Below are 65,776 nucleotides of genomic sequence, written 5' to 3' on the forward strand. Positions count from 1 at the left end.
GGGGTGGCTGACTCATTGTGGGGAGCTCGGCGTGACCTCAAAATATTCAGAGAAGAAGAGAGCAGATGGTGAGACTTATCTCTCTCTCACACACAGACACACACACTCACACTATCGCTCACAACACACACTTGCTCTGTGTACGCTACACCCCTGCACTTTGATGTTGGGGTTGCTGGGCCCCTAAGGTGGACACATGTATCTACCCTCCCTTTCTTCATCTCTTAATTTCCTGTTGTCATGGCGATTTATAGCTCAGTGTCACAATATTTCTGTCAGCCTTGTGCTTGAAGTCACTATTGATTCAGTCTTTCTTTCTCAGAAATATCAATCAAAATTTTCTTCTTGATATTATATATTTTTCCAGTGAGGTAACATTTAAATTAAATGCAAGACTAATAAGGAAATAACAGTGTAACAGCACAACAGCACAACCTTAAATCATTGCATTATAATAATAATAATAATAATCATCTAAACTGTTGACAAAATCTGGAACATTCTGGCTAGTTATGCAGTATGGACTTTTGATTCCAGTTCCACCGCTGTGTAGCAATCACCTTGTATTGAGTGATACACTTTCCCTCAACCAGAGGAACAGTCACGTTCTTAGACAGAGAGGACCAGCTGGGACTCCGACTTGACGTTTTAGCCCTGGTGCTTTATCCCTGAACTTCTATGTGTTTGTAGTAAGCTTGCTGTGGGCTGCATTTTAATACAGTTGTGGCTTTCTGAGGTTCGTTATGACATATATAGATCCCTAACTGGTGCAGGGGTCTGTTCGATCTCCTGCAGTTATTAACACATTACGCTTGCATGCTCAGCCTCAGATAAGACTCATTAGGGCTGTTTCTCTGCGTTAGACGCACACTCACAATCCAGCAATGCTTAACTACACTGGAGCACACACATCTCTGTGGGACACTTCAGGGTGTGATCTTAAGCTCTTCAGCAGATCACCACACTTTTGACCTTCTTCTGATTTGTCTGCTGGGTTTCATTGTCATGTCTATAAAATCCCCTTCTTCGTTCGTGCACAACATTAAGCCTCCTCGCAGGTACTGCATTAATATTTATGCTTTTTTCCAAATTTTATTAACATAGTGGCATCAATTCACAGTCAGGGTTAATACCAGCAGCTGAGTATAATTTAATTTGTACTGGTTTGGGACTATAAGTCAATTTTTTCCAGCACAGTCCATGTCTCGGTTTGAACCCAATGAAGACAGCAAGGAAGGAGTGATTGTGGGAAGAAGAGGAAGACCATGAGTGGGAAGTCCCATGGGGCATGCACAGGGAGCCAGAGGAGGATGCCGAAGATTACTGGTAGAGATCGGAACAGAATGAGTTTGAAGGGTATGAGTGATGGTTCAGCAGCCCTCCCTGTCAGGGGAGAGAGACCTGCACCACCATAAGTCTTGTGTCTGGCAGAATGGTTCTGACATGTTTGCGGAGACACCAGCTCCTGACATGGCAGCCAGCCATGGCCAGCATCTGCCAGTCACGGCCCCACCTCAGCTGGCACCCTGTGTGTGTTTCCATGGTGTCTGTCTTGTCTGTCAGGAGACACCTGACCAGATGTGCCAACCAAGGTCTGCCTGTGCCTTGGCGGCTGGAGACTGAACTGGAACAATGCAAGGACTGGAAACATGGTGGTCCGGTGTTTGCTGCCCCTCCACTCCCTGTGACTGTTGTGCCCTGCTAAGCCATGGTTCCCCTAGAGTCACCAGGTGGCATTAAATTCATGGTTATGGTCCTAATGACCCACAGCTGAATATGATTATTTTTACATTTACAGCACTTATCAGACGTTATCAGAGCAACTTACAATCAGTAGTTACAGGGACAGTCCCCCCCCTGGAGCAACTTAGGGTTAAGTGTCTTGCTCAGGGACATAATGGTAGTAAGTCTATGTAGTAGGCCTTATCAGGGCTCTTAGGTGGTAGTAGCCTAGTGGGTAACACACTCGCCTGTGAACCAGAAGACCCGGGTTCGAATCCCACTTACTACCATTGTGTCCCTGAGCAAGACACTTAACCCTGAGTGTCTCCAGGGGGGGACTGTCACTGTAACTACTGATTGTAAGTTGCTCTGGATAAGGGCGTCTGATAAATGCTGTAAATGTAAAATGTATTTCTCTTGTAAGTTGCTTTGGATAAAAGTGTCTGCCAAGAAAAAGTAAAGTGGGATTTGAACCTGGGTCCTCTGGTTCATAGGCGAGTGTGTTACCCACTAGGCTACTACCACCCCAAATCTTTGTGGATTTCGTATATGTATATGGCCATCATACCTGTTCCTTTTCATTTATTAAAGACCTCTTTTGTTATGATACTGTACTCCTGTGCCGCCTCATTCACTCAACATGGCAGAAATCACAAGGGGCTTTTTGTTGACCACTGTCGGACAGCTCCACCTAGTGGTGCCTTCTCATATAATCAATAAACATTTGCAACTGAGATCATTAACTAGTTATGTATCTATTATCTCAGGCATTCCAGTTACCACTGGCTCCTCAAACATCTGACTGCTTTGACCAGCCTTGAGGATGACTTTGAAACAAGAAGCAGGTTTTTTGTTCATCTTTGCCCGAAAGACCTGAGGTTCTTCAAATTAAGTCTGCGTCTGGTACACGCACCCGAGTGCTTGTTCTGCTCAAAGTCTCATACCTCCTCAACCACACTGTTTATGGGCTTGCTGTAGTGTTGTCCTCCTAAAATCAACCATGTCTTGCTGTCACCCACAAAGGGTTAAGACTTTCTTTTACAAAGTCTGATGTGTGTGCGAGTATTAGTTTTCGTGTATGTGTGTGTGTTCAATTTGATGTAACCTTCTGTGGCCCATTTTCCCCCATCCTCCTTGAATTTTAATTGCGTATGATTATTAAGTCTGTGTTTTTCTGGCCCCCGACACACCTCCTTTCCGAAAGACATTTGCAGCTTATTACAGGTTACCGCAGCACCCGAGAAACACTCATTATAGATGTTTTCATTTAGCATTAAACGCAATTACCTTCAACAATTAACGAACAAACAGGCACAAGGCTCCGAGCTCAGCGAGCCAGGTTCGGCAGAGGAGGAGGGTTCAGTGAACACAACTTCTGTTGAGTCATTAAAAACATTTTTTTAAAGTTGGAGGATTGTGAGCTGTAGCACAGCAGTGCATTGTGGGTGCGCGAGACCTCGCCTCACAAAAAGTGTATCTGGCTCGAACGTCAACCTGTAGCAGTAGCAGGTGAATTTCAACAGGCAGATATGGGATGGCGAATGTCACATGACCAGCTGCTGGCAGCGCGGGTGGCGGTGTTTTGGTGGCTCTGTGCAGGGAGGGAGATTTAATGTTCTTCTGCTCTCCCCATGTGGTGCTGTTCTGAGAGCTGGAAGCCCCGTATCTCCTGGGCTACAGACAACCTCACGCAGGGACACAACCACACACACACACACACACACACACACACACACTACACACTCATATACACTCATTTACATAAGATTATCTTTTCATCACAAAAGCATACACATTACATTTCCTATTCATATACACAAATTCAAATAATGTTCCATCTCCATCACGTATACACTCATAATCTAATCTCACTAATGTAAGTTTCTCTATATTACACACACACACACACTTTACATAAGATTCTCATTCCCACACAATCATGCACATCGAGTTTCTCTCAACACACACACATCTCGCACCCACACACACTCTCTGCAGACATATATAAGTGATTTATACTGCCTGCGCGGAGTTGTGTGTTAAGCCTCTGAGAAGCCGTCTGTGTAAAACTCAAACTCTGGCGCTCTGCCCCTGACAGCATTTAGCCTCTAATATCCGTCTCTACCGATGACTTGGATGCTACAACTCCAACGCACACACACACACACACACACACACACACACACACACACACAGCTCAGCATCACAGCGGTTCTTCCCTCTTCCAACACACATGCAGAGCACTAGATATCTTTCCAGACCAGTTGTGCTTTGAAGTGAGGCACAAAGGATGAGTGGATGGAAACAGGATTTTTAAAGAGAGTGGAGGGTTTCGTGGAACAGCCTCCGCTGTCCCTCACCGTCCTCTTTTTTTTTCTCCCCTCCTTTATTTTCTGGCTCCCCATGTCGCCGGCAGTAAACACCATTCTCGGTCCTCCAGGTGTCTTTTTATAAGATGTTTTCTTGGCGAGGAGAACCCTGCCCGCTGTCAGCATTACAGATTTCGCTCCTTCAGTACTTGAGAGTTTATAATTTGACAAGAAGCGTTTTTCCCCCTTCTAAATCACAGGTTGTTCCGGTTGCCCTTGGTGTTCAGTGTCTTCAAGGGGCATTGTGGGTAAGTGACACTCTTATCTGGCCAATTCTTTCTCTCCCCCTGCACTTAATATCACCCAATTTATCTCTTCCCTTGGTCTCAGTTCTTCCTCTGCGACTTTTTTTTCTGGCTCTTTCAGTTGCAAAATGATTAATCTCACATTGATGAGATCATAGCGAGCAAATTTAAAACATCTGACACTTCTGATGTGGGGGTAAAATAGTTTTAGCTGCATGGGTGAAGGCGTTATTCCATAATGAAGCCATTCTATGAAAACCTGCACAACGTTGATCATTGGGTTAACACCACAAAAGCAGTTCTTAATGATATACAATTCGCAATAGCCCCTGTTTAAATGTATGTGTAATGCTCTGTGTGAAGCCTGAAATTAGTGGCTGAATTGGCCTTGGTGTTCATGTGTTGCCCCAATGCACACTTCCCCCAAAAACACAACCATGGAACCGCTTTAATTGTTAATAATATAATATAATATAATAACTGTAAAGTTAATGTTGTTAATGTTCCTAATGCCATTGCACCCTCACACAACACTTCTTTCTCCACTTGTGTTTAACAGTATTTTATTGCAGCCCTTGACTGCAACTTTACATTTTTAGTTTTAAGTCATTGTGGCCTCTTTAGCTTGGAGGTCCTATTTTGGATGCCATTTTTGTTCTCCTCAGGCCAACGGGTGGCAGTGTCCTCATGACTCTGACATGCAGATTGAAGAGCGCAGACAGCCATACTTCAACAGGAAGTCATCGTGGGCACGTAGTAGTGCCTCCTCGTCAATATAGACTGCAGCTCTCCTGCTGACAAGGTGGTACTGCACCTTGCGCATGCTCCATCCCAACACGTAGCGGAGCAGGCCGCACACGGCTGCTGTGGAGCGGCCCACGCCTGCGTTACAGTGAACGTACACAATGTGTCCATTCTCCAACAAGCCCCACAGAGCCAACACTGCTTGGGGCAGCATACGCACACGACCTGCAGGGGGCGACACACATTACTGCATCACATTTACAACATTAATGGGGCTATTATCCAGAGTTACAGGGACAGTCCCCATGGAGACACTCGAGAATAGGAGACTTGTTCAGGGACACAATGGTAGTAAGTGGGGTCTTCTCGTGCATAGGCAGGTGTATTGCCCACTAGGGTACTACCACCTCTACATACAATTTCTGCCTTCTAGCTTGTATTAGACACAGTCCTTGTTCTGTAAAAACTGGTCTAAATTTTGACTTCATCTTGTATCACTATAGTTCAGAATAACAACCTGTCATTCTGTCCAAAAAGCAGCACATCATTTATTCCTCAGGGAGCATGTTGGTAAGTTGAGGTCAAGCATTTTCCTTTGCTCCTGCGTAAACAAAGGAATACTGCCAGGAAATGAAATCTCTCAGTAATCAACATACAGCGGGGAAAATAAGTATTTGACACATCAGCATATTTATCAGTAAGGGGATTTCTAAGTGGGCTATTGACACAAAATTTCCACCAGATATTGCCCTCAAGCCAAATATTGAATTCATACAAAGATATCAGAACATTTAAGTATAAAAGTTGAGCCATAATAAATAAAGTGAAATGACACAGGGGATAAGTATTAAACACACTTTATTTAATACTTCGCAGAAAAGCCTTTGTTGGTGATCACAGCTTCTAGACGCCTTTTGTATGGAGAGACCAGTCGTCTGCGTTGCTCAGGAGTTATCCTGGCCCATTCTTCCACACAAACGGTCTTTAAATCTTGAAGGTTCCTTGGGCCTCTTTTGTGAACTTTGATCTTGAGTTCTCTCCATAAATCTTCTATGGGATTTAGGTCAGGTGATTGGGCCATTCAAGCAACTTGATATTCTTTCTTTGAAACCACTTTATTGTTTCCTTGGCCTTGTGTTGGGATCATTGTCTTGCTGAAATGTCCACCATCTTTTCATTTTCAGCTTTCTGGTAGATGGCAGCAGATTTTTATCCAGAATGTCCCGGTACATCTCTCCATTTATCCTGCCTTCAATAATATGAAGTCTGTACCCCTTGCTGAAAAGCAGCCCCAAACCATGATGCCTCCACACCCCTAACTTAACTGTTGGTATGGTGTTCTTGGGGTGGTGGGCAGTGCCTTTTTTGCTCCAAACATGGTGTGTAGAAGGACAGCCAAAAAGTTTAATTTTGCTTTCATCTGACCATACTACAGTCTCCAAGTAATCCACAGGCTTCTCCAAATGCTGTTTCGCAAACGTTAACCAAGCCTCAATTTGCTTTTTGTTCAGTAATGGAGTCTTGCGTGTTGAGCGTGCATGGATGCCATGGCGGTTCAGTGCATTGCTTATAGTTTTCTTTGAAACAACAGTACCTGCTGATGCAAGGTCTTCCTGAAGTTCTGCCAGAGTGGTTCTTGGCTCTTGGAGAGGTCTGGTCTCCGGATTATTCTTTGGACTCCTCGGAAAGGGATCTTACGTGGAGCACCTGATCGTGGCCAGTTTATGGTGATAATGACCCCACAGTGCTCACAGGAACATTCAGCATTCTGGAGATGCGACTATAACCATTCCCATCAGAATGCTTTTCAACGATAAGGTTACGAAGATCTTGGGAGAGTTCTTTGCTTTTGCCCATCATGAAGTCTTTTCTGCGTGCCTGCTGGGTAATGAGAAGCCTTTATAGGCCATCAATTAGGACTAAAGCATCTGATACCAATAGGGGGCACGGTTTCTCTCTCAATACTGACAGATTTCAGGTGATCTCCTGGCTTTCTATGCCATTTTGGACCTTGTTATCATCATTAACTGTGTCATTTCACTTTATTTATTATGACTCAACTTGTATACTTAAATGTTCGGCTTTCTTTGTATGAATTCAATATTTGGCTTGAGGGCAACATCTGGTGGAAATTTTGTTTCAATAGCCCACTTAGAAATCCCCTAGCTGATAAAAATGCTGATGTGTCAAATACTTATTTTCCCCGCTGTATACAAAACGGTGAACGTGTTTGTCTGTTTACCCTCAGTACTCATGTCTGGTGTAGGAATCCAGACATATGCGATGTTGTTCTCTTTGTACAGGTGCATCATGGTCTCTGGGGTCATGACCTCGGAACTGTCCAGACGACACCCGTAGGAATTGTTGACCACATCCCACTCTGTTTGGAAGTTCATCACCGCCGTAACACCTAGTTCATACTTTAGTTTCAGCGTCACATGTTCCCGCTGACGTGGGCAACTTCCCAGCCACACCCGTGGCAGCACTCTGGAAAAATAGGCAAGTTTAGGAAAGGAGTCATTTATTTTTTATCTGAAAATAGAGCACAAAACCACATTGGCACAGCTAACAGACGTCAACACTGCTATACTGAGATGATTAAGTAGGTAATGCATGGTTTGTACAGTTGTGTATCTGTGTGCAAAATAGCTAATAACGTTTCCTAAGGGAAGCAGCAAAATTCTAAAACAAGGCTGCAATAATTGGGAAGGCATTATGTAAATTATGGATTCGCACAAAGCTGACCTAAGCCAAACACTGATCTGCTGGGTCAGCAGTGAAGACCACTACCTCACACCGAAAAACACCATAACAGTTTTACAATGTTGTGCCAAAAGATTACAGAAGCTGTAATGTAGCCTTGAAATACCATGTTTCATAATCAGAAGACACTGTGAGGTGAATTTAGTTCTTTTTCCCTTCACAAATGCAGAGATATTAATAGAAATCTGATTATGGTGGCCAGTTTCGAATGAACCTCAAGTGGTTTGCACTTCATACAATCTTGTTATGAAGGGCGAAAGCTTTCTACCTAAAGTGATTCGATTCCCTTCCCCTACATTCTCAGCACTTCAAGAACAAGACCTCATGTTTTGTCTTGTTGCAAGGACATCTGACATAGAGAAAACACCACTGTCATCACTTTCCTGCCCAACACCCCAACCTTCTCCTTTTGTCCTTCAGTCACATATGCCACCATGTACAGTTCCTTCTGTTCTGTTCAAATAACATTAATTAAATCAAGCAAATGATTAAGCATTCAATGATAATGATAATAATCATTGATTACATAGATGATCATAGACCTGCACAGCAGTAGTACTTAAACAATCAACACAATTACAATTGTACATTACAATTCACTTTTCACACAATTCACCAGTCCACTGATATTACCTTGTAAATATTTACCAAATGAAGCCCCTGTAGAGAAAAAGGTACTAATACTGTGACAGTCAGCTTGTCACCTACTCAGCTACCACTACCCTTAAGCCTCATATCGTCAAATGGAATGGTTGTTGCTCTTGAAGATAATAATTAAACACATTAAAGCCATTAAACGTCTATAGCAGTGCCCTCATGCCAAATTTGCAACCACTGAGAGAGGTCATCAAAAGTTTAGATTAATTGAAATTGTAATCACAGATGCACAGACTGGAATGTAAATTCCCCGACAGTGTGTGTGTGTGTGTGTGTGTGTGAGTGTGTGCGTGTTTCAATGTCCAAACTGAACGTGATCAAAGCCCTTGCAGAACAAAAGCCCTTCTTTGAAATAGTTCAGTCTGAAGCGTCCATGGTATGGTGTCTGCATGCTAACACACACACAGACACAAAAGGTGTATGAGACCAAAGGTTTTTTGAAACTCCCCTGACCATGACAGTTGATATCACCTTTTTAAATTAAATTCGGGAATTGTAAGCCTAAAATACACATGACTTAAAGACATACTAGAAGGTGCTGTCAAATGTGCCAAGATTAAAGGGAAGGTGTGAGAGAGGGCACAGTCTTTAAAGAAAAAATTATGATGTAAGATATAGATATATATGTCCAATCAAGCAATGCTAACCTGTGAGTTACAAGTATCGGATTGTGAGGGTCCCGAACCTATAATATTATAATCATAAACCTATATTCTCTATGAGAATAGTACTGAGAATGATAAATCAAGGTATTCCACAGGGTTCAGTTTAAGGCCCACTCCCTTATGTAATTATGTTTTTATTAGAAGGTGTGGGTTGGTGTGCCGCTACTGAGATGTGCTGTCAGATGGTTTGTTCCTCTGTTGTGATAGGCATCTATAAATAATATAATATATAATGGCACAACTTTGCTGAAAAGCATTGGTTAGGTTGATCTTATCTTATCTTATCTATTTACTTACATTTGTATATTTGAACCTCTTTCTCACATTTAAAGTACACCTTTAATACAAAAACATAACCTCTTCCAGATCACTAGATTTATATTGATCCTTACATGAAGATGTACTAACCAGTGTCACACACTCCCATTCATTCCCTTCGAAATGTTCTCCTCTGGTCTTTCATTTAACCCTCATCAGTTTATAACTTAGCTTCATTTTGAAAGCACTGCTGTAACAGGGAAAACATGTACGACCAGCAAAAACTGTCCTTTTCAGTACGGAGTATGTGAGTGCATATCCTAATATTAATTATTCGGACTTCCCAAAAAGACCATTAAAAACAGCCGCAGTTAATTTAGAATGCTGCTGGATTCATTTTGTCGAGAGTGCATTCGTCCAGTAGTAAAATCTGAACACGGGCTTCTAGTTAATTAGATTTCTGCAACTAGTCTCTGAATACATACCTGGCATGTTAACAGGATACAACCCAACAAGGTTGGTCCCATTTTTTTTTTGTACACACATGCATATGTTGTATGTTGGTATGTTATATATTGTCTACCTACTGTGAGAAATGCATGGCCTGTGCTCCAGCAATGCTGAAGTAGAAGTCGGTGGTGTGCTTCATCTCGTCCGTGTGCCCGCTCCCCTCAATCCAGTGGCCAATCGGATTGCAGTACACTCCATCCACCACATTCTGCTCGTCATACGAAAAGCAACGGTCGTGATGGGGCCCGTTGCCTGTTTCATTGATGCAACACAAAAGGCACAAAAATCTACATTGCATGGCATGTGCATGGCGATTGGAGATTGTGTGTGGTGCACGCGCTTAGGTGAGCAGGTGACATTCAGTGTGTGAGCATGCATGGAAGAATAAAGGTCATTGAGGGAGTGTATAATGAAGTTAGTTCGGCCGAAAGGTATAGTGTGTGTGTGTGAGTAGATAGTTCTGGAAGGTCAACAAGTTGACACCTCATTCTCTGGCGCTTCATTTCTCTTCATTTCCCCTTCCCCTTTCACTTTCCTTTCCGCGTCACGTTCCCTCTCTTTTCTCCACCTCTTTAAGATCAGGTTCATCTGGCACTCTGGGCAAACTCTGTTAATTTCCTTCGAGCCTGACTAATGAACTCTTAAACAAACACAACACACTCACCAATAATCACTAGTGCGCGGGAATAATTACCATCTCCTAGGCCAATTTAGCGTACGTGAAGAGAAGAGCGGGAAGAATTAGTGGAGTTATAACCTGCGCTCTCGTGATAAATGAACGGCGCTCCGCAGCGGGGCCAGGCCCCCCGTATCGAGTGGATATTCATCACGAGGCGACGCCGACGCTGGGCCGGATCGGGCGAGGTGCGCCGCACAGCCGTAAAACTCTGCACCCCTCTCGGACCAAACTACCAGGCGGATGTTCCGGAGAATCTGGATCCGCATTTCTCCTGTCGTTTCTGGACCCCGCACAGCCCCTATTCCAGATTTCCGTTCCATTAGCTCCTTTGGCCGAGTGGATCCAGAGTGGATTAACGTTCTCGAGATGCAGGTTCATTTCTCTGGAGGAAGTCCAGGTTAAGTGTCTCTCTCTCTCTCAGGCACACAGGGGCGGGGAGAGACCTTGCTGTCATGTTCCACTTCCCGCTAGGCGACTACCACTAACGACAATACGTTATATTTATACAGCGCAATGCGCTCCTTTTATCAGTCCGTTTATTGCAGTTATTCTCAAAGCGGGAATAACTTCCTCCCAGGACCGACCCAGAGATATCCTCCGACAGCCCACATCAGGATGATGAAGATATTTAGAGTCGTCTGGCCGCACTACAGACCTGTTGTCCTATTCAGCACAAAGCAGAGAATTGAAATGTGAAGGTTGTCCTGATAACTGGCCTCTTCCCAGGACACAGGACCGTCCCCCCCCTGGACATCGGTCATCCATTTGGCGCGTCCAACCCCGGGTATCATCCGTTACATCTTTTCCAAAAGACGAGAGCCAGCTTGCCGGTGGTGGGCACTGCCAAAAAGACTCGTCTTTGTCTCACGTCTGTCCATGGCGCTCGTTTGCAGGAATTTCAGGGACTTTTACTGCAGCGATTTTCTCCACTTCCCTTCCATCCATCCTGCGGAGGTTTTTAATCACCTAATGTACCTGAAATGTGTACATTTTCAATTCCTGGTTCATCACGTACTGACGAACCCTCGCGTGAACGCTGCTGAGAAATATTTGACAGCTGAAAAATACATCTGGGATCGCAGGAGCCCCGAACAATTACGGAACCTTTTAACAGAAAATGTTTTACATCATTATGATGCTAATATCATATGTTTACCCATCTTATTTAGCTTGCTTGCCTAGGACAATTTGTTGGACAACACTGTAACAATAAAATATCCCGCAAGACAATAAATGTTCTTAATTCTGGAGGTAAGTAAAGTGATTAAAGCGATTGTGACTGTGCAGAATTTCCTGGCCTTTAGGAGAGCTCCAGAAACTCTGCTCTTGTGATGATGCATGTCTGATGCATGCTTCCAAATGACAAGCCATAATTTCTGCCAAAAGCAACAGGACGAGGGAAGGCCAAAACTAAAAGGTTACAAGAATGAGACGGATGGACCGAGTCGTGTCTTTTTAAGGGACGTCTGCAGATGCTTGCAGTGCCTCTGCGTTTCAGAACCAAAAGTCTCTGTCCCTGCACTTATTCTTACACAACTGTGACTTATCTGTTGTTGTGATTGGACACATGTGGACATGAAGACACCAAGATGGTGATGCGCCCATTGCTTGAGCTCTTCTGCCACCTACTGGTATAAAGCGCCTTTCTAAATGCATGTCCCAGTCTTCCATTCTCTAATGAAAGACCCTGAAATAAAGAGTATTGGAGCGTAATGTAATGTTTCAGTAAGACTGTAATGAATGTTCTTATTTTAAAATGGTAATTATCTCATGGCTAAATTTGCTAACATTGAATAATAAGTGAATATTGAAGAGACTGATTAGTTCAGTCATTGTGCTGGGTGATTTTATTTTTTTTTCCTATTATATTCCCTGACCAGGGACCTGGGAGTCGCAGGTTCAACCCCCACTTACTACCATTGTGTCCCTGAGTGAGTCACTTAACTGTGAGTGTCTCCGGCGGGGACTGTCCCTGTCACTACTGATTGTAAGCCGCTCTGGATCAGGGCGCCTGATGAATGCTGTAAAAGTAACGGTACAGAGCAGTGATTATGTAAACTGGAGCCCCTATTTATTAAGAGGCTGGCAGAGAATGGTGCTGCATGACCTCCCTTTCTTCCAACCAGTCTGTGAAGTAGTCCCGCGTGGAATTTGCGAGCTTTGACTGTGGTTGGAATGTTAATTTGGTGTCAGACCTAGTCAAGTTAGTCGCAGGTCCAAATCACCTTTCTTACTCCTGCGCCCCAGGGCGCCACCGACATGTAACGTACTGTGAGGCGGCAGCGTGGAATTGTCGGGTACCTTCCCAGACGGTCTCCCCGCCGACCCGCTGGATGAACTTGAACCAGAAGCGGCCCGGGCGCGGCGGCGCGAGGCGCGCGTTGCCCACCCACAGGCGCGGCTCGCGCGGCGACTGGGGCGCGCCGCGCGCGACACTCAGGGGCAGGGCGCGCGCCGGGTCCCAGCGGCCCAGCTCGTCCGGCGAGCCGGACACGAGCACCTCGACGCCGGCGCGCTCCGCGGTCACAACCACGCCGAAGCGGAGCAGCATCGCGGCGAGACGTGGCGACGTTGCCGACGGACGATCTCGCGAGATAACGCGAGATAACGCGCGGCTAGAGGGCGAGAAGAGCGGCGGACGACGAGCGTGTGTGGGGACGTTGCGACGTTTACTAGGACCTGACCACGCGGAGACGCCGCGACCGGTCCAAGACCAGCCAAGCATGCCGAAAACACGCTGAAAACACGACGAAAGCTCCTAATTCCACTTTTCCCGTTCCACCTTAAACGCTGCTCACCACACTGCAATACTGACGTTTCGCCACTAGGGGGGGACAATTCAGCAAGATTTACCTTCCGTCTTTTAAACGCACAATGCAAGAAATAAAATATAAATATGGCGATGAGAGCTTGCGTGCACAATTTTTCAACATTAAATACCCTTGAAACAATGGTGAGAAGCACATTTGTTGTGTAAAGATAAGAAACCAGGTACGAGCCAGAAAAGTGATAATAGTTTTATCCATCTCAGTTTTAGTCACATACTGTAAACCGAATGTGTACATGAGCAGACTTCCCAGGGGACGGACAGTCCCCATAACTTGGCATAAACTGTGGAGCAGCCAAGGGAGCAGACCCACAACAGAAAGGTGGTTCGAATCCCAGAGCAAGGTACCGTCCCCACACACTGCTCCCTGGCCGCTTTTCATGGTCGCCCACTGCACCAATGGTTGCACAAGATACGACTCGTTGTGTGCAACGTGTGGCGTGCTGTGCATCACAAATGAGAAAAACAGTCACGTTCGCTTTTTTTACCACTTTCATAAACCTGTGACTTTTTCCTAATGTTGCTTAATTTAGTTTTGCACTTGCTTTCTTGTGATGAGAAAAAATGTGGATCTGATCAATGTTCTGTAGTGGATTTAATATTAAAGGGTACTTCAACATTTTGACTGGGTAAAGAAACTCTTGATATATACATCAAGAGTTTCTTATATAATATGAAACATATATAAATGAATTAATTCCTGCTGCTGCTAAAATATGAATATGATAATAAAACTGGCATGTATGTAGGGTAGTGGTTGCATTATTAATATTACGTATTTTCTCTTCAGTCTCCTTTCTTGTTAATTAATTTATTTACACAGTTAAATACGTTGTCATTGTGAAACACAATGCAGCAAAGCACACAAGGAGCAGTGTGTGGGGACAGTGCTCTGCTCAGTGGCACCTCAGCAGGTCAGGATTCAAACCGTCAACCTTCTGATTACGGGGCCGCTTCCATAAACACCACTGCCCCAAGAAGAAATTAGCAGAGGATGGTTACACTCCATCAACCTCTGGATTATGGGCCCAGAATGCTTCTGCTGCGCATCACCCTAGATGGGACTCGAACCCACAATCCCTGGATTTAGGAGGCCAGTGCTTTATCCATTAGGCCACTAGGGCTTAAGTCACTTCCTTACAAAGCAGTAATAGTGACCAGATAAGATTTAGGTGATGGCCCATTTATAACACAGCAGCGACACATGGCAACACACGTCAGTGTTGCTGCTATGGAGAGTGGTGCACCGGCCAAAAATATCCAGCCAGCAGCAGTCCTGTGGTCAGGAACCACGGATGAACGAAAATGCTAAACTTCCCATAAAGTGGCAGTATATTGATGAAGCATCAAAGCTGTTTACTAGTGCACCTACTCATTTGTGTCTGTCATTACATTTGTAAACTTTCACTAAAAATAGTTTAGGATTATCCGCATGATTATGGGTACGCTTTGTTATGAGTATGTGGACTTGTTGTATTAGGGGCATCTGGGCTCTGGACTGCATGTCATACCCGAAGACAAGCAAATATGGTACGAATCATCCATACAGCCAGATTCGAGACAGTCTTGCTGCATATTTAAATAAGCACATATCACAGAGACTCCATGTTTAAATTCAGCTTTAGAACACGCAGTTCGGCAGGATAACCACCACACTTAAAGGGAGCTGCTTTTGAAAGGCTGTTTTAAGAAGGCGTGTTACATCACATCCTTACATTCAGAACAGCGTCCCAGTCCCCCCAGCTGGGGGACGGGACGAGCGCATCAAATATTTACAGTAGCAATCACCTGAAAATCCTGAACATTGATCTTGTGACGGTGCGACCGATGCGTTTGTTCACTTTCACTTTCTCACAGTGTAGTGTTAGATACATCATATCCCATTTATGCTCGTCTTCATTATTAAAGCCACAACCTCAGCGTAAACATTCTACTAACAATAATCCGAACAATATTTTTTATATGCACGTCGACTGTGAGGCATCTGGATTTAGTCATCGGTCACTTTTATTGACAAAATAGTGCAGTAAAATATAATTACACTCTCATATGTGCACATGCATACATAAACATCAACACACACACACACACATCATGCCTGAATTTTTTGGCTTGTGTTTGGGATTCAACAATGTACTCCTTACTAATGTAGCAAGTAGCTTAGCCCTATTTTCAAGAGTTTGTCACAACCCCATTTACACGCTCACACAAACACACACAGTAGTGAAGTCAAGGCTTACACTTTTTTTTTTTTTTTTAAACTGACTTTCATCAAATAATAATGTTTGGGTTTTACACATGCTAAAATAATCTGCCACAGCTATAGTGTTTAGTGAACCAAGGCTTTAAAGTACTGATACACACTCCCTTCACACAGACACACATATAAACACTCACGCTGCTGTGGAAGCCCTAGCACTACATGTACTGGCATGTCCAAAAAAAAGTTATCATTCTTTTGTCAACAGTTGCATATTAAAACACACATGAACACACAGGGCTGTATTTGAACAGTGCTACACACAGCACAAACGTCTCAGCACGGCGGGCACACTGCACATCCTCCACGTTATCAAAATGAAATAAAAACAAAACATAAAAAAAAAAAAATTATAATTCAAGTGAACAAGAAAGTGCAAGCCAGCTCTCCACCGCCTTCGTGCTGCTTTTTCTTGTTAGCCCATATTTATTGCTGAAGACCTAGAAGACAAACAGCTGACAAAGACCAAGATGAGTTTGTGCCGTCAAAAATACAACCCTTGGACAGCGTCTCAAACATTTTACAGTAAAATGACATCTAAAAAAAAAAAAAAAAAAAAAAAAAAAAAAAAACTTTATTTCCGGTACTGGTTAGATGTTTCATTAGTTTTTACTGTTTGTAGTTATGAGATATGAATGTGCATGTATGTTTATTAGACGAGGACGTGTAAACGGGTGCGAGACGTGTAGTCAGGACACGGGTCTGAGGTTGTGCCTGGTGAGCTGGCGCTGGGTGCCCATGCAGGGCAGCGCCACCGCCTCCAGGTGGCGTTCGACAGTGTTGAAAGGGCAACTCTGCAGGTGATTGGCCAGGCTGGGGGCGTCTGAGAACGCCCAGCGCTCCACTGGACTGAAGGCTGTGCTGAAACGCCAGATCTGCGGACACACAAAGCATCAAACTGGTTATACAACAAAAACATGCACTGAAATGCAAGAATGTCAAATTATGGCATAATTTTTGTAAAGAATTTGCAGTGCACATCTTCCACAGGTTAAAAACTTGCTTCCGGTACGTCCGTCCCCCCGTCCCCCACATCTGCAATAGAGGCTCCACACTCAAATCCAGCTTCAGTCAAGCTCTGAACAAGCACCAATTATTTCCATGTCCTTTCTTTCTTACTGCGTGTATGGTTTTTCTAACAGAATAAACCGAACACCCCAATTTATGCGGCAGATAAAGGGCTAATTCTAAGCCTTTGGAAAAGGCTAGTAGTGGCAAGACACTCGCTTATGAACCAAAAGACCCAGGTTCAAATCCCACCATTGTGTCCCTGAGTGAGTGTCTCCAGGGGGGGGACTGTCCCTGTAACTACTGAGTTTTCAGTTACCCAGAATTAAAAATACACTTCTAAACACTACACACTTCACCTGGAACACCAATAAGTCAAAATAGAGGGTGGGGGTCTCATATGACTGTGACGATAAAGCCCTGTGTCGGACATTTGGAAGTCGTACCTTGTCTCGGACCTGCCAGGTGTAGGTGCCATCGGTACGACGTTGCCTCTCCCATCGCACCACGACCATCCCATGAGTGGGCAGCAGGCTGGCGCAGGTGGCCCTGAGCGTCCGCGACACCTGGGACAGCTGGCACAAGCTGAACCCATCCAGGTAGCGCGCCAGGTGGCGCAGCAGCTCCGAGGGCAGGGAGCTCAGGTAGTCCTGGTCATGGGTGGGGGTGGCGGCGGAGAGGTGAGGACGGACTCCGAACGCCCGCAGGTGAGGGTCGTGCACCACACTGGCCCGGGGCGGGCAGAGCCTCCGCTGCGAGTAGGAGCAGCCGTACGCAGCCAGCGGGCACCGCTGCTCCACCCACCCACTCAGCCCTGCGTGCAGGTCGCCGTGGACATTGCGGAAGTGCCAGGCGAACTCATCCCGCCTGAGAAGGTGGCCGCACTCGAACGTGAACATGGCGCCCTCCCGCGTGATGTGCGGGGCGCGGGCGTACGTGTGCCTGTGCGTGTGGACGGGGAGGCGCAGCGTGCAGAACTGGCTGGGCTCACACACCCTCGACGTCGCGCGGTCGCAGGCCGACGCCGACGCCACCTCCCCCACCGCAGTGGCCGACGCCAGGACGCCGGCGGGCAGGGCGTGGGTCTGGCACGCGGTGTGGCAGTGTACGCCTCCGAGAGTGAACTCCGTGGCGGAAACGCCCCTCCCCAGCGCCGACTCCCCCTCCACGCACGCCAGCATCAGGGCCAGGGTCACTCCGTCTAGGTCCGACAACCTCAGCGGGTCCCGTGGGAGCCACGCCCCCAGCTCTGAGGTGTCAGTGGCCTTGTCCTCCTTAGCGGCAGTAGGTCTGGGAAGCAGGCGGGACGGCAGGAAGGGCTGCAGCTGTCGCCGCCAGGCATATACCCCGCTCTGGCCGGCGATGAAAGGCACAGCAAACACAGGGCGCCTCGCTGTGACTTCCCAGGGTGCACTGCTGTTGTGGTACTCTGTAGCCTCCACGGCGTCCGACTCGTCGTCAGGAGGAGACACGTCCACGTGGGCAACCATGTTGCTATTTTGACTCTCCCTGTTTGTTACCGCCAAGCGTGCCGATTGGTGGAAGTGGCTGTCGGAGTTAGCAGCGGCTGCTATGATTGGCTGATTGGCGGAGATAAGGTCCTGCTGCAGCCCCGCCCCCAAAACGCTCAGATCCTTATTGTCACTGTTGTAGTTTATTAAGCTGTTCGCGTTGGCGGCTTCACTGCCGCTAACAACGTGAGCGTCCTTCATTCCAGCCGTCCAGTCCTCTGTGTCTCCATGGCGACAGTCGTCCTGCATGACAAAAGCAGCCGAGTCTGATGGTTCTAACGCTTGTGACTGGATGCCTGACGCTTGTGTATGCAAGTTGTGTGTGTTAATGAGGATGTTGAGGGCCGCTGCGAGGCTTCTGGTCGTCTGGACGGCGGTCTGGTAAAGTTCCTCTAAATGGTCGTCCTTCAGGGCGCTGATCCCGTTCACCAGGGTCTCCTTGGAGGTGCTGGGGAGCGCACCCTCTTTCACCTCCTCCATTCTCTCCTCGCTCTCACCCTCCTCTTCTCTCGGGGGCGGATCCGCCTCGGCGGCGCGACTCACAGTTGCCGCGGAGATGAGCTCGAGCGAGGAGAGGAAGGTTCTCTGGTCCTGCAGGGCGAGCGCCATGTCCAGCTGCTGCTCCCCCGCAGGGACGTTCTCTCCCTTGCTCCGGTCCTCCTCTCTGACGGGCCAGCGGTTCCACTCCATACTGCAGCGGACCACGCTGGCCGGGCAGGCAGGCAGGTGAGTGGCTATCCTGGCGCGAGGAAGCAGCATTTTGCAGCCAGAAGCCCGGTTCAGGCAGGGCACCCTCTCCAGCGGGCACAGGAGCGCGTGCTCCTCCAGCTTGCAGGCGTGGAACATGGCCCCGCACGCCATCGCACAGGAAGTGACCTTGCAGAACGTGGCAGAGCATCGGCGGTTCACGCAGCTCTCGCAGTGGGTGTGCGGCCAGTCCATCTGGGAGGAGAGAGAATCTGTGGGAACACACACCACGACACCACAACTTGACTCAAAAATAAATACTCGTCAATATATTCTAAACACAAACGCAAAATAAGTACTGGTAATAGTCTAATATCAATGCATTACAAAATTCCTGTCAATAATTTTTGTCACTAGAGGTGTGGCCACTCACTAAATCTCCATGAATCTTTAGTGTCAAGTCGTCATCGTTTTAGTTGTAATGACAATCAATAGGCGAGCTCCACCGGAATCAGGAATATGATAAATTCGAATAAATTAATAATCATACGTTCAGCATAAGGGTCCTGTGTACAGAAGGCCAGTCAAGCCCCGCCCACATTCTCAATTTTCCTTAAATGTCTCCTGGTGACTTTAGTGTTCTGAGAAAATTCCGAATTCTGTCCGAAAACCTTCTGGGAAGTACATCCCCTCGTGCATAATCTTTAAATAAGTTTGTTGACATGAAGACACCTTTGCGCAACACGCCGTAAAACGCGGTGGGCGTGGCTTCCAGAGCATGACGCGTCGCGGCGTGTCTTCATACGTCACTGGGGACGACTTCAGACGGACTGTAATAAAGCACCTTCAGTTGTGGACATTAATTACTGACCCCTTGCTGGATGCTGGTTGGTCGGCGTTCTGAGCCAGTAGCGCACGTGTGGTCAATGTTGACCGGAAACAGTGGGCGACTTTTTGAAATATGGTAAACAAACCAGACGTGGCAGCCGTCAAAAGTTTCTAACAACACCGATGAAAGCTCAGAAATGTCCCAGCCAGCCAGACTGTCCACGTCGGACAGGCAGCGGCCTCGCTGATTAAGTTGATTAAGGATCTTAAACGTGAAATGCTGGCGCGTAACTCGAGCCCCGTGTCCAGTTTAACCAACATCGCGGCGCGGCGACCTCGTTGTAACGTCGGATCGGGCGAGGCGGGGGCTGCCGGGACCTGCGTGGACCCGCGGAGGACTTTTTTTAAAAAAAAGTGAGCACCGGGCGATATAAAGACCGAGAAACCGACTTGCGGACCACAGCCAAACTCCTCGCTCCCGTCCGGAAAGGAACCCGGGACGGAAAAGCTCCTTACCGCAGCACGACACGGACACTCCTCGACTCTGACGGGCTCCAACGCGGACAGGCGCTCTGGTTTAACCAACAAAAACGTCCCGCATCCTTGAGTTTATGTTTTTATCCGATCCGGAATCTTCTCCCGACCTGGCGCAGATTAGTGTCGTCATCAGCTCGCGTCTCCTCCCCGCAACAGGAAAAGGAAAGTTTAAAAAAAACATTCTGAAGAGTTTAAAGCGAGTCTGACGCGTTGCCAGGTCCGCTTATTCTAAACGAACTCGTCGTACAAAGTCGTCCTCATAGTTCAGAAATAATCGCAAAGGCTGAATGCATTTTGATTAATTAAACGCGTCTTAACATGAATTAGGACCGTATTTCTACCCAACTAGTCAGTATCAGCCAGATAACTAGTTGGGCCTGTTTTTCATCTTGGTTATTGGTCAATTATGAAGTGAAGTGATCAAGTGACATGATTGTCACTTGTGATACACAGCATCACAGCACACGGTGCACACAGTGAAATGTGTCCTCTGCATTTAACCCATCAACCTGAGTGAGTGGTGGGCAGTCATGACAGGCGCCCGGGGAGCAGTGTGTGGGGACTGTGCTTTGCTCAGTGGCACCTTAGCGGAACGGGATTCGAACCGGCAACCTTCTGATTATAGGGCTGCTTCCTTAAGGCCACCAAAAAGATTTCTGATTTGTAACAACCACCATGATAAATCCACATATCGATCCTGAATTGGGTTTCAAGGTGGGAAAGAAACATATTAACCAGATTTATGCAACCTTAACTTTGCCACTGAGCAAAGCACAGTCCTACACACTGCTCCCCGGGCGCCTGTCATGGCTGCTCACTGCTCAACAAGGGTGATGGTTAAAAGCAGAGGACACACTTCATGGTGTCACTGTGTGCTGTGCTGCAGTGTTTCACAATGACTTTTCCAATCGTTCACTATCTTCTAATTAGCAAGAAGACTGACTTTAAGAAATTATACAAATTTTGGGTCTATGCAATTTACCCCGTAAAATTTGCTGCAGGAATCTTTTATACTGTGCGCTGTCAGTCTCCCCTGGTTGCTGTACAATGAGGAAGCTCATGCTATTGTAGACTGACAATTCATGGATGAAACCCACATTGCTTTAATAAAGCACAATTGACTATTTTTACAATTCTTCATTTTTAGATCTCTGCAAATAATAACAGTCGAACAGAACAGAACAGAACTGTAATTAAGATTTTTAACGCCATTGTAATTAGTGTATTGAAAATGTCGGCTTTTTTGTGCAGGGTTTCAGGTCAACACCAATTATTCTGGCCTTGTCCTTTACTTTTTGTCTTTGCTTCAATTTCTCAAACATAATAAATTTGAATTCTCCATTTCTGTGAAAAATGTATTGTTAAATTTCTTTACATTCTTCCAAGCCAATACTATAAAGCTGTTAACCCTATTTTTATTCTTACAATAATTCTATACTACCACCAGCATTTTATTTGTTCACCCAACATTATTTACTGTTATAACTGTAAAAAATATTTATTACGGTTCTATGTTGCTGTCGTGTGTCCAAAACCGAGCAGAATAATGTTATTGTGTCATAGAAGCAAACTCTTCAATCGTTTCACATGTTGGCGAGACCAGCATTTATTAACATAGTTGTTTTTTTTTTCATTAATTGTAAATCTGGTATAATACAAGATGATATATATAAACAATAAAAAAGTAGAATCGTGACGTTTTAAGCGTGCTTTCTGAACGGAATATGTAAACATATAAAAAGGCTTGAAAGCCCGGATATTCGTGAAACACCGCCACCTAGCGGATTGATTTCAATCTGGGAAAAACGTGCGGAAACTGGATTTCCGGGAACACCTGGAATTTGGTGAAATTTCAAGCTCCCGATCCTGGTGTTAATGGCGCACACGGTAAATTCTGTCTTCTGCTGTACCCTGTAACGCACTGGAGGAGTGAAGGTAGATTTTACACACCGCAAACGCCCATTTATTATTTATTCTGTTACTTTCGAAATCGCCAGACCTGTGGCTGAGAGGGCGGTGGCAGGGCTGAAAAAGGCATATGGTTTGAATATGTAAAGTGTGTTGACTAGGCTTCCTACATCAAATCAGTGTTACAAAATAAGTGGAAGGTTGAAGTTCAGTAACTGCAGTGACTGAATTGGTCAAATTTGTGCATTTATTGTTGATATCTTTGTCACCTTCATAATAGTTACAATCATTTCTGATCATTTTCATTCATCCAACAGTAAGAAAAAAGTTGAGTTAACCTCAATGATGAAGTTCTGTCTTATTCTTCTGATTCTTCAGTGGACCACGGAGTCCAATGCAGGTACAGCACAAATCTTTCCCGGGTCTTTTATGTAGACCAGTTCATCAATTCCAAATGAAACATGTTGCAAGTCCAACTATCTGACTCATGTACATGGCATTTGTTATTAATAAGACAACAAATAGGCTGCATGAAGAGACATCCAAAATTATTAACCATATCCCTCTGTTTGGGCAGGAGTGTGTCGAATGTCCCACATGACTTTAAATATTTAAAATTAGCGTCTGACAAATCTGTTAACATTTAGCTGAAATGTCATAGTTTGGCATAATTCCGTTTTGTGTTTGATTCCTTCAGAAAAGTTTCAGGTTGTTGGTCCAGCTGGGACTGTTGTTGCTGTAGTTGGTGAAGACCTGATCCTGCCCTGTTCCCTCAAACCCAACATCAGTGCTGTGGACATGAGTGTGGAGTGGTCACTCGCTGACTCGGATGATGTGGTGCATCTTTATCATTATGGTGTTGATGATCTACAGAAGCAGATTCCATCTTATAAACAGAGGACCACACTGTTCAGAGAGCAACTGAAGAGAGGAAATGCTTCATTAAAACTCTCACGTGTTCAGATCTCGGATGGACAGAAATACAGATGTATTGTTGTTTCTGACACTGGGAATGGTGTTGTCTCTGTTCAGGTTGTAGGTGCGAGTATTTATAATGTTATAAACACATTATTGACACATGTGAACTGAATCTGTCTGTAAACCAGAGTTGTTTTCCTAATTTCTATAGTTGTAGGAACCAAACCAGTTGTCTCTGCAGAGGGACACAGGGATGGACGGGTCAGTCTAGTGTGTGAATCTACAGGCTGGAATCCAGCGCCTGAAGTCGAGTGGCTGGACAGTGAAGGGAAGATTCTTCCTGCTGAACCTACAGAGTCACACAGGGTCACTGAGGACTTCAGTGTCAAACGCCGGGTGACAGTCGAGGAAGGAGACACTCACAAAAACATCAGTTTAATCTGCAGAGTTTCATTCCACAAACATACAAAAGAAGAGCAGATTCATGTCCCTCGTAAGTACTGAGTACAGAGTCCTTCTCATAAACTACCTACTGCAGAGTTTATTCATTCTTCTGGTTGTTTATTTTCTGGGACATTTACATTTACATTTACATTTACAGCATTTATCAGACGCCCTTATCCAGAGCGACTTACAATCAGTATTACAGGGACAGTCTCCCTGGAGCAACTTAGGGTTAAGTGTCTTGCTCAGGGACACAATGGTAGTAAGTGGGATTCGAACCCGGGTCTTCTGGTTCATAGGCGAGTGTGTTACCCACTAGGCTACTACCACCTTATATCTGGTCCCAGACGTGCTCTATGGGGTTCAGGTCAGGGGACATTGATGGCCGTACTATATGAGGCACTCCGACTTCCTGAAGTCCATCTTTGACCATTCTGCCATGATGTGGTGGATCATTGTCATTTTACAGCATTTATCAGACACCCTTATCCAGAGCGACTTACAATCAGTAGTTACAGGGACAGTCCCCCTGGAGCAACTTAGGGTTAAGTGTCTTGCTCAGGGACACAATGGTAGTAAGTGGGATTCGAACCCGGGTCTTCTGGTTTATAGGCGAGTGTGTTACCCACTAGGCTACTACCACCCACACAACAGGACATCCTGTTGTTCACCATGATCCTGTCCATGCTGGAATAACATCAGCGTGGATATATCAGTGGAGGAGGGTTAATATTGTTAAAGTGATCAGCAACAGTCTACACAAATGTTGCTTAATGTACTTTTACTGGAAATCAATGCATTTATCATGTTAAGCTGCAATTAACCATTTTTCTGACACCATTAGACAGTGTAAATAGAAACACAATTACTGTAACACCAGAACCCTGTAGCGAGAGTTTAATATATAGGACAGGCAAAAGTTTGGACACACCTTCTCATTCAATGTGGTTTCTTTATTTTCATGACCATTTACATTGGTAGATTCTCATTGAAGGCATTGCTAAGTAGTGGTGGCCTAGTGGTTAAGGTTGCCGGTTCAAATTCTGATCCGCCAAGGTGCCACTGAGGAGCCGCTGAGCAAAGCACCGTCCCCACACACTCCCTGGGCGCCTGTCATGGCTGCCCACTACTCACTCAGGGTGATGGGTTAAATGCAGAGGACAAATTTCACTGTGTGCACTGTGTGCTGTCTATCACAAGTGACAATCACTTCACTTAAAAAAAACTACAGGGAGTGCAGAATTATTAGGCAAGTTGTATTTTTGAGGAGTAATTTTATTATTGAACAACAACCATGTTCTCAATGAACCCAAAAAACTCATTAATATCAAAGCTGAATGTTTTTGGAAGTAGTTTTTAGTTAGTTTTTATTTTTAGCTATTTTAGGGGGATATCTGTGTGTGCAGGTGACTATTACTGTGCATAATTATTAGACAACTTAACAAAAAACAAATATATACCCATTTCAATTATTTATTTTTACCAGTGAAACCAATATAACATCTCCACATTCACAAATATACATTTCTGACATTCAAAAAAAAAAAAAACAAAAACAAATCAGCGACCAATATAGCCACCTTTCTTCGCAAGGACACTCAAAAGCCTGCCATCCATGGATTCTGTCAGTGTATTGATCTGTTCACCATCAACATTGCATGCAGCAGCAACCACAGCCTCCCAGACACTGTTCAGAGAGGTGTATTGTTTTCCCTCCTTGTAAATCTCACATTTGATGATGGACCACAGGTTCTCAATGTGGTTCAGATCAGGTGAACAAGGAGGCCATGTCATTAGTTTTTCTTCTTTTATACCCTTTCTTGCCAGCCACGCTGTGGAGTACTTGGACGCATGTGATGGAGCATTGTCCTGTATGAAAATCCTGTTTTTCTTGAAGGATGCAGACTTCTTCCTGTACCACTGCTTGAAGAAGGTGTCTTCCAGAAACCGGCAGTAGGACTGGGAGTTGAGCTTGACTCCATCCTCAACCCGAAAAGGCCCCACAAGCTCATCTTTGATGATACCAGCCCAAACCAGTACTCCACCTCTACCTTGCTGGCGTCTGAGTCGGACTGGAGCTCTCCGCCCTTTACCAATCCAGCCACGGGCCCATCCATCTGGCCCATCAAGACTCACTCTCATTTCATCAATCCATAAAACCTTAGAAAAATCAGTCTTGAGATATTTCTTGGCCCAGTCTTGATGTTTCAGCTTGTGTGTCTTGTTCAGTGGTGGTCGTCTTTCAGCCTTTCTTACCTTGGCCATGTCTCTTAGTATTGCACACCTTGTGCTTTTGGGCACTCCAGTGATGTTGCAGCTCTGAAATATGGCCAAACTGGTGGCAAGTGGCATCTTGGCAGCTGCACGCTTGACTTTTCTCAGTTCATGGGCAGTTATTTTGCGCCTTGGTTTTTCCACATGCTTCTTGCGACCCTGTTGACTATTTTGAATGAAATGCTTGATTGTTTGATGATCATGCTTCAGAAGCTTTGCAATTTTAAGAGTGCTGCATCCCTTTGCAAGATATCTCACTATTTTTTACTTTTCTGAGCCTGTCAAGTCCTTCTTTTGACACATTTTGCCAAAGGAAAGGAAGTTGCCTAATAATTATGCCCACCTGATATAGGGTGTTGATGTCATTAGACCACACCCCTTCTCATTACAGAGATGCACATCACCTAATATGCTTAATTGGTAGTAGGCTTTCGAGCCTATACAGCTTGGAGTAAGACAACATGCATGAAGGGGATGATGTGGACAAAATACTCATTTGCCTAATAATTCTGCACTCCCTGTATGAATGAACACATGTGGAGTTATGTACTTAACAAAAAAAGGTGAAATAACTGAAAACATGTTTTATATTCTAGTTTCTTTGCTCTGATTACTGCTTTGCACACTCTTGGCATTCTCTCAATGAGCTTCAAGAGGTCGTCACCTGAAATGGTTTTCCAAATCCCAAGGTATTTAGCACTTGTTGGCCCCTTTGCCTTCGCTCTGCGGTCCAGCTCACCCCAAACCTTCTCGGCCAGGTCTCCACTTTTTGTTAAGAACATAACTCCACTTATGTTCATTCATAGTTTTGATGCCTTCAGTGAGAATCTACCAACGTAATGTAAGTGTGATGAGCAACAAAACTTTGTACAATTGATATTAAATCAAATTTAGATCTCATAAATCAAAATTTCAGTCCAAGCACAGCCCAACCACAAAATATGGATTAAAAACATGATGTAAATTAATCCAAGTATGATCTTAACAAAGTGTTACAAATTGTTAAATTGGAAATTGAAAAATGTCTACACGACAAATATGTTTGTCACACAGTGAGTTCTGTGACGCATTTGCAGACATGCTAGGGGCTGGGGAGGAGGATCGGGGACGTTTGGTCTGTGGGGGAGAGACTGGCGGGGAATGGGGACGTGGAGGAAGCAGTGGACGTGCTGCAGCGCGGCGGGAAGAGAATAGGAAGACGGCGGGTTTCAGGGTTGTCCAGGAACGTGGGCGGGACGGGAGGACGTCTTGGGAGGCAGGAAGGCAGAGCAACATGGATTTCGTCGGAGTCCGAAGGATCAAGCAATTCTCGGAGTCGGGGGCAGGCGAAGGTCGTTATTAAAGGGTTGATAGATCTAGGTTGTGATTTAAGGGAGCGTCTCGAATGAGTAATCTCATACAAAGAGCGTGCAGCGTCTCCTCATGGTCACCCGACTTTTATACTCGACGCTGCACGCTTCAGTTTCCTCTTCCGGGTCGTGGTCTTCCTGGCTGGTCTGGCGCTCTCTGGTGGGCTGGATGCGTGTTGGCCATGACAATGTTATATACTGAGCCAAACAAGTATTTTTGTCATGTGGCAGGAGGTTTGATATTCCAGACAACTAAGTGTCTGAATGATGTCTGAAAAGATGCATGTTGCTGTTCAACATTTCAACATGTTCAATGTCCTTCCTGCTAAACTAGAAATAACACATTTATGGCCTTGTTTGTTGGTTGAAACAGATTTGTGTGCTACAGGTCATGTTCAGCTGTTAGAGAAGTTTATTGAATTTAGTATAAAAGTTGGATGTGTGTAACTTGCTCTGTATGTTGTAGGTGCTCATCACTGGAAGAACCTCTTATGTGTTTTTATACCTCTGGCTGTTATTGTGGCTGTTATTGGATTTCTTTTACAAAAAGGTAATTATTTTAATATTTTGATCTTACCTGAGATAAGTACAACCCCTCCATGTCTTTTTACTGAGTGTTTATATGGGACTGTGGTCAGTCACCTACCCTGAAGTCCATGAAGTGGTCATTATCTTTACATTATAGGACCTCATCTCCTCCATTGTTACTGCTGATCAGTACATGTGTGTCTGGCCACATGGTCCAGGGTCTGCAGCAATTCAGCAGGAGATCCAGCACCCAGTCATCAAGGGTGCTGGTGTTGTGGGTTAAAGTTCAATTAGGACTTCTTTATTATATAGGTTCTTGGTGTTAAATTGTGCAGGTATTATTTTCCTTTACCACATTACATTGTCAACATTATTTCTTGAATTTCAGGAAAAAGCAAAGTTGTATCTTAATGTAAACTATGATTTAAAATATTAATGTATTTATTTTATTCCACCAGAGGAGAAAATCAAGACAACAGTCATGTCAACCCATAAAGCCAATATGAAGAAACAATTTCAGAAGATTGTCAAAGACAAAGAAAGCGCCCTTGAGAGAATTTACACAGAACTCTACTTCACAGAGGGAGATGGTGATGAGGTGAATGAGGGAAACATTGGAGCATCACACAGCAGAAGAACACAAGACAACGTCATCAACTGCAGCAACATCTTTAAATCTTCACCTGGAAGAGAAAAAAAGATCAGAACTGTGGTGACCAAGGGTGTGTCTGGAATTGGAAAATCTTTGTCTGTTCAGAAAGTCGTTCTCGACTGGGCAGAAGGAAAAGCAGATCAAGACATAGATTTCATGTTTGTCCTTCCTTTCAGTGAAATGAATTTGATGAAAGATGAGCAGTACAGTCTTTATCAACTTCTGCTTCACCACCATCCTGCAATCAAAGACCTGAAGTATCTAAAGATGTTGGATTATTACAAGATTGTTATCATCTTCGATGGTCTGGATGAAAACAGACTTCAGCTGCAGTTTGAAGACAACAAGAAACTTTGTGATGTGACAGAAACCTCATCAGTAGAGACGCTGATAACAAACATCATTCAGAAGAACCTGCTGCCTTTTGCTCTCATCTGGATAACATCACGCCCTGCAGCAGCTCAGAAGATCCCTTCTAGCTACATCCACAGATGGACAGAAATACAAGGGTTTAGTGACACAGAGAAGGAGGAGAACTTCAGGAAGAGAATCAGTGATGAGACTCAAGTCGACAAGATCATCTCTCACATTCAGACATCAGGGAGTCTCTACACCATGTGTTATAGACCCATCTTCTGCTGGATTTCAGCCACTGTACTTCAGGATGTGCTGCTCAGAGAAGACAGTACAGAAATCCCCAGATCTCTGACTGAGATCTTCATTCACTTCCTGATCATCCAGACCAAGAAGAATCAGCAGCAGAATTGTGATGAGAGGAATGGAGCAACCAGACAGGAGCTCCTGCAGTCAGATAAAGACGTCATTCTGAAATGGTCTAAACTGGCTTTTACACAGCTGGGGAAGAGGAATCTGTGGTTTTATGAAGAAGACCTGACAGAGTGTGGTATAGACATCACCAATGCCCCAGTGAATTCTGGGATCTTTACGGAAGTGTCTGTGTATCAGCAAAAAAAGGTCTTCAGCTTTGTTCATGAGATTATCCAGGAGTTTCTTGCTGCGTTCTATGTGTTTTACTGCTATATGAGCAGGAACATGGAACCACTGGAGTCTTTTCTCACAGAACAGAACAGAATCTCACCAGATGACTTGCTGAATGCTGCTGAGGATAAATACTTACAGAGTGAGAACAGACATCTGGATCTTTTCCTGCATTTTCTTCTGGGAATCTCACTGGAGTCCAACCAGAAACTCCTACAAGATCTACTGCCCCAAACAGAGAGCAGCTCAGAGAGTCAGAAGAACAAAGATACTGAAAACAGCAGAACTACAGTCTCCACCGAAACAGGCAGGAATTTCTTATTTGGGATGTTTGGAATGAAAGACGCTTCACTGCATGAGGAGACTGATCGCTACTTGAGATCAGATGAACTTTCTCCTGCCCACTGCTCAGTACTGGCCTGCATGATTCTGGTATCAGAGGATGTGCTGGAGGAGTTTGACCTGCAGGAGTACAGGACAGATAATGAAGGTCGTCACAGACTGATCATGGCACTGAGGAACAGCAGAAAGGCTCGGTGAGTTCCTGACTTTCTAAAACACATGAAATATTATGATGGTGGTCAGTCAGCCCAAATCTCTCCCACTAGCAAGGTCTCCTTTTCCTGCCTAATTTTACATATTGATGACTTTTCTCCTTTTGGCTAATTGACCTTCCATTGACCTGCCCAGGCTGCAGTGTGTAGGGATGGTATCTTGTTCAAGGCACCTCAGTGCCACCTGGCTGACTGGCAGTTTTTATCTTGTCATGAGGGCAGCTTCCTTCAGCACAAGACTCCTAATTGCCCTTTTAATAAAGAGACATACGGGGTTTTCCGGCATTACTGGAGGAGATTATGTTAAGATAATTAGGATCTGTGTCCTACTGGCTGCTATATACAATTGTCCAGGAGAAAGAGAATTGCCGTCACATTGCTACTGATGTAATTGTGTTGTGCTGGCTGAAATGTGAAATGTACATTTCATTCACTTTTATGATGTACGATCAGGTGTAACAACAAACCCTGCAGTGCAGGTTACTTGCTGTTTATGTTGTCATTTTTGTTTGTGATGTGTGTGTTTGCATGTTTGTGTTTGTGGATATGCATTTGTCTGTGTGTGTGTTGTGGCTCTTATCTAAGTAGTTTTTTTTTCATTGTTTATCTAGCAATGTTAATTAAACAATGATTTCATTTGTTCTGAATGTGTACATTTTCTTTGACTGCTGTACACAATTACACGAAAGGTGCTTGTGAATAAATATGACATGAAATATGTAAAAATAGTAGCCATAGGCACGTCTGTACTAAGGCAAAAATCATTCTCTCTCACATTTCATAAATGAGGCCCAATGAGACAGCACTACACAAACACTTCTTAGTGGTGGTTATCAGATGTACTGTAGTGTTTTGTTCTAACACTACGAGCGAAAAGGATGTCTGACTGACACCTAAATACCGGAATCAATACAGGAATGTTTTAAGTGAAGTGAAGTGAGTGTCATTGTGATACACAGCACAGGACACGGTGACACAAAGAAATGTGTCCTCTGCTTTTAACCATCACCCTTGCTGAGCAGTGAGCAGCCATGACAGGCGCCTGGGGAGCAGTGTGTGGGGACGGTGCTTTGCTCAGGGGCAGTGGTGGCCTAGCGGTTAAGGAAGTGGCCCCGTAATCAGAAGGTTGCCGGTTCGATTCTCGATCCACCAAGGTGCCACTGAGGTGCCACTGAGCAAACCGTCCCCACACACTGCTCGCCGAGCGCTTGTCATGGCTGCCCGCTGCTTACTCAGGGTGATGGGTTAAATGCAGAGGACAAATTTCATTGTGTGCATTGTGTGCTGTGCTGCTGTGTATCACATGTGGCAATCACTTCACTTTACTTTACTGATACAGCACTACACACACTTCACAACACACACACACTACACACACACAATGAGACAGCATTACACACCCCCTACACACAATGAAACCGCATTACACACACTACATTACACACACACAAGGAGACAACACTTAAGTACCTGTTGAACAACGTTTTGCAGCGTTAATCCGTAAATGTGTGTGTGTGTGTACAGGTATATGTGTGTAATAATCAGATGTATTATTATATTTCTCCCAGGCTGCGTGGTTGTTCCCTCACAGATACCAGCTGTTCAGTTCTGTCCTCAGTTCTCACATCAAACTCCTCAAGTCTGAGAGAACTGGACCTGAGTGACAATAATCTGCAGGATTCAGGAGTGAAACTTCTCTCTACAGCACTGGAGCATCCAAACTGTAAACTGGAGACACTACAGTGAGTGTTAATATCAGTACTGGATGTTGTGCTGTGTGTGTGTGTGTGTGTTATTATGTTTATTTATAGAATATTTAGAACAACAGTTGGACCCATAAAACACACAAAGAGACAGCACTACACACACTTTTTAGTACCTGGTAACCATAATTCTGCAAGGTTTAATTCCTAAGTGTGTGTGTGTGTGTGTGTACAGGTATATGTGTGTAATAATCAGATGTATTATTTTGTTTCTCCCAGGCTGCGTGGTTGTTCCCTCACAGATACCAGCTGTTCAGTTCTGTCCTCAGTTCTCACATCAAACTCCTCAAGTCTGAGAGAACTGGACCTGAGTAACAATAATCTGCAGGATTCAGGAGTGGAACTTCTCTCTACAGCACTGGAGCATCCAAACTGTAAACTGGAGACACTACAGTGAGTGTTAATATCAGTACTGGATGTTGTGCTGTGTGTGTGTGTGTGTGTTATTATGTTTATTTATAGAACATTTAGAACAACAGTTGAACCCAAAGTTCTGCACACAGAAAGTTAGGAAAAGAAACAAAATAAAACACACAATGAAACGGCACCACACACACACATTTTAGTATCCGTTAACCAACGTTTTGCAAGGTTAAATCCGTAAGTGTGTGTGCACTGTGTGTGTGTACATGTATACGTGTGTAATAATCAGATGTATTATTACGTTTCTTCCAGGCTGTGTGGTTGTTCCCTCACAGATACCAGCTGTTCAGTTCTGTCCTCAGTTCTCACATCAAACTCCTCAAGTCTGAGAGAACTGGACCTGAGTGACAATAAACTGCAGGATTCAGGAGTGAAACTTCTCTCTACAGGACTGGAGCATCCAAACTGTAAACTGGAGACACTACAGTGAGTGTTAATATCAGTACTGGATGTTGTGCTGTGTGTGTGTGTGTGTGTGTGTCACGACTACGGGCTTACGGGGGAAGGAAGCGCAGAGGTCTGACATGCTGGGAATGGGGTTTTTATTATAAAACAAACAATAAAGAATGGCACAGTGGCCAAAAACAGTTTAACTTAAATAAAGAACATTAAACTAACCCGCAGGCATGTGGCGATTGCCAGAACTCAAGAACATAAAGACATTCACTCAGGGAATTCAAGTTCAGAATGAGTTCACGAAAATGCCGTCCCTCCCGAAGGGGCGGAATTCTCTGGCATTTATGCGTTGTCAGAATTGGCCATAGCTGATGAGCCCAGCTGCAGTCAATCCTGACAGTATGTGTATTGTTATGTTTATTTATAGAACATTTAGAACAACAGTTGAACCCAAATTTCTGCACAAAGAAAGTGAGAAAAATAAACACAAATACAAGAGACAGCACTAAACACACTTTTTAGTATCTGTTAACCATAATTCTGCACTGTATAATCCGTTAGTGTGTGTACAGGTATATTTGTGTAATAATCAGATGTATTATTATGTTTCTCCCAGGCTGAGTGGTTGTTCCCTCTCAGCTGCCAGCTGTTCAGTTCTGTCCTCAGTTCTCACATCAAACTCCTCAAGTCTGAGAAAACTGGACCTGAATTACAATAAACTGCAGGATTCAGGAGTGAAACTTCTCTCTACAGCACTGGAGCATCCAAACTGTAAACTGGAGACACTACAGTGAGTGTTAATATCAGTACTGGATGTTGTGCTGTGTGTGTTTGTGTGTGTGTGTTTGTGTGTGTGTGTTATTATGTTTATTTATAGAACATTTAGAACAACAGTTGAACCCAAAGTCCTGCACACAGAAAGCAGGAAAAATAAGCACAAACTAACCAGAGCCCCCTTTTATACTGGTGTGTCCTTAATTAGAGGTGGCAGGAACAGGAGGGATCACTTTAGCAGTCATCATCAGGGCATCCTGCAACACAACACACACAGGACAAAAACACCAGGACGTAATGGTGAAACAAACAAGTAGGACAAAACAACAGAAAACCAGCTGGCATAACTGTTCACCCCCCAAAGTCAGTACCTTGTAGAGTCACCTTTTGTGGCTCTTACAGCTACAAGTTATTTGGGATAAGTCTCTACGCCAACTCGCCAGATCTTGCCACTGCTCCAACTCCTTCATTTTTACAATCTCACCACAGTCACACCAGAGATTCTTAATTGCACAGAGACCTGGACGTTGGCTAGACCATTCCAAGACAATTAAGTGTTTCCCCTATATTATAATTACATTTGGCCCACAAGATCACAAATATTTACTAGACCTGGCCTGTGGTAGACAGCATGTGCTCCGCATGCACCGCTTTTACTACAAATCCCACAATTCTCTGCTGGTGTGTTGGCAGGTCATGTCCCACTAGGCCCCTTTTACTACTAGTATCAATTATCCCTAAAAATAGCCAAACAAAAGGTGGAAAAGTGGTGTATTCAGTAAGTGTGGGAGGCTGAATATCTGTTCACAAATGTTAATGACAGACCTGTTTTGTTCAGGACCAATGTAGCGGTAAGCAAAGAATATAACATAAGAAGACATTATGAAATGAAACACCACGACAAGTACTAGCAGCCAGAAAGTAGTAGCGGAGGAAATCGCGCAGATCCCCCCTCCCCACAATCTGAGTGCATACGCTATGCTGAGAACGACATAGGATAGATCAGCGTTAGTCCCGCCCACATACTCTGATGAGTCAGACTGACTGATAGTAATCATATTAAATCATAGGAAAATCATATCATATAAAAATATGACATTTAATTAATTAATAATGCTTTTGTTTTTACTATTCCTGTCAATAAGTTATTGATGTTTACACATTGTAAATAATTAATGACACATCTTTTATTTAATTACTCATGTATTTATCTATTTAATTTTTTGCACTTGTAACATTCATTTCTTGCTCCTCTTGTCTTTTAGGACCTATTTTGCTACTTAGAAAAAAAAGAAGATGCAGTAGTGTCATGAGCTGAATTCAATACAGTTGTCATGATGAAGCTCATGGAACCTTCTGATTATGTGTCTGTGGGTTGTAATGTGTATGTTTGTACATTTGTGTGTGATGTTTTATTGTCTTAGAACAACAGGAGTTCAATACAAAGTTCTGCACAAAGAAAGTGATAAAAAGAAAGATCAAACAAAACTCACAATGATACAGGCACTACACACATTTACAGCATTTATCAGACGTCCTTATCTAGAGCGACTTACAATCAGTAGTTACAGGGACAGTCCCCCCCTGGAGACACTCAGGGTTAAGTTTCTTGCTCAGGGACACGAGTGTGTTGCCCACTAGGCTACTACCACCACGTACTACAGTACTACACACACACGTCACCACACACACTGCTGGAACACGTTGAAAACATGGAAGAGCTTCAAGAAGAATGATAGAAATAACATTCCATTCTACTGTGTAGAGAAACAGAACTCCCTGCACACTGGTCAGGGAATGTTACCTTAGGGAGCATTTCTCCCACACCTAGTGCTACTGCTATGGAAATTTCACTAGTGAAATAAAATAACCATAAACAATAAAGTGAAAATGTCAGACAAGCTGTATAGCGACATATAATAACATGAACATTTGTAAATTTATCCCCATTTACTCTGCATTCCCTCAATGAGCTTCACAGTCTGGAGGTTTTACCAAAATTTTCGGTTAAAAACCTAATTTATTGTCCTTCTCATGGGCTTTTCTAATTATCGTGAAACTCAACAATAAAACTAAAACTCTCACTGACTTTCAATCACCACCTATTCCTAAGCAGGGTTGCAGCTGCTGGAAACCATCTAGGCACAGGGCACACACACACACACACACACACACATGCACACACCATTCTTTCACACCTATGGACAATTCATTACATTTATATCATTTAGTAGATAACTACTTATCAATATCAGGGTCTCAGACGTACTATGGCCAGTTAAGTGTGCATGCCTTTAAAGACTACAGCTACTGTAGTCTCCCCCTCAGGTGTAGTTTGCCCTCTTTTATTGAAATGTTATGCTTATATATAGTATGGTAATAAAAACGTGAGGTTACTCGACGTAACCCCGGTTCTCTGATAACATGAGTGAGGTATCTCACTATGGGAAACGCCCTCAGCGTGACCGATCGCGGAAGCACCAATGACACCACGTCCGTCGCAGACGGACCAATGGCAGCTGCACCCCGGGAGCCCCGCCTCCCTATATCAGGTGCCGCCGCCCACCGGAACGGCCTTCTCTAGCATGCTCTTCCCCGTGCCAAAATGCAAGGAGGGGAAAGCAGTGAGATACCTCACTCATGTTATCAGAGAACCGGGGTTACGTCAAGTAACCTCACGTTCTCTTTCAAACATTCGCTCGGTATCTCACTATGGGAAAGATATGGCCAACTCCCGTATTGCATGCTTTCCGAAGTACCTCCGTCCGGACGCACACGGAGCCGAAACAACTCTAATCAGCGGCACCGACACTAAGCACAGCGTGCGCGAGCGGCGGGGCTGTGACGTCGAGTCGGTAAAACCTAATAAATGTGTGTGGCGTAGCCCAGCTAGCAGCAGCACAAATATCACGTACAGAAACACCCCTGAATAAAGCCCAAGAGGTAGCCGTGGCTCTAGTGGAATGAGCCCTAAGCCCCTGCGGGGGCGGGAGACCCCGTGCATGGTAGGCCATGCCAATAGCCTCCACCAGCCAGCGCGATAACCGCTGAGATGAAATCGGCTTACCTCTGTATGGAGGAGCCCAGGACACAAACAGCTGGTCACTCCTCCTGAAAGCTCTGGTACGGTCCGTGTAAACCCGCAAAGCACGTACCGGACACAAACAGTGCAGCCTCCGATCTTCTTCTGAAGTAAATGGAGGGGGGTGAAAAGCGCTCAGCTCCACAGCGCTACAATTATAAGCAGAGTTAACAACCTTGGGAACAAATGCAGGGTTAGGTAACAGCACAACTCTAGCATCGCCCAGGCCGAAGTTCATACAAGAAGGATGAACAGAGAACGCATGAATCTCACTCACCCGCTTCGCTGAGGACAGCGCGAGAAGCAAAGCTGTCTTGAGGGTCAGGAGTTTCACACTCACTTGTTCCAGAGGCTCAAAAGGAGGTTCTGAGAACATCTGCAGGACCAGGGGCAAGTCCCACGAAGGGACGAAAAGCTGACTAGCCGGCCGGAGCCGGCGGGCACCTTTCATAAAACGGCACACGAGAGGATGCTGACCAACAGACGTGTTGTCAAACCCCACGTGGCATGCTGCTATAGCAGCTAGATACACTTTAACAGTGGAAAATGCCCTGCCCTTGTCCAACATGTCCTGCAGGAAACATAACACATCAGTAACCGAACACACAAAGGGCACAACCCGCCTCTGTTCGCACCACTGTTCAAAAACGCGCCACTTGCCGTCATACAGTGTGCACGTGGATGGAGTCCTGGCACTCTGGATGGTGGTGATCACCCTGGCAGGGAGACCAGCCGCGTCCAAATTCAGCCTCTCACGGGCCAGACCCACAAATTCAGCTGACCTGGAGAGGGGTGGAAAATCTCCCCGCGCGCTTGTGACAGAAGGTCCCTGCACGGCGGGAGCTGCCAGGGCTCGTCCCACAGAAGCTGAAATATCTCCGCCAGCCACGGCCTCCCAGGCCAGCGGGGGGCCACCAGCAGGAGAGTCAGACCGCCCTCTCTCACTCGCGAGAGTGTGGGGCAAATCAGGCTCAGGGGTGGGAACGCGTACATCAGCGCGTCCGGCCACGGGTGCGCCAGCGCGTCCACCCCCAACGGCGCGTCGCTGTCTTTCAGAGAGAAGAACAGGGGACACTGCGCGTCTCCGCGCGAGGCGAAGAGATCTACGGCAGCCCTGCCGAACCTCTCCCAGATCTGAGTAACCACCTGAGGGTGGAGCCTCCACTCGCCGTACAGGGGGTTCCCCCTGGAGAGGAGGTCCGCCCCCGAATTCACCAAACCCGGCACATGCGTCGCACGCAGTGACGCGAGGTGCGCGTAACTCCAAAGAAGTAATCTCCGCGCCAGACCGTGCAGACGGCGTGAGCGCGTCCCGCCCTGCCGGTTGACATATGCCACCGCGGTTGTATTGTCCGTCCTGATAAGAACATGACAGCCCCGCAGGTGGGGGAGAAAATGCACCACAGCGTGAAAAACCGCCAACAGCTCCAGGTAGTTTATATGGGCGTCCCGAAGCCGTGATGGCCAGAGCCCGTTGACCGTCCAGCCTTCGAACACGGCGCCCCAGCCCGTGAGGGAGGCGTCCGTGGTCACCGTCTCCCTTACGGACACAACACCCAGTGGCGCGCCGGACAAATACCAGTGGAGAGCCGTGAGGCAGTCCTCCGAGACCGTGACAGAACGGCCGAGGTGCCGACGGGGACAGAGACGCAGCGCTGACACCCAGCGCTGAAATTCCCTCATGTTCAACAGTCCCAGCGGAACCACTGCCACAGTAGAAGCCATGAGCCCCAGCAGGCGCAGAGCAGATAATCGTCCAGATAAGCCAGAACCCTGACGCCCGAGGATCTGAGCGGGGACAGAGCTGCTTCTATGCATTTGCTGAACACACGGGGCGCGAGGCTCAGGCCGAACGGAACCGTGAGAAACTCGTAAGCCACACCGTGGAAACAGAACCGGAGATACCGCCTGTGGGCAGGATAGATTCCGATGTGAAAATACGCGTCCTGCAGGTCCACTGTAGTGAACCAGTCGCCGGGACGAACCGAGCGAAATAGGCCCTTGTGAGTGAGCATTCTGAATCTGAACCGCCTGAGGTGTTTGTTGAGAACACGCAGGTCCAGAATAGGGCGGAGCCCCCCGTCCCGTTTTGGAACCAGGAAATAGCGAGAATAAAAACCCCGCTGTATTTCCTCCATGGGGACGGGCCTTATTGCCCGTTTGCTCAGAAGGGAGGTTATTTCCGCCTCCAAAACCTGAGCGGCATCCCCAGTTGCCAGTGACGAAACCACCCCGATGAACGCGGGGGGACGTGCCGCAAACTGCAGCCTGTAACCTTTCCCTACCGTCGCCAGGACCCAGGGGTGAACTGCGCATGCGCGCCAGCTGTCGAAACGGCGCGCAAGGGGGTTCATCTGCCCCACCAGCGGCGCGTGAGCACCATCTGGTGGAGGCGCAGAGGCATGACGCTCTCCGCTTAAGTTTCGTTTTCGTCCGTGCGCCTGCGCTCGCAGCCATAGGCGTGGATGCGGCAGCGCCATTTTTAAGGAACCCTGAGAACGGCAAGGGGAAAATGAACAGGGACAAACCCGCCTTACCCGCTCCACTCTCAAGCTCGACCGAACGAGCTGAGGGGAGGGCGTAAGAGGAAGCACGGTGCGCCGGCTTGCGAGGCAGACAGAAGTCGAAGGCTTCTCCTTTCTTCTGGAGATCGCACCTCTGCCGCATTGCCTCGACTGTTGGGCCGAAAAGGTTCTTACAGTCCACCGGCGCGTCGAGAAATTCAACCTTCTCCCGGTCGGTGAGACTGGATAAGTTTAACCACAACGAGCGCTCACCCGCGACGGCGAGACCCATTGTACGGCCACAACTCTGAATCGCGCCGCGTGAAGTGCGCAGATTCAGGTCCGAGATCATGCAGATCTCCACCCAGGTCGCTGGATCGGGGTTGCCAGAGTCCAGCTGCTTTCCCAGCTCCTCGAGCAGTTCGGCTTGGTACGCAGTCAGGAGCGAGGTCACGTTTAGCGCCCTGGCGGAAAGCGCGGAAGATTTAAAAATCTTCTGATAAATGGACGCGGTAAAGCGATCCATTTTACCTGGGAGCGACGGTCCTGTTGACGAAAATGAAGCCCTCCTGGTCGGGTGGAGGTGATGAGCCACCGAAGCCTCGACCGTGGGGGGGCTGGAGAGCCCCAGCTCCTCCATGTCGCCAATATCCAAACCCGAGTAGCCCTTGACGGGAACGCGGTTAGAAGAGGGTTTATCCCAGGACCGTCTGACCTCGGTCACACACGCAGGCACCGCGGGAAGCGATTGGCTGAATGCGGGCGGACGAGAAGGGAGTCTTTTCCCGTCGAAAAAGTCCCTCTCAACCCCGAGGTCACCACGGGGGGCTGGCCATGCAATGCCCAGCTTGGCCGCGGCTCTTTTACACACCTCGACCAAACCGAAGTCCCCCGTGGAGGGCTCGCTGCCCTGAGCGCTGGGAGGTCTAGAGGGCTGCGCATCCGGGAGAATGGCATCCTCGTCGTCCTCCTCTGGCTCGTCTCGGAGGAGCTGATCGTCATCCTCCTCCTCGACGTCCGCCTCCTCCCTGTCCGCGAACACGTGCTCGTCGAACAGCGGGGGCAGCATAGGGGACTCGGCGTCCATTATGTCTGCCCAACTCGTGGAGGCGCGGGGTGGAGGGGGCTATGAGGCGCCCTCCGCCGCGGTTTTAGGCAGCAGACACGTGTCGGCGCCTGTGGACGCGGCGATACGTAGCCTCCTCTCCAGAGTTTTCACCGACATGGCTTTGCAGTGAGCGCAGCCATCCGGGTCCGCAAGCGACGCCCGAGCGTGCTTCACCCCCATGCACGTGATGCACATGGGGTGCGGGTCCTTGCCTGAGATACTGAAACCACAGGCAGCGGGGCAATAGCGGGACACGACGCCCTTTGTCCCGGAGGACCCGGCGGGAGAGGGGCTGGCCATTAGAACCTGGTGAGAGCTCCAAATGGCCGGGGACACTCGCCACAACGCGTTAGCGTCGAATTGAGTCCTTTCGCTTTATTTCTGCTTTCCTACCCCTCGCCTTGACGCGTTAGGCGGTATTCGGAGCGGGGGGGGGGGAGCCCACTGTTCCTCCACAGAAACTAAGAGAAAGGAAGACCTCTCGGTACCACGTGGAGGGTGACTGCAGACCTGCGTTCGGCGGCGAGGTCCTTGACGGTTCGCCTGTGAACTGTAAGCAGGGGGCAGCCACAATCCGGGCACTGAGGAAAGACCGCAGGTCTTCACTGGGAAGAGTGCGAGAAGGCCGTTCCGGTGGGCGGCGGCACCTGATAGAGGGAGGCGTGCCTCCCGGGGTGCTGCTGCCATTGGTCCGTCTGCGACGGACGTGGTGTCATTGGTGCTTCCGCGATAGGTCACGCTGAGGGCGTTCCCATAGTGAGATACCGAGCGAATGTTTGAAAGAGAACTAAGTGCATTAAGGCAAATGCCTGCACACACACAAAGGCCCAAACAGAACAATCCTTGACCATAGAGTAGAAAATGCGACGGTGAATGGCATGGCATGACTCGACATGGACAAGGGGAATGAATATAAAACAAAGGCACAGCATACAGGACTACATGCATCAACACAGACAGACAATGACCTGACAAAGACTACACATATAGGGTTATTATTATTAAAATATTTTTATAATATTTTTATTATTAAAGCAACAATAGGGATGAAAAGGGCAGACAATTTGGAAAAGGGCAGACATCATCGACATCAGAAAACTGTCTGGCATATACATCCAGAGTACCCCAAAGTGACCACTGTGTCACCACCGGCTTTAAAATGTTATTTATTTAGTTTTTGAAAAATTTGTGACCCTAACTGTCTATATCAGGTATATCCTTAACTATATATGGTGTATACAGTGGTAGACTCTGTACTGTCAGATGGTGGAATAATATTTAAAGAGATGTGTCAACCACAATATCATGACTCACAGCCAATCATGCTATGTTGGAACTAAATGTGGTTTTATCAAATTTTCATACATGAACCCCAGTGGAGAACCCATCCATTCACAGTTCCTTATTCGAATTGTCAGTTCCACCTTAAATGCTGCAATACCCATATAACGTATAATATACCACCCGTATAGTTCACTGAGACATAAAGTCAACAAATCTATTTCAGAAATTAAAATAAAGCTGTATATCTATCTATCCACTCAAAATCCATCCACTCAAAACTATTAGACATAGTACCACTTGTTACCTGCCTGTCCCAATGTCAGGATTGACTGCAGCTGGGCTCATCACCTGTACACGGAAGATTTCCGGCCCGGAAGCTCCGGCATTTTCGTGAACCGTGTATGTGTTTGGATTTTGAGTTCTGGCAATCGCCACATGCCTGCAGGTTTGTTTATGTTGTTCCCCTTTATTTCCCTTTTCGGCCACTGCACCATTGTTTATTTGTATTTATTTGTAATAAAACCCCTTCCCAGCATGTCCTGCCTCTGCGCTTCCGTCCCCCGTCAGTCCGTAGTTGTGACAGAATGCCGGAGCTCCCAACAAAAGCGCAGAGGAAAAAGGCAGAGGAGAGGAAACGCGGCGAAGGATGCAACCCGGCGCAACGAACGCAGACACCAGGGGGGAGATGCGCCACCCGTTCTAGTGGAGCGGTTTCTCCGGGATGAGCCATGGCTCGCGGCACCGCGTGATGACATCACCCACGGGAGAATCCCCAAAACCCGGAAACGGCAACGTCGGAGGCTGAGTGGGCGGAGCAAAGACAATGGCGTCGGCAGCAGCGAGGAAGTGGCGTGGGCAGTGAGCGCAGAGGATGCGACCCCCACGATCTTTGCCATGTCGAGCCACGAACTCTGCGCTCTGCAGGCAAGGCTCCCTGTGGACTGGGATGACACGGACAACAATGACGAAAGCCCTGGAGACGCGAGTTGGGCTCCGCCCATCGCGCCAGTCCACGATCGTCGCAACGTCCGTGGGGACCCACGTCACTTCCAGGAGGGTGAGAAGCGACAACGGCGGGGTCCCTCCAGCGAGGAGGTGGGCAGACTCCAGCCTGAATGGCCAGAGTACTGCCCATGGGAGTTGATCGCACCGTGGGTCCAGAATGCCAGCAGGGTGGACGACCCTCTAAGGCACCAGTGGGAGGACACGGATGACGAAAGCAACAATGACGTGGACATTCGTTTGCCGGTTGGGGCCAGGGATGGCTCCACCTAGTGCGTGCGTCCGAGATTGTCACGACGTCCGTGAAGATTGCCAGAACTGCCTTGCAGGGAAGACGCCTTCCCAGCTCCAGTCGCCGACCCACCTTCCCTCTGCCTGGACGTTCCCCAGCTGAACGACAGCACATCACCAGTGCCCCCGCATGCTGGAGAAGACATCCACCACCCTCCACGCCACACGGCCACCACCATCTCCACCAACGAGCCCAGCCCAATGGCCCCGGGACCCTTCAGTGGGGCAGCAGACACGGATGAGATCACCACCATCCTTGCGTGTCTGACTGGGTCAGCATGGGGCTGGAGCACAGCCCTCTGGCAGCAGGGAGAGATCGACTGGAGTTTTTGGGATTTCCTGCAGAGACTGAGGGCGGAGTTTGATCGGCCAGAGCCTGAGCCAGGGATCGAACTCTGCCCCTCCACCACGTCCAGCGCCAGTCAGGATCCGGGGCAAGAAGACCCAGCACTGGCGGACGACGAAAAGGTTGCACCTCCCGAGATCCTGGCGGTGCCCCCTGAGGAGGTCCCGGAGAGCCCAGAGAGGGAGCCAGATGACCCTCTCTTCTGTTTGTCTCTGTCTGTGTGTGTGTGCGTAGCAGTTGTGTCCGTATGTCGGCCCCACTTCCCCTCTGTCCACCAGATGGCGACCCAGCAGCGGAGCCGTACCCAAGGGAGGAAGTTCCTAACCTGACTGCACTGGTCCAAGGCGAGGTGGACAAGCCCCAAGGTACCCCTAAGTCCAGCCGGGAGGGGTGCTCCCCCAAATAATTTTTTTGGGGGGTGCAGTTTGGGTTGGGGGCTCCTCCTGAGGGGAGGGTAGGTGGGGAAGCGACAGAGCTGGATTGTCTGGTAGCCGGTACGGAGGACGCCATAGAGCCCCCTGGTAGGCATGAGGACCCACCTGGGACAGGCAGGAAGAGGGCCTGCTTGTCCCAACGGACGCATAAGGGGCTAACTGGATACTCAGGCAATGCCCCCACCTTGCCAGCAGGGACATGCAGCGAGAGGGAGGCTCTGGGACCACCTCCCTGCGCGATGCAGGGAAAGACGCAAGACACGTCAGAGGGGACGTGCAGAGACAGGGGACCACGCCGGGGAGCCAACCCGAGGGACCGGGACCTCCACGTCTGACCACGCCAAGGGGGGCCCAGCCCGAGGGACCGGGGCCGCCACGCCTGACCACGCCGGGGAGCCAGTCCGAGGGACTGGGCCGCCATGCCTGACAACGCCAGGGAGCCAGCCTGAGGGACCGGGTCCTCCAAGGGGAGGATACAGCAGGGTAGGAGCCCTGTGGTTGCCGCCGTCCGCCCCGCCGCCTCCACTGATGGATGTAGCCCTTGGAGGGGGGGCTCTGTCAGGATTGACTGCAGCTGGGCTCATCACCTGTACCCAATCCTGACAGTGCATAAAAGCCAGAGATTTCCGCCCCTTCAGAAGCTCCGGCATTTTCGTGAACTTGACTTGGCAACCGTGTATGTGTTTGGATTTTGAGTTCTGGCAATTGCCACATGCCTGCAGGTTTGTTTATGTTGTTCCCCTTTGTTTCCCTTTTCGGCCACCGCACCATGGTTTATTTGTATTTATTTATTGTTTATTTGTAATAAAACCCCTTCCCAGCATGTCCTGCCTCTGCGCTTCCTTCGCCCGTCAGTCCGCACCGTGTTTATCGTAAAAATCACCAGGGAACTACATATGCACATAGGTTTTGTGATGAATATTGACATTTCCAGGTAATATAAATAGGCTTTATGAGCTTTGGGCCACTGAAATCTCAGTTGTTTAAGGTAAAAATAGGACGTGTATAAATAGTATCAAGTCTTACCTGTCTGGCTCAACACTGTTCACTGTACAATTGACCTGAGATCTTTGCCCATATGCACAGAGGTTTATTAATATGGACAACTCAGTGTAATATAAATAGGGTTTTAAAATTTGGGCCACGGAAAACTCACTTTTTAAGGGTAAAACAGGATGTGTAGAAATATTATTAAGTCTTACCTGTCTGGCCCAACACAGCCACTGAAAGCTTGTTAAGTCACTTGTTAAGGGTAAAATGTGTAGAAATAGTATCAAGTGTTACCTGTAAATAAGGAGACGGGAAAGATGGAGAATGAAACTGAGATATGAATTCATTGCTCGCTTATTTACAGCAATGATGGGCGAAGCGACTCTTGGCTTCGAGACGGTCCTGTAGCGACACCTACTGGCCAGTTTTAATTTGCTCACATTTTGATTGGTTTTGAATGAGAAAGTCATTATTTTCGTCAGTGTAAATACTCCACAGCCCAGAGTAAATGTAAGCCCTCAGTGTAGAAGCAGAGGGCTGCTGCGAAGTCGCCCCGGGGAGCGGTGTGATGGGACGATATCTGTATCACGGGCGTCACCTGGCTGGTAGTGGAGTCGAACCTGCGGCCACCACAGCACAATTCCATAACCGCTGGGATCCTGCACGACTCAGGCAAGCGTTGACGAATTCTAAACTTATAATTAATAAATGATTAGTGATGTCTGATTTATTAGTCACTCATGCAGATAAACTTAAAAAAGGGGTTTTTAATATGTGTAAAAGCGGAAATATATTAATTATGACGAATTACAAAATTACAAAAAAGGTATAACATTTGCTGTCTTGTCTTTTTGCATTTTGAGACAGACGTTCATCCCGGACAAACAGAACGTCTCTGCTTCATGTGCGCCACCTGTCGGGACAGAAGATAAACGCAGGCAGGCCTTCCGCAGCCGTGGTCACGTGATTTGGGCGTCTGGAGAGAGCGTCAGGATCTCTCCTTTAGCCCCATCTACTCCCATCTCTAGTCTAATGGAAGTCGGGAGTAGATTAGTGGAGAACGGAGCAGGAGAGGAAGGCGTAGCTTGTGCCTCAGTGTTCTTTCTCTTTCTCCGCTGCGTCGCGGACAGCGCGACCGACTCTATTTATAAAGGTACCGAGTTCACTCATCAACTGGGTCCGAGTCAAAGACTCGTTCGATAAAGAACGCACTGGGTGCAGAGATTCAGACAAATATTATGTTCACTATAAAGTGGAGTATTTGAGTGACTTCTTTTAAAGCTGATATGAAGTTAAGAACCCATTTTGTTTTGTGTTATAACAGACAATTCAGTCAGCCATTTTATATATTAAAAAATATTTGCAAACTCTGCAAGTGTTGAATGTATTTGGGTGTAGATGGATTCAGTGTAATTTAATATGTAATTTGACTCTGGGTCTTTTATGAATGAAATTACACCATGAGTAAAACCTTGAGGTTCATAAATGCAAATCAACCATAAATTTCCACACAGTTGCAGACTGTCAGTTCATGACCACACCCATCAACACCACAGACCACACCCTTCGACACCACACACCACACCTTTCTACACCACAGACCACACCCTTTATCACCACAGACCACACCCTTCTCCACCACAGACCACTTCCTTCGACACCACAGACCACACCCTTCGACACCACAGACCACACCTTTCGACACCACAGACCACACCCTTCGACACCACAGACCACACCCTTCAACACCACAGACCACACCCTTCAATACCACAGACCACACCCTTCGACACCACACCTTTCAACACCACAGACCACACCCTTTATCACCACAGACCACACCCTTCTCCACCACAGACCACTTCCTTCGACACCACAGACCACACCCTTCGACACCACACACCACACCTTTCGACACCACAGACCACACCCTTCGACACCACAGACCACACCCTTCAACACCAGAGACCACACCCTTCAATACCACAGACCACACCCTTCAACACCACAGACCTCACCTTTCGACACCACAGACCTCATCCATCAACAGCACAGACCACACACATCAAATCTGAACATGTAAACATAAGCAACACATGCCTAAGATTTGCCAACACACAAGTGAAATAAAACTTAAAGTAAGGCACAATGAAAATAGAAAGTAAAGCCTTTCCTGAGATATTTATGGGGAGCACAAAAAAGAATACAGTTTTTTTAGTTTTATTTTTTCATAAAAAAGTGAAGTGATTGTCATTGTGAAACAGCACAGCACACGTTGACAAAACAAAATGTGTCCTCTGCTTTTGGTGAGCAGCCATGACAGGCACCCGGGGAGCAGTGTGTGGGGACGGTGCTTTACTCAGTAGCACCTTGGCAGCTCGGGATTCAAACCGGCAGCCTTATTATTACGGGGCCACTTACTTAACCACTAGGCCACCACTGGCCCAAAAATATTAAATCATTAATTTCTTATCGAATCACTTGCATTTTGTATCAGATTTGGTTGAAACAAGCATTCCATACAACTCCTGGACAACTCACAGCTCTCTCCTTCTACAAAAGCCCGCAACCTTGGAGTAACAATAGACAACCAACTCTCCTTCTCGACTCACATCATCAATCTTTCCTGCTCATGTAGATTCCTTCTCTACAATATCAGACAAACCCGTCCTTATCTGTCAACACAGGCCACCCAGATACTGGTTTAGTCCTTAGTAACCTCAAGACTGGACTACTGTAACTCCCTTCTAGCTGGTCTAAAATACTGATGCTGGCCTACAAAGCAAAACATGGAGTAGCACCATCCTACCTCACAGCCCTTATTACACCTCGCACTGCACATTGTATACTCCGAGCCTCCAGTACTGCTCGCCTGGTCCCTCCATCCAAGATAAAAGGAAAACATTCATCTAGACTCTTCTCCGTCTTGGCCCCTCGGTGGTGGAATGAACTTCCCCTCGAGGTCAGAACAGCTCAGTCACTGAGCACCTTCAAACGACAGCTCAAGACTTTCCTCTTTAGAGAATATTTAGATGAACTTGTAACCTTCTTATTGTCTGACTTATGTATAGAATCTACAACAGAGTGAATAAAAAGATTGTATTTATGGTCAGGGGTCCTAATGAACCAGAACTGATCACTTCATTGATCGTAACATGAAAGCACGTTCTAAGTTGCTCTGGATAAGGGTGTCTGCTATATGCTTTAAATGAAAATGTAAATGTCCCGAGCCGTCGCCGCAATGACAGGAATGGAGAAGCTTTTTTATTCATTAGGAAATGATAGTGTTTTAGGATTAAAACAGTAGTGTGTGTCTGAGCCAGAATGAGTTAACTATTAATTCTTCATGCGAGTACAATATGGCAAACATATGTGTAGTGTTGTGCTAACTGGGTGAAGAGCTTTGAAAATGTGCACTCGAGCAATTGAAAAACCTAAGCAATTTTTTAAACGTTGAAAACACGCCAATCAGGTATGAGGACCACAAAAAAGGTTCACCTGGCCTCAACAAAACTCAAGGATTCCGAAGAAGACAAAGAGTTAAGAAGCGGAGTCCATAGAGGAGAAGAAGGAAGTTGCAAACGAAATGAGACTAAAAATTCCCCTCTTCACGGGGGTCTCCGATCCCAATCGAATATATTCTTCTTTGTTGTCCCTGGCTGGTGGAATGACTTGCCCTGCTCCATTCGACTAGACGAGACTACCACCAACTTTAAGAAACATTTGAATACTCACTTGTTTAAAATGTGTTTCAAATGAGTGTAACACTAACACATGCACACACACTCACAAAAACACCCCAAAATATTCATCTAGAACCTAACAACTCCTTAGCATGTTCTATTCTTGACAAGTTAGACCTTATCAGGGCTCTTAGTTTTGTAACTCACAATCTATGGAAACCGAATGAGAATTGCTGGTGTCTTCTCCTTGTAAGTCACTTTGGATTAAAGCATCTGCCAAGTAACTAAAGTAAAGTAAAGGTAGAAATAGAGATATTTACAGTAATTTATTTCCCTGCACAAGCGTTTGCTGATGTTACAGTAGTTAGAAAACCAGAATATTTTTAGTTTTGTCTTCCATGTTGATTAACTTGTATATAGGGTGAGAATTTTTTTTCATTAGCCTGCAGAATTGGTCTTGTGTAGTGGTCATGGAAAATAATGATTCCAATAACCCAACTATTGAGGTCAACACCAATTTCATTACATTTACAGCATTTATCAGACGCCCTTATCCAGAGCGACTTACAATCAGTAGTTACAGGGACAGTCCCCCCCAGGAGCAACTTAGGGTTAAGTGTCTTGCTCAGGGACACGATGGTAGTAAGTAGGATTTGAACCGAGGTCTTCTGGTTCACAGGCGAGTGTGTTACCCACTAGGCTACTACCACCCCAATTATTCTGGCCTTGACACCACTTCTGTACTTTTATGACTTTTAATTTAATTTCTCAAACATAATAAATCTGAATTCTCCATTTCTGTGAAAAATGTATTGTGTAATTTCTTTACATATCCTTCTGAGCCAATACTATAAAGCTATTAACCCTCAAAATAGGCACAACGTTTAGTATTTTATTCTTACAATAATTCTGTATTCTGTTTTTATTCTGTACTACCACCGGCATTTTTTGTACACCCAAAATTATTTAAAAAATATGTATTACGGTTCTACGTTGTTGTCAGTGTGTCCGAAACCGAGCAGAATAATGTTATTGTGTCATAGAAGCAAATTCTTCAATCGTTTCATATGTTGGCGAGACCAGCATTTCTCAACATAGTTGTTCATTTTATTTTCATTAATTGTAAATCTGGTACAATACAAAATGATATATATATATAAACAATAAAAAAGTAGAATCGTTCTTTCTGAATGGAATATATTAATATAAAAAAAGGCTTGAAACCTCGGATTGAAATGCGTGAAACACCGCCACCTAGCGGATTCATTTCAAACTGGCAGAAATGTGGGGAAACTGGATTTCCGAGAACACCTGGAATGTGGTGAACTTTCAGGCTGGTCCTCGTCTTAATGGCGCACACGGTAAGTTCTGTCTTCTGCTGTACCCTGTAACGCGCTGGCCAAGGAAGTGGTTGAGGAGTAAAGGTAGATTTTACACACCGCAAACGCGTATTTATAATTTATTCAGTTACTTTCTAAATCGCCAGACCTGTGGCTGAGAGGGCGGAGACTTCATTTTGGGCTGGTGGCTGGGCTGAAAAAGGCATCTGTTAAAGATCGATTATTGAAAAAAAAAAGAAAACAAATTAAGGTACTAAAATGGAGTTGACGAGAAAATTACTGAATTAGAAGTATAAAATAAAAAAAAAACACTTTGCATCATGTATTCTGAAATTCAGTTGCAGAATGTTCAATGGTGTAAATAATAATAATCAATGAAGTCTTCACTAACAGTCGTTAGTGTCAGAGACAAAAGTGTTTTCAAGAGATTTTTTATATTTTTGTAAGTAAACTTATTGTTGAAAGGATCACAGCAGTGTTACTATGTCTTCAACATAGTTTCACTTTCACTTTAGAATTAAAATTATTTAAATGTTGGGGCAGAACCAAGGCACCTAGCAGAGCATTAAGGGGATATAAGAAAAGATAAGATGATCTTTTATTAGTTCCACAAGTAGAAAGTTTACATATTGCTGCAGGACCAAAGACTACAGATAAAAAATAAATGTGTAAATGTGTAAAATGTGTTGTCTAGGCTTCCTACATTAAGTTTACTAGTCAGTATTGGAATGTTGAAGATCAGTACCCGCAGTGACTGAATTGGTTAAATTTGTGCATTTATTTAATTATTGTGGATATCTTTGTCACTGGGGCAGTGGTGGCCTAGTGGTTAAGGAAGTGGCCCCGTAATCAGAAGGTTACCGGTTAGCATCCTGATCGGCCAAGGTGCCACTGATCAAAGCACCATCCCCACACACTGCTCCCCGGGCGCCTGTCATGGCTGCCCACTGCTCACCAAGGGTGATGGTTAAAAGCAGAAGACACATTTCACTGTGTGCACTGTGTGCAGTACACTCACTTCATAATACTTCTGATCATTTCTGATCATTTTCATTCATCCAACAGGTGCATCAGTAAGAAAAAAGTTGAGTTCACCTCAATGATGAAGCTCTGTCTTATTCTTCTGATTCTTCAGTGGACCACGGTGTCCAAAGCAGGTACAGCACATATCTTTCCATGGTCTTTTATATAGACCAGTCGATCAATTCCAAATGAAAGATGTTGGAAGTCCAACTTTCTGACTGTGACTGACCTCACTGACATGTACATGGCATTTGTTAATAAGACAACAAAGAGGCTGCATCAACAGACATCCAAAATTATTAATCACATCCCTCTGTGTGGGCAGGAGTGTGTCAAGTGTCCCACATGACTTTAATTTAAAATTAGTGTCTGACAAAACTGTTAACATTTAGCTGAAATTTGGCATAATTCCATTTTGTGTTTGATTCCTTAAGATAAGTTTCAGGTTGTTGGTCCAGCTGGGCCTGTTGTTGCTGTAGTTGGTGAAGACCTGATCCTGCCCTGTTCCCTCAAACCCAACATCAGTGCTGTGGACATGAGTGTGGAGTGGTCACTCGCTGACTCGGATGATGTGGTGCATCTTTATTATTATGGTGTTGATAATCTTCGGCAACAGATTCCAGCTTATAAACAGAGGACCACACTGTTCAGAGAGGAACTGAAGAGAGGAAATGCTTCATTAAAACTCTCAAGTGTTCAGATCTCGGATGGACAGAAATACAGATGTTTTGTTGTTTCTGACACTGGGAATGGTGTTGTCTCTGTTCAGGTTGTAGGTGAGACTATTTATAATGTTATAAACACATTATTGATAAATGTGAACTTCATGTGAACTGAATCTGTCTGTAAACCTGAGTTGTTTTCCTAATTTCTCTAGTTGTAGGAACAAAACCAGTTATCTCTGCAGAGGGACACGGGGATGGACGGGTCAGTCTAGTGTGTGAATCTACAGGCTGGAATCCAGCGCCTGAAGTCGAGTGGCTGGACAGTGAAGGGAAGATTCTTCCTGCTGAACCTACAGAGTCACACAGGGTCACTGAGGACTTCAGTGTCAAACGCCGGGTGACAGTCGAGGAAGGAGACACTCACAACAACATCAGTTTAACCTGCAGAGTTTCATCCCACAAACATACAAAAGAAGAGCAGATTCATGTCCCTCGTAAGTACTGAGTACAGAGTCCTCCTCAAAAATGATCTACTGCAGAGTTTATTCATTCTTCTGGTTGTTTATTTTCTGGGACATCCTGTTGTTCACCATGTTCCTGTCCATGCTGGAATAACATCAGTGTGGATATATCAGTGGAGGAGGGTTAATATTGTTAAAGTGTTCAGCAACAGTCAACACAAATGTTGCTTAATGTACTTTTACTGGAAATCAATGCATTTATCATGTTAAGCTGGTTTTTCTGACACCATTAGACAGTGTAAATAGAAGCACAATTGCTGTAACACACCAGAACCCTGTAGGGGAAGTTTAATATAGTCAGGTTTAACTCTAGGTTTAAATGGAAAGATTGGAAAGAAAAATACACACACTTGTGATAAATGCTAATACAAAATTTACATGGTCACATTTCATTATTAACATAAAATTTAACAGTGTCATGAGCAACAAAAGTTTGTACTCTTAATATTAAATCACATTTAGATCTCATAAATAAATGTTTCAGCCCAAGCACAAAATATGGACTAAAAACATGATGTAAAGTATGATCTTAACAAAGTGTTGCAAATTGTTAAATTGGAAATTGAAAAATTTCAACACGGCAAATATGTTATATACTGAGCTATACAAGTCTTTTTGTCATGTGGCAGGAGGTTTGATGTTCCAGACAAGTGTCTGAATTATGTCTGAAAAGACCAGCATTTTAAAATATCCTTGAAGTTTCCTGCTAAACTAGAAGGTCATGTTCAGCTTTTAGACAAGTTTATTGTATTTAGTATAAAAGTTGTTGCTGTTTGTTTAAAAGTATGTGTGTAACTTGTTCTGTATGTTGTAGGTGCTCATCACTGGAAGAACCTCTTTTGTGTTTTTTTACTTCTGCCTGTTATTGTGGCTGTTATTGGATTTCTTTTACGAAAAGGTATTTCTTACCTGAGATAAGTACAACCCCTCCATGACCTTGTACTGAGTGTTTATATTCCACTGGGACTGTGGTCAGTCACCTACCCTGAAGCCCATGAAGTGGTCATTATCTTTACATTATAGGACCTCTTCTCCTCCATTGTTACTGCTGATCAGTACATGTGTGTCTGGCCACATGGTCCAGGGTCTGCAGCAATTCAGTAGGAGATCAAGGGTGCTGGTGTTGTGGGTCAAGGTTTAATTAGGACTTCTTTATTATATAGGTTCTTGGTGTTTAATTGTGCAGGAATTATTTTCCTTGATCACATTACATTGTCAACATTATTTCTTGAATTTCAGAAAAAAGCAAAGTTGTATCTTTATGTAAACTATGATTTAAAATATTAATGTATTTATTTTATTCCACCAGAGGAGAAAATCAAGACGACAGTCATGTCAACCCATAAAGCCAATATGAAGAAACAATTTCAGAAGATTGTCAAAGACAAAGAAAGCGCCCTTGAGAGAATTTACACAGAACTCTACTTCACAGAGGGAGATGGTGATGAGGTGAATGAGGGAAACATTGGAGCATCACACAGCAGAAGAACACAAGACAAAGTCATTAACTGCAGCAACATCTTTAAATCTTCACCTGGAAGAGAGAAAAAGATCAGAACTGTGGTGACCAAGGGTGTGTCTGGAATTGGAAAATCTGTGTCTGTTCAGAAAGTCGTTCTCGACTGGGCAGAAGGAAAAGCAGATAAAGACGTAGATTTCATGTTTGTCCTTCCTTTCAGTGAAATGAATTTGATGAAAGATGAGCAGTACAGTCTTTATCAACTTCTGCTTCACCACCATCCTGCAACCAAAGACCTGAAAAGGTATCTCAAGATGTTGGATTATTACAAGATTGTTCTCATCTTCGATGGTCTGGATGAAAACAGACTTCAGCTGCAGTTTGAAGACAACAAGAAACTTTGTGATACGGCAGAAACCTCATCAGTAGAGACGCTGATAACAAACATCATTCAGAAGAACCTGCTGCCTTTTGCTCTCATCTGGATAACCTCACGCCCAGCAGCAGCTCAGAAGATCCCTTCTAGCTACATCCACAGATGGACAGAAATACAAGGGTTTAGTGACACAGAGAAGGAGGAGAACTTCAGGAAGAGAATCAGTGATGAGACTCAAGCCGACAAGATAATCTCCCACATTCAGACATCAGGGAGTCTCTACACCATGTGTTATAGACCCATCTTCGGCTGGATTTCAGCCACTGTACTTCAGGTCATGCTGCTCCAAGAAGACAGTACAGAAATCCCCAGAACTCTGACTGAGATCTTCATTCACTTCCTGATCATCCAGACCAAGAAGAATCAGCAGCAGAATTGTGATGAGAGGAATGGAGCAAACAGACAGGAGCTCCTGCAGTCAGATAAAGACGTCATTCTGAAATGGTCTAAACTGGCTTTTACACAGCTGGGGAAGAGGAATCTGTGGTTTTATGAAGAAGACCTGACTGAGTGTGGTATAGACATCACTGATGCCCCAGTGAATTCTGGGATGTGTTCTGGGATCTTTAAGGAAGTGCCTGTGTTTCAGGAAAAAAAGGTCTTCAGCTTTGTTCATGAGATTATCCAGGAGTTTCTAGCCGCGTTCTATGTGTTTTACTGCAATATGAGCAGGAACATGGAACCACTGGAGTCTTTTCTCACAGAACAGAACAGAATCTCACCAGATGACTTGCTGAATGCTGCCGAAGATAAATACTTACAGAGTGAGAACAGACATCTGGATCTTTTCCTGCATTTTCTTCTGGGAATCTCACTGGAGTCCAACCAGAAACTCCTACAAGATCTAGTGCCCCAAACAGAGAGCAGCTCAGAGAGTCAGAAGAACAAAGATACTGAAAACAGCAGAACTACAGTCTCCACTGAAACAGGCAGGAATTTCTTATTTGGGATGTTTGGAATGAAAGACGCTTCCCTGCGTGAGGAGACTGATCTCTACTTGAGATCAGGTGAACTTTCTCCTGCCCGCTGCTCAGTACTGGCCTGCATGATTCTGGTATCAGAGGATGTGCTGGAGGAGTTTGACCTGCAGAAGTACAGGACAGATAATGAAGGTCGTCACAGACTGATCATGGCAGTGAGGAACTGCAGAAAGGCTCGGTGAGTTCCTGACTTTCTAAAACACATGAAATATTACGATGGTGGTTAGTCAGCCCAAATCTCTCCCACTAGCAAGGTCTCCTTTTCCTGCCTAATTTTACATATTGATGACTTTTCTAATTTTGGCTAATTGACCTTCCATTGACCTGCCCAGGCTGCAGTGTGTAGGGATGGTATCTTGTTCAAGGCACCTCAGTGCCACCTGGCTGACTGGCAGTTTTTATCTTGTCATGAGGGCAGCTTCCTTCAGCACAAGACTCCTAATTGCCCTTTTAATAAAGAGACATACGGGGTTTTTCCGGCATTACTGGAGGAGATTATGTTAAGATAATTGTGTCCTACTGGCTGCTATATACAATTGTCCAGGAGAAGGAGAATTGCCGTCACATTTCTGCTGATTTAATTGTGTTGTGCTGGCTGAAATGTGAAATGTACATTTTATTCACTTTTACGATCAGGTGTAACAACGAACCGTGCAGTGCAGATTACTTGCTGTTTATGTTGTAATTTTTGTTTATGTGATGTGTGTGTGTTTGCATGTTTGTGTTTGTGGATATGCATTTGTCTCTGTGTGTGTCTTGTGGCTCTTATCTAAGTCGGTTTCTTTCATTGTTAATTAAACAATGATTTCATTTGTCATGAATGTGTACATTTTCTTTGACTGCTCTACACAATACATGAAAGGTGCTTGTGAATAAATATGACATGAAATATGTAAAAACAATAGTAGCCATAGGCACGTCTGTACTAACGCAATAATCAGTCACACTCACGTTTCATAAATGAGGCCCAATGAGACTGCACTACACAAACACTTTTTAGTGGCTGTTATCAGACGTGCTGCAGGGTTTTGTTCTAGCTGTATGAGGGAGAAGGAGGTCTGACTGACACCTAAATACTGGAATCAATACAGGAATGTTTTAAGTGAAGTGAAGTTGTCATTGTGATACACAGCACAGGACACGGTGACACAAAGAAATGTGTCCTCTGCTTTTAACCATCACCCTTGCTGAGCAGTGGGCAGCCATGACAGGGGCCTGGGGAGCAGTGTGTGGGGATGGTGCTTTGCTCAGAGGCACCTTCAGGGGCACCTTGGTGTCTCGGGATTCGAACCTTCTGATTACGGGGCTGCTTCCTTAACATAAAATAAAACATACATGATACAGCACTACACACACACTACAGACACACAATGAGACAGCATTACACACACACTACACACACACAATGAGACAGCATTACACACACCCTACACACACACAATGAGACAGCATTACACACACACTACACACTCACAATGAAACCGCATTACACACACTACATTACACACACACACAAGGAGACAACACTTAAGTACCTGTTGACCAACGTTTTGCAGGGTTAATCCGTAAATGTGTGTGTGTGTGTGTGTGTGTGTACATGTATATGTGTATAATAATCAGATGTATTATTATGTTTCTCCCAGGCTGTGTGGTTGTTCCCTCACAGATACCAGCTGTTCAGTTCTGTCCTCAGTTCTCACATCAAACTCCTCAAGTCTGAGAGAACTGGACCTGAGTGACAATAAACTGCAGGATTCAGGAGTGAAACTTCTCTCTACAGCACTGGAGCATCCAAACTGTAAACTGGAGACACTACAGTGAGTGTTGATCTCAGTACTGGATGTTGTGGTGTGTGTGTGTGTGTGTGTGTGTGTGTGTGTGTGTGTGTGTGTGTGTGTGTGTGTGTGTGTGTGTGTGTGTGTGTGTGTGTTATTATGTTTATTTATAGAACATTTAGAACAACAGTTGGACCCATAGTTCTGCACAAAGAAAATGAGAAAATGAAACACAAATAAAACACACAAAGAGACAGAACTACACACACATTTTAGTATCCGTTAACCATAATTCTGCAAGGTTTAAGTCCTAAGTGTGTGTGTGTGTACATGTATATGTGTATAATAATCAGATGTATTATTATGTTTCTCCCAGGCTGCGTGGTTGTTCCCTCACAGATACCAGCTGTTCAGTTCTGTCCTCAGTTCTCACATCAAACTCCTCAAGTCTGAGAGAACTGGACCTGAGTTACAATAATCTGCAGAATTCAGGAGTGGAACTTCTCTCTACAGCACTGGAGCATCCAAACTGTAAACTGGAGACACTACAGTGAGTGTTAATATCAGTACTGGATGTTGTGGTGTGTGTGTGTGTGTGTGTGTGTGTGTGTGTGTGTGTGTGTGTGTGTGTGCATTATTATGTTTATTTATAGAACATTTAGAACAACAGTTGAACCCAAAGTTCTGCATAAAGTAAGTGAGAAAAAGAAACACAAAATAAAACACACAATGATACAGCACCACACACATACATTTTAGTACCTGTTAACCAACGTTTTGCAAGTGTGTGTGCACTGTGTGCTGTGTGTGTACATGTATACGTGTGTAATAATCAGATGTATTATTATGTTTCTCCCAGGCTGTGTGGTTGTTCCCTCACAGATACCAGCTGTTCAGTTCTGTCCTCAGTTCTCACATCAAACTCCTCAAGTCTGAGAAAACTGGACCTGAGTTATAATTATAAACTGCAGAATTCAGGAGTGAAACTTCTCTCTACAGCACTGGAGCATCCAAACTGTAAACTGGAGACACTACAGTGAGTGTTGATATCAGTACTGGATGTTGTGCTGTGTGTGTGTGTTATTATGTTTATTTGTAGAACATTTAGAACAACAGTTTAACCCAAATTTCTGAACAAAGAAAGTGAGAAAAAGAAACACAAATACAACACACAGAGACAGCACTAAACACAGTTTTTAGTATCTGTTAACCATAATTCCACAAGTTTTAATTTGTAAGTGTGTGTGTGTGTGTGTGTGTGTACATGTATATGTGTAATAATCAGATGTATTATTATGTTTCTCCCAGGCTGCAGCTTTGTTCCCTCACAGATACCAGCTGTTCAGTTCTGTCCTCAGTTCTCACATCAAACTCCTCAAGTCTGAGAAAACTGGACCTGAGTTACAATTATAATCTGCAGGATTCTGGAGTAAAACTTCTCTCTACAGCACTGGAGCATCCAAACTGTAAACTGGAGACACTACAGTGAGTGTTGATATCAGTACTGGATGTTGTGCTGTGTGTGTGTGTGTGTGTGTGTGTGTGTTATTATGTTTATTTATAGAACATTTAGAACAACAGTTGAACCCAAAGTTCTGCACAAAGAAAGTGAGAAAAATAAACACAGAACACACAAAGAGACAGCACTACACTACATACAGCACTAACAGCACTGTTAACCATAATTCTGCACAGTTTAATCCGTAAGTGTGTGTGTGTACAGGTATATGTGTGCAATATTTAGATGTATTATTATGTTTCTCCCAGGCTGCAGCGTTGTTCCCTCACAGATACCAGCTGTTCAGTTCTGTCCTCAGTTCTCACATCAAACTCCTCAAGTCTGAGAGAACTGGACCTGAGTAACAATAAACTGCAGAATTCAGGAATGAAACTTCTCTCTACAGCACTGGAGCATCCAAACTGTAAACTGGAGACACTACAGTGAGTGTTAATATCAGTACTGGATGTTGTGGTGTGTGTGTTTGTGTGTGTGTGTGTGTTCTTGTGTGTGTATGTGTATAATAATCAGATGTATTATTATGTTTCTCCCAGGCTGCGTGGTTGTTCCCTCACAGATACCAGCTGTTCAGTTCTGTCCTCAGTTCTCACATCAAACTCCTCAAGTCTGAGAGAACTGGACCTGAGTGACAATAAACTGCAGGATTCAGGAGTGAAACTTCTCTCTACAGCACTGAAGCATCCAAACTGTAAACTGGAGACACTACAGTGAGTGTTAATATCAGTACTGGATGTTGTGGTGTGTGTGTTTGTGTGTGTGTGTGTGTGTTATTATGTGTATTTATAGAACATTTAGAACAACAGGAGTTGAACCCAAAGTTTTGCACAAAGAAAGTGAGAAAAATAAACACAAACTAACCAGAGCCCCCTTTTATACTGGTGTGTCCTTAATTAGAGGTGGCAGGAACAGGAGGGATCACTTTAGCAGTCATCACCAGGGCATCCTGCAACACAGCACACACAGCACAAAAACACAAAAACACCAGGACGTAATGGTGAAGCAAACAAGTAGGACTAAATAACATAAAACCAGCTGGCATAACTGTTCACCCCCCAAAGTCAGTACCTTGTAGAGTCACCTTTTGTGGCTCTTACAGCTACAAGTTACTTTTGATAAGTCTCTACGCCAACTCGCCAGATCTTGCCACTGCTCCAACTCCTTTATTTTTACAATCTCACCACAGTCACACCAGAGATTCTTAATTGCATTGAAACCTGGACGTTGGCTAGACCATTCCAAGACAATTAAGTGTTCCCCTATATTGTAATTACATTTGGCCCACAAGATCACTTAAAATATTTACTAGACCTGGCCTGCGGTAGACAGCATGTGCTGACAAATCCCACAATTCTCTGCTGGTGTGTTGGCAGGTCATGACCCACAAGCCCCGTCTTACTACTAGTGTCAATTATCCCCAAAAATAGCCAAACAAAAGGTGGAAAAGTGGTGTGTTCAGTAAGTGTGTGGAGGCTGAATATCTGTTCACAAATGTTAATGACAGACCTGTTTTGTTCAGGACCAATGTAGCGGTAAGCAAAGAATATAACATAAGAAGACATTATGAAACGAAACACCACGACAAGTACTAGCAGCCAGAAAGTAGTAGCGGAGGAAATTGCGCAGATCCCACTTCCCCGCAATCTGAGTGCATACGCTATGTTGAAAACGACAAACGATCAGCGTTAGTCCTGCCCATATACTCTGATGAGTCAAGACTGACTGATAGAAGTAATCATATTAAATCATAGGAAAATCATATCATATAAAAATTTGACATTTAATTCATTAATAATGCTTTTGTTTCAAGTTTTTACTATTCCTGTCATATTGAATAAGTTATTGATGTTTTTGATGTGTAAATAATGAATGACACATCTTATTATTTATTTATTTTTTTATATATTTTTTTTTTTCCTTGACATGTTTATTCAGTATTTACAGATAGATGTACAATCACTTTAAGGTATTGTGACTTGAATTTCACTTCAAAAATACAGAAACAACTTAAGCAATAAAAACAAGTCTATAAACAAAAAGAATACACAAAAAAGAATTTAAATAATACCATAATAGAAACATGTCATTTATAACACACATATATACACACGAAAAAACCAAGACCATTCTTTATAATTTTTTTTTTTATATAGATATAAAAATATAACCATCGCAAAACCCTAATTGACACACAAAACCATTTCTCTCACATTTGGAGATAAGTGATCTAAAAAGGGAGACCATACATTCTGAAAGCTATTTATATTATCCCTAAGCACAGCCGCCAGCCTCTCATGAGGCAGGACACATCTTATTATTTAATTACAAATGCATTTATCTATTTAATTTTTGGCACTTGTAACTTTCATTTCTTGCTCCTCTTGTCTTTTAGGACCTGAATTCAACACAATTGTCATGATGAAGCTCATGGAACCTTCTGATTATGGGGCACTTCCTTAACCGCTAGGCCACCAGTGCCCCTTATATATATCATGAAATCATGTGTCTGTGGGTTGTAATGTGTGTGTTTAATTGGTTTGTGTGTCCTTTAGTCCCAGCTACTCCCATCTCTAGTCTAATGGAAGTCGGGAGTAGATTAGTGGAGAACGGAGCAGGAGAGGAAGGCGTAGCTTGTGCCTCAGTGTTCTTTCTCTTTCTCCGCTGCGTCGTGGACAGCGCGACCGACTCTATTTATAAAGGTACCGAGTTCACTCATCAACTGGGTCCGAGTCAAAGACTCGTTCGATAAAGAACGCACTGTGTGCAGAGATTCAGACAAATATTATGTTCACTATAAAGTGGAGTATTTGAGTGACTTCTTTTAAAGCTGATATGAAGTTAAGAAGCCATTTTGTTTTGTGTTATAACAGACAATTCAGTCAGCCATTTTATATAATAAAATGATTTGCAAACTCTGCAAGTGTTGAATGTATTTGGGTGTAGATGGGTTCAGTGTAATTTAATATGTAATTTGACTCTGGGTCTTTTATGAATGAAATTACACCATGAGTAACTACACCATGAGCTCGAGGTTCATAAATGCAAATCAACTGTTAATATCCAGACAGTTGCAGTTCATGACCACAGACCACACCCTTCGACACCACAGACCATACACATCAAATCTGAACATGTAAACATAAGCAACACATGCCTAAGATTTGCCAACACACAAGTGAAATAAAACTTAAAGTAAGGCACAAAGAAAATAGAAAATAAAGCCTTTCCTGAGATATTTATAGTTTTATTAGTCTTATTAGTTTTATTTTATTCATAAAAAAGTGAAGTGATTGTCATTGTGAAACAGCACAGCACATGGTGACAAAACGAAATGTGTCCTCTGCTTTTGGTGAGCAGCCATGACAGGCACCCAGGGTGCAGTGTGTGGGGACGGTGCTTTACTCAGTGGCACCTCAGTGGCACCTTGGCGGCTCGAACCGGCAGCCTTCTGATTACGGGACCACTTACTTAACCACTTCAATTAATTTCTTATTGAATCGCTTGCATTTTGTATCAGATTCGGTTGAAACAAGCATTCCATACAACTCCTGGACAACTCACAGCTCTCTCCTTCTACAACAGCCCGCAACCTTGGAGTAACAATAGACAACCAACTCTCCTTCTCGACTCACATCAGCAATCATTCCTGCTCATGTAGATTCCTTCTTTACAATATCAGACAAATCCATCCTTATCTGTCAACACAGGCCACCCAGATACTGGTTTAGTCGTTAGTAACCTCAAGACTGGACTACTGTAACTCCCTTCTAGCTGGTCTAAAATACTGATGCTGGCCTACAAAGCCAAACATGGAGTAGCACCATCCTACCTCACAGCCCTTATTACACCTCACACTGCACCTCGTATACTCCGAGCCTCCAGTACTGCTCGCCTGGTCCCCCCATTTCTGAAGGTAAAAGGAAGACGCTCATCTAGACTCTTCTCCGTCTTGGCCCCTCGGTGGTGGAATGGACAGAACGGCTCAGTCACTGAGCACAAACGGCAGCTCAAGACTTTCCTCTTTAGAGAATATTTTGATGAACTTGTAACCTTCTTATTGTCTGACTTATGTATAGAAACTTTAACAGAGTGAATAAAAAGATTGTATTCATAGTCGGGGGTCCTAATGAACCAGAACTGATCACTTCATTGATCGTAACATGAAAGCACGTTGTAAGTCATTCTGGATAAGGGCGTCTGCTATATGCTTTAAATGAAAATGTAAATGTCCTGAGCCGTCGCCGTGATGACAGGAACGGAGAAGCTTTGTCCATCTCAAAGTTTCAGAAATTGCTTTTTTTGCAGGCTTTATAGACACTCCAATCAGGTTTAAGCACTATAAAAAATTTTCAAAGGGCAACATGTGGCCACCACCACTACCTCAGATCCTTACAGTACAGCTCTTATCTGGGACAATGTATGAGATTTGTTTCATGATCATCCATAATGTACACGTCTTTATCTTCCACCGTACTCAGCCAACCTAGATTTTTTTCTCAGCATGATCTACATGCTGCTCTCATTCAAGCTGCGTTGATCTGTTTTTTACCCGTTTTTTTTTTTTTTTTTTTTTTGCAGTTCTGTAGTGGTTTCAGTAAATAAAGAATTACTGAGCTGATCTAATGTTGTGTTTGGTGAACATATTTTGATGTTTTAGGATTAATACAGTAGTGTGTGTCTGAGCCAGAATGAGTTAACTATTAATTCTTCATGCGAGTACAATATGGCAAACATATGTGTAGTGTTGTGCTAACTGGGTGAAGAGCTTTGAAAATGTGCGCTCGAGCAATTGAAAAACCTAAGCAATATGTTAAACACGCCAATCAGGTATGAGGACCTCAAAACTCAAGGAGTCAGAAGAAGACAAAGAGTTAAGAAGCGGAGTCCATAGAAGAGAAGAACGAGGTTGCAAACGAGATGAGACTAAAAGTTCCCCTCTTCACGGGGGTCTCCGATCCCAATCGAATATATTCTCCTTTGTTGTCCCTGGCTGGTGGAACTACTTGCCCTGCTCCAATCGACTAGACAAGACTACCACCAACTTTAAGAAACATTTGAAAACTCACTTGTTTAAAAAGTGTTTCAAATGAGTGTAACACTAACACATGCACACACACACACACAAAAACACCCCAAAATATTCATCTAGCACCTAACAACTCCCTAGCATGTTCTATTCTTGACAAGTTAGACCTTATCAGGGCTCTTAGTTTTGTAACTCACAAACTATGGAATCCGAATGAGAATTGCTGGTGTCTTCTCCTTGTAAGTCGCTTTGGATAAAAGCGTCTGCCGAGTAACTAAAGTAAAGTAAAGGTAGAAATAGAGATATTTACAGTAATTTATTTCCCTGCACAAGCGTTTGCTGATGTTACAGTAGTTAGAAAACCAGAATATTTTTAGTTTTGTTTTCCATGTTGATTAACTTGTATATAGGGTAAGAATTTTTTTCATTAGCCTGCAGAATTGGTCTTTACTTTACTTTACTTTATTTTGCAGGCACTTTTATCCAAAGCGACTTACAGGAGGAAGACACCAGCAATTCTCGTTCGATTTCTATAGATTTTGAGTTAACAAACCTAAGAGCCCTGATAAGGCCTTGTGTAGTCTTGTGTAGTGGTCATGGAAAATAAAGATTGCATTGACCCAACTATTGAGGAAAAAAATGACAAAGGTACACACATGTATTTATATCTCACCCCCACCTTCCTTCTGTGGGCAGAAACCCTGATAAGCATGTTTTTACCAAAGCAGAAGCCCAAACTGATTCCTGCAAACACTAAGTCAAAACACACTGTTGCACGTACATAGAAGAATCACAGAAAAACTGAAATTTCCCATTACACCTATATTAAATCCTGCAAGCATACAAAACATCATTTTCCATTACAGCTGTGCTTCATGACTATATTTTTGTTAATATTTTGTATATATTCCCTAGCATGTTCTTTTCCTGACAAGTTAGGCCTTATCAGGGCAGTTAGTTTTGTAACTCACAATCTATAGAAACCGAATGAGAATTGCTGGTGTCTTCTCCTTGTAAGTCACTTTGGATAAAAGCGCCTGCTAAGTAAAGTAAAGTAAAGTATTACACTTACAGTAAACATAAGGTAAAAGCATTTACATTAGAAGAATTACATGAAAAGAAAACAAGATTGATATTGTTATAGAAAAAAGTCTGGGGCGTTACGATAATTTGGTGTTCTGTTTTCAAAATTGTGCTCAGTCAACAAAAGTGTTTCTTCACTGTGTTCAGTAGCTTTCCAGATATGATGTATCACCAAAAACGTTTTTTTTGTCACGATGGCTGGACGTGGCGAAGAAGAAGGACGCATACACATGACGTCACGATTGTGACGTCACGATTGGGGGTTTAATACATGGTAGACAGGACAAGGGGAACATCACCAAACAATGACACGACGGCGAACAGACACGAACAGGGCAGCTTTATACATCAGACACAGGAAACAATCAGGAAACATTACACAAGACTAACACGAATCTCCGGTCCGAACTCCGGACCCGGAGTGGCCCCTGCCGGACCGGATCATGACAGGCAAATATAAAGTTTTAAAAATGATATTGCTGAAATGGTGGCCTTGATGGCTGACACACATTTGGAGCTGTTCTTGGACATTTTCCATCACTATCACTACCATGTCGGGTGAAATTCCTTCAGTTTCTTCTTGAATGGCCTCCTTTAGTTGGTCAAAGGACCAAGGACGATGTTTGAAAACCACATCCTTGAGGCACCCCAGCAAAAAAAAGTCACAGGGACTCAAATCAGACCACGGAACTGCCTCATGTGAGAAGACCACTCTACCTGGGAACATACTCTTCATTTACATTTACAGCATTTATCAGACGCCCTTATCCAGCTTACAACCAGTAGTTACAGGGACAGTCTCCCTGGAGCAACTTAGGGTTAAGTGTCTTGCTCAGGGACACAATGGTAGTAAGGGGGATTCGAACCCGGGTCTTCTGGTTCATAGGCGAGTGTGTTACCCACTAGGCTACTACCACCTAGGCTACAACCACTTCAGTTTGGAGATCTCCAACATGTCGATTGGAATTCACCGTAACTGTGACTCCACCCTCTTCAAAAAACGGTCACTTTGGGGTGTGAAGAGGTTGTTCATGGAGTCCTCGAGTGTTTCAGCGACCCAGTAGCTAAAATGCAGTTTGTTCACTGTGCCAGGAAGGTGGAAATGGGCCTCGTCGCTACTCCATAGAATGCCGGTAGGGGGCGCAGCTGCGAGGATCCCATCACAGCGATCCGTGCGTCTTCCCCTGTCCGCTGGTGACAATTCGTGAACAATCCTAACCTTGTGTGGGTGTAAATGAAGGTCAGTGTGCAAAATTCGCCTCACAGTTCTCCCCGAAATCCGACGTGAATGCGCTGGAGGCAGCTCGATCGAAGCCCTCATTGCAGCGATGTTTTCGGGTGTTATGACGTTTCTGGGTTTCCCTTCAGTGCACACCCTGTCGCCCTTACTCCTTGAACCCACGGCAAAGTCGTTTCCTGGTCTGGAACACTTTCGTTAGCACGTAAAACCGAACGTGGCAGATTTTGATAAAAGCCCCCACTACAAAGACTCGATGCTCACCCGAGCACAACTTTATAATGCACCCCTCTTCCCTCTTCACCCCACAGTGATTTTTGTAAATGCGGGAGTTCTTTCTGCCGCACCCTGTATGTCTTCAAGGTTCCACGAGCAGAAGTGACACCGACCTTCTTCACCAGCAGGTGGCAGCACTCCCCTTCCCCTTTCCCCACCAGACACCTGAAGCGAACACGTGCCAGAATCCTCAGTAAAAAGGAGCCTTTAATTTAGAGAATGAAAGGCAATACACAGTCCAGAGAGGAAAAGGCTGTTTTGCTCAGAATTAGAGGAACAACCAAGTTTTCCAAATAATATACGTGGAGTTGGTCCATTTCAACTTGTTTCGGACATATTTTGACATTCTTTTTTCAGTACTTGGGACAGCTGCAATGTAGCTGCAACCTCCTCAGTCATTAGGATTATTCCAGGATTATTCCAGGATTAAAGGAGCATGCCTTTAAAATTTACAAAAGGTAAC

At 44.9% G+C, this 65,776-nt stretch overlaps 3 protein-coding genes across 14 annotated transcripts; 1 reads left to right on the top strand and 2 right to left on the bottom strand.

Moving 5' to 3' along the window:
* Positions 1–4,669: 4,669 nt before the first annotated feature.
* Positions 4,670–13,201, bottom strand: epm2a (EPM2A glucan phosphatase, laforin). Of its 2 annotated transcripts, none has more exons than XM_029002521.1 (4): positions 12,914–13,201; positions 10,011–10,185; positions 7,323–7,567; positions 4,670–5,305 (listed from the first exon to the last, which is right to left on the bottom strand). In XM_029002521.1, the coding sequence occupies exons 1-4, from the start codon at positions 13,161–13,163 to the stop codon at positions 5,022–5,024; spliced, it is 954 nt and encodes a 317-aa protein (XP_028858354.1). In that variant the 5' UTR covers positions 13,164–13,201; the 3' UTR covers positions 4,670–5,021. The 2 variants fall into 2 exon arrangements, with proteins under 2 accessions (XP_028858354.1, XP_028858355.1); XM_029002522.1 differs by having other exon boundaries at positions 12,838–13,047.
* Positions 13,202–16,283: 3,082 nt separating this feature from the next.
* Positions 16,284–20,411, bottom strand: fbxo30b (F-box protein 30b). 3 transcript variants are annotated; one of them, XM_029002498.1, is made up of 3 exons: positions 20,250–20,411; positions 17,154–19,177; positions 16,284–16,574 (listed from the first exon to the last, which is right to left on the bottom strand). In XM_029002498.1, the coding sequence occupies exons 2-3, from the start codon at positions 19,158–19,160 to the stop codon at positions 16,389–16,391; spliced, it is 2,193 nt and encodes a 730-aa protein (XP_028858331.1). In that variant the 5' UTR covers positions 19,161–19,177; positions 20,250–20,411; the 3' UTR covers positions 16,284–16,388. The 3 variants fall into 3 exon arrangements, with proteins under 3 accessions (XP_028858331.1, XP_028858332.1, XP_028858333.1); XM_029002499.1 differs by lacking the exon at positions 20,250–20,411 and adding an exon at positions 19,456–20,054; XM_029002500.1 differs by lacking the exon at positions 20,250–20,411 and adding an exon at positions 19,339–19,415.
* Positions 20,412–22,068: 1,657 nt separating this feature from the next.
* Positions 22,069–60,568, top strand: LOC114803117 (NACHT, LRR and PYD domains-containing protein 12-like). Of its 9 annotated transcripts, none has more exons than XM_029002441.1 (17): positions 22,069–22,157; positions 22,496–22,578; positions 22,876–23,217; positions 23,308–23,589; positions 27,630–27,713; positions 28,150–29,878; positions 31,465–31,638; positions 31,879–32,052; positions 32,335–32,508; positions 33,095–33,268; positions 56,044–56,217; positions 56,552–56,725; positions 57,035–57,211; positions 57,484–57,660; positions 57,943–58,116; positions 58,228–58,401; positions 60,084–60,568. In XM_029002441.1, the coding sequence occupies exons 2-17, from the start codon at positions 22,521–22,523 to the stop codon at positions 60,088–60,090; spliced, it is 4,248 nt and encodes a 1,415-aa protein (XP_028858274.1). In that variant the 5' UTR covers positions 22,069–22,157; positions 22,496–22,520; the 3' UTR covers positions 60,091–60,568. The 9 variants fall into 9 exon arrangements, with proteins under 9 accessions (XP_028858274.1, XP_028858277.1, XP_028858276.1 ...); XM_029002442.1 differs by having other exon boundaries at positions 22,073–22,205; XM_029002444.1 differs by lacking the exon at positions 57,484–57,660.
* Positions 60,569–65,776: the final 5,208 nt, after the last annotated feature.

The sequence above is a fragment of the Denticeps clupeoides genome, chromosome 14, assembly GCF_900700375.1.
Source record: "Denticeps clupeoides chromosome 14, fDenClu1.1, whole genome shotgun sequence".
In the NCBI taxonomy this organism is placed as follows: Eukaryota; Metazoa; Chordata; class Actinopteri; order Clupeiformes; family Denticipitidae; genus Denticeps; species Denticeps clupeoides.

Coding starts and splice junctions, on each gene's coding strand:
- fbxo30b (XM_029002498.1), bottom strand. CDS start 19,160: ATGGACTGGCCGCACACCCACTGCGAGAGCTGCGTGAACCGCCGATGC. Junction 16,575..17,153: donor CCTGGCAGGTCCGAGACAAG/GTACGACTTCCA, acceptor GTGTGTCCGCAG/ATCTGGCGTTTCAGCACAGC.
- epm2a (XM_029002521.1), bottom strand. CDS start 13,163: ATGCTGCTCCGCTTCGGCGTGGTTGTGACCGCGGAGCGCGCCGGCGTC. Junction 7,568..10,010: donor CAGGCCATGCATTTCTCACA/GTAGGTAGACAA, acceptor CTATTTTTCCAG/AGTGCTGCCACGGGTGTGGC. Junction 5,306..7,322: donor ACCAGACATGAGTACTGAGG/GTAAACAGACAA, acceptor CGCCCCCTGCAG/GTCGTGTGCGTATGCTGCCC.
- LOC114803117 (XM_029002441.1), top strand. CDS start 22,521: ATGATGAAGTTCTGTCTTATTCTTCTGATTCTTCAGTGGACCACGGAG. Junction 31,639..31,878: donor TGTAAACTGGAGACACTACA/GTGAGTGTTAAT, acceptor TGTTTCTCCCAG/GCTGCGTGGTTGTTCCCTCA. Junction 57,661..57,942: donor TGTAAACTGGAGACACTACA/GTGAGTGTTGAT, acceptor TGTTTCTCCCAG/GCTGCAGCGTTGTTCCCTCA.